This window comes from Nyctibius grandis, chromosome Z (assembly GCF_013368605.1).
Source record: "Nyctibius grandis isolate bNycGra1 chromosome Z, bNycGra1.pri, whole genome shotgun sequence".
NCBI lineage: Eukaryota > Metazoa > Chordata > Aves > Nyctibiiformes > Nyctibiidae > Nyctibius > Nyctibius grandis.
In genome coordinates, this window is record NC_090695.1 from 70,798,987 (window position 1) to 70,870,504 (window position 71,518).

The 71,518-nt window shown below is 43.0% G+C and overlaps 2 protein-coding genes across 3 annotated transcripts; one reads left to right on the top strand and one right to left on the bottom strand.

Moving 5' to 3' along the window:
* The first annotated feature begins 12,677 nt into the window (after positions 1 to 12,677).
* MTAP (methylthioadenosine phosphorylase) lies at positions 12,678 to 51,843 on the top strand. 2 transcript variants are annotated; one of them, XM_068423279.1, is made up of 8 exons: positions 12,678 to 12,719; positions 18,395 to 18,481; positions 28,580 to 28,638; positions 31,019 to 31,186; positions 38,550 to 38,652; positions 41,778 to 42,017; positions 42,559 to 42,681; positions 50,870 to 51,843. In XM_068423279.1, exons 1-8 carry the CDS (start codon positions 12,693 to 12,695, stop codon positions 50,906 to 50,908), a joined length of 846 nt encoding a protein of 281 aa, XP_068279380.1. In that variant the 5' UTR covers positions 12,678 to 12,692; the 3' UTR covers positions 50,909 to 51,843. The 2 variants fall into 2 exon arrangements, with proteins under 2 accessions (XP_068279380.1, XP_068279381.1); XM_068423280.1 differs by lacking the exon at positions 18,395 to 18,481 and having other exon boundaries at positions 12,679 to 12,719.
* An 11,099-nt stretch (positions 51,844 to 62,942) lies between these two features.
* Positions 62,943 to 65,572, bottom strand: LOC137676253 (cyclin-dependent kinase 4 inhibitor B-like). Its single transcript, XM_068422950.1, has 2 exons — positions 65,429 to 65,572; positions 62,943 to 63,251 (listed from the first exon to the last, which is right to left on the bottom strand). Exons 1-2 carry the CDS (start codon positions 65,570 to 65,572, stop codon positions 62,943 to 62,945), a joined length of 453 nt encoding a protein of 150 aa, XP_068279051.1.
* Between the last annotated feature and the right edge of the window lie 5,946 nt (positions 65,573 to 71,518).

The following is a 71,518-nucleotide window of genomic DNA, read 5'->3' on the forward strand; positions in this document are numbered from 1 at the left end:
GTCTATTGTTAAGAATGGTCTCTCTATGTCCGTTATACATGCATGAGACGAAATTATGTACTAAAGAAATAGCCTGAAGCCTCTTTAACACAAGTCTTTACCATGGCTTTTATACTGTATTTATGTGGACAGAAGCCTGCTTTAAGTTCTTTACACCACCTATTTCCCTGAATGCATCATTTGATTCTTTGCACACTTGAATTGAGCTACAGATGTTAATAGTCTAATCATACTTCATAATTGAATCGCAGTTATGTGTCATATTTGTTTGAATAGATGAGAAATTATTTATATTTATTGTGAAGATTTGGGTTTTGTGCCTGTTTGATAAATTATCATTCTAGCATAAAAAATACAGTCACGTTGGCATTACTAAGTAGTATTTAAGTTGACTGTGAAATTCATTTAAGTTCTGCTAATACTGGATTGTTGTGTGTTCTATTTTGCAAAATCCCAAACATGTCTAACTTCCTACAACTATCCACCAGCTAGATATGAGTGTTAGACACATGTTTACCTTTAAAAATCTTAGATTTGGCCAATGGGTAAGTTGTGAGCCAATTAACTGCTTAGGTTAATAATGTTCTATGTTATAACCAGCCATTTTGCCCAACAATTGCCTTCAGATTTGCTTGGAATTTTGTCATCTTTCATGTTTAACAAAAGCCCTTCTCTAGAAGAGTTGCTCTAGTATAGCAAAATAAAAATGGTTGAGTTTAGTGGTCCTATAATAATAGAGAGGCATTTGACACTTCTTTTAACCACTCCTATAACAAATATCCTGACAAGAGAAAGCCTCATTTTTAGCTGTTAAGCAAAGACCTTATCCCTTGGATTTTATTTTTTTTGTCTGACAAGTGTTTTCCTGGGTCTTGGATGAAAGAAAAAAAAAAAAGAAATAACAAAATGCAATATATGAGTCAATTTCCTTTTAAGGAACAGTATTCCTTAAAAAAGTTTTCCTTAGAAAGTTTTCCTTAAGCATAGTTTCTCTGCTTATGCACAAAGTAACATGTTGTTATGAATATTTATGAATAATAATAATTTCTTACATTTTACAAACTTTTATCAGGAAATACTAATTAATCAGCCTAATGGCAGCTACACATTCTGTTTAGCATGATATCGTGATACTGCGATACAGCTGACAGCTGATCAGAGAGACAGACAGCGTATTAAAGGGGATGTTAACTCCACTGCTTCAGCCTAGTCAGAAAAGGTGTTGTATAATAAGAAGAAGCACTCCCCAGGCTGGAAGAGCCTGTCAAAGGTAAATTTGCTGAAAGCTGGTCAGGCAGTGAGTTGTTTATGTAGACTCAATATGACCAAATATCAACATAGTATTAACACAGAATTAAGAAATTACAGGAGGTTGTTGCAGTGAACATCCAAACTAAAACTTATTCCAGTACATGATTTCTTGGAGAAAGCTTGCTGCACATATGTATTTGTCACCGTACTGGAAGTAGAGTAAGGCACAGTGTCATCAAATAGTTACAAGAATAATTTTTTTTCCCTGAGTTTCTTGGGCTTTTACTTTCTTTTTTTTTTTTTTTTTTTCTCCAGAAACCTCAAAATAAAGGTGGAAGAATGCATCAAACAAATTGGGAAGACAGAATGAGATGGGCAAAACAGAAGCCTAGAAACAAAGAGGAATGAGAAGAATATAGGAATATTTGATCTAAGATTTACAATGAAAGAGAAGGAAAAAAGTACAAAAAAGAATAAAAATTGCTATTAAAAAAAAAAAAGTAATGTGGTAATTCTGCGCTCCTTGTGCCCAAGGATACATTTTTTTCTCTAAGTGCCTCTTAGCTTGTGGTTTAAATCAATAAGAAATGAGATTTCCAGACTTTCTATTTCTTTTCATGTTGTCCAGTCATTACATCCTGCAGAGATGAAAAAGATTTCCACGGTTGAGAAAGGGTAAAGAGAATTTGTGCCAGAAGCACATCTCAACAGGTCCATCCTCTCAAAGCAGTTATCCCTATTCTTAATGATGAGCATGCATGTACTGCTGCTGACTTCAGCTTAATGTGCTTTAACTCAGTTGCACACTTACAGGTGAATTTTAAAAATATGTCTTGGTACTCAGTTGCTTCTTTGGCCAGAATGCAACTAACTAAAAAATAAAAGTAGCCATCTGAGTGGGAGAAACACTGAAGCCTGGTTTCCAGAACATTTCAGAAGGATTTTCTCTTTGACAATGAAAAGACAGGTTTCTAGCCTTTTCCTTTGGAATAAGAGGTGGGAAAGAGGGGATTGTTAACTGGATCTCCCTCTTCTGCCAAGACACATGTTTCCACATCTTAAAGGAAACAGTATCTTTGAGACTTCTCTCCCTCTTGGATTGGATTGATGTTGGACAGTAATGTCAGAAGTTAATGGGAGGGGGTGAGAAATGAGGGTGCAGATACACACAGGCAGAATGATCAAATATGTCCAATTGTCCCTAGGAAAATCCTCTAAAATAACTGTGTGAAGCTTAAGCATTACTTTAAATTTTTCTATCCTCATCTCCCTCCTTGCTCTTCCTTATAGAAGAATGTAAAGGCTGAAAGCTATTAAATGGCTATATTTGTCTTTAAGGATCACAAGCTTCTTTCTTTTCTCCCTCTGTGCGTGGTGCAAAGATCCTTTCACAGGGAACCAGCATGTGCTGTTTCCATAGGCCTTGTCATCTTCTGTCATGGTCCAGGACATCAGAGCACAAACAATGCAGAGCACCAACTCACGGCAAGAATACTTTGTTTGCTTTCTTTTCAGTTCCTTACTGATTTAGAGAGATAACTAAATAGAAATTACTCCTAACAAGAATATCAGCTGAAAAATAGATTAGATAATCAGGTCAAAGTAGCTAGACATATTAGCTGTGTATTCTAGTTGTGTATTCTAGTTTGCTGGTTGTTTTTTTCCTTCCATAGCTGTTATTTTCTGTGTCTTATATAAAAAGGTATTACCATGAGGCTAACTTCACTCAAAAGTCTATGACACAGTTGTTAGTAATACTGAAGACAAAGGAGCACTTAGTGCTGGCTTTCAGATGGGTTTGAAGTTATTCTGCTCCCACTGAGTCAGTAGCTCTTTGCCAAGAGCTTTTGATATCACCCACTTCTCTCCTGACATATTTTTAAACTAGCACTTTTTCACAACAATAGTAAGCAGCACATTCAGACCACCAGTATGTACACCCGCACAGCATAGCACTGTGTCCTGCCTGCTCACACATCAATTTATATTTATTTTGTTATTCTGCCAATCTCTCTTTATTCTCCCAGTCAACCTTCCTTTCCACAATTCAAGTGAGTAATGGGATCATGCAGTCCGTTGTAGCGCAAGCAGTTTTCCTACATGCTTGTTGAAAATGGTTTCCTTAGACCCCCACCAAAGGCAGTGACTCTAAGCACTTTCTAAATAGGGCATTGAGAATTACTTCTTTAGATGTCTCTCCATTTAGCGGCTCAAGTACCCCAGCGCCATAATACATCCTCCAGCAATATTTTTGTCTTTTAGCTTGTGCCTAAATCCATAAAATGTAGTATATCCTCTCAGGACTGTCAAGAAATGCTCTTCAACCATGAGGTCTCTCAGACTGTACAGCTCGTAGTTTTGCACAAATCCCAATCACAGGCTCACTGCAAACATCCCTACAGGCGCCTACAGTATGTCTATGCAATGCATTGTTTCCTCTAGCCCCTCTGCTTTTTCTTCATGGCAGGACTATCAATACACGAAGCTTCTTTATGGCTGCAGGGTTTCACACTGCTAACAGCTTCTGACAGTTTGATAAAACTTGTTAAACTCAAATGATTTTGATAATGCATTATAGTAACAAGACAAATCAGTTACCCCAGCATAACCCTTCCCCCTTCTTCATCCAAAAATTTATATTAATTGCTTAGAAAAAGAAGATGATCTTGTTAAATAAATTTACTCTTATTAAATCAGAAAACGGGAAAAAAAGACATTTTTAGAAGCACAGTGGTGATTCCACAAGGGTCACAAACCTGTTCATTCTACCCATGTGGTCTTTTAGGCTCCTAAAACTATTCCTATTTCACTTAACTCAGGCTGATTAACTCTAGAGACAATCATGGTCTTCTACTGCTTTCCTTCTGCTTTCCACAGTTGTTTGAGAATTCTCTGAAGTCACTAAAATTTTAATCTGTTCTTATGCATTGTCCCAAGGAAAGTTGGGGAAGCTTTGGCAAAGTCCTTTTCTTAAGCAGCGAGGGGTGCAGATGGTTGAATTGTTAGAAGGGTGGAGGGACAATGAGTGCAGAGCAGCATTAGGATGAATTCTTAATGTAAATGAGCTCCAAACTAGGATTTGGACCACTATACCTTGTCATTGCTTGAGGAAGCTCGGTGGCTGTAACTTAGTCTGGCTCAGTGGAAGAAGGACGGGATTGGGAGTCAGGACACACAGATTTTGTTTCTGTATTTTCATTGCTCAAATAGCTTCAGTTTCTTCTGTTTCTGTCTCATGTCCTCTTTGCCTGTTTGGATCTGTGTAAGCAGTAAGCTCTTTGAAGCGGAGACCTTCTCAGTACATGCTGTGCAATTGCAAAGCAATGCCCTCACAATTAATAGCACTTTTGCTTATCCACACTAAAGATTTTTCCTTGCAAAGGTATACTGGTGGGTACAGAAAGGCATAGTTTCAGAAGAGAGACACCCTGCACAATAATACTCTTGTTAATTTTGTTCTAGTTATGAAAGCAGCTAAAAAACAACAACAAAGGATGTTGATGTCAAGAACTGTAATTTTTAACCTACAGCTGTCTCTTAAACCTTGCTTAAAGGCAAATAGTGGAAATTAGATAGATTTTTCTTCGTAGACAAAATTTCAGTTTCTGAAAACTCCTTCGGTCACATGAGCATCTGGTGGAGATTCCCTGTCACAATCAAGGAGTTGTTTTCCTTGTGCCCCAGTCTGGGTGAGACTCAGATGCCTGGGCAGTGATGTCTCAGGATGCACCTCTGTATTTGCTTGAGACCCAGAGAATTCTCCTGGAAATTCTTTCCCTTCTCTTTGCAGACGTGACTATGTCAGAACTACTCGCTGTGACTGGACTGCCCTCCTGCTTGGGTTTGCCAAAAGACTCAACCTGTAGCAGGGACAACACAGAAGTTACTCCACAAGCTCTGGGTGATATCTTTCTTGGCATTTGGGATACTTTGATTTCATTACAAGGTCTGCAGCTCTCCCCATTAACTGATCACCTACACAGAGACCTGAACACCAGCTGAGGTCTTCAGTATTTCAACACCCTGACCTCTTTCTTTATCAAGCCTTTAGCCTATTACCTGTAAGTAGTTTTCCCATCTCATCTAGGTGTTGTTAGGAGAAATACTTTTAAAATATTGCATGTTTCTCAACTAAAATAAGATGAATAGCATACACACAATGGATATGAGCAGAGATAAACTCTTTGTCCAAAGCATTGTCCATTTACTAAGCTGGAAAGTAGTATGTCCTTTGATTTAGAGTTTTTATTTTACTCCTCTTAATACCGTGTGTTAGTCACCCTATAATGAGACCAACTGAAATATTAGGTATAAACTTTTAAATACCTCTTTAGCTTCACTCCAAATACTTTACACTGGTTACTGAATTAAACTCTTTTTTTAAGTTGTCACCTTCTTAGCTGAAGCCTCTTTTATTATTTTGGAAGATTGCAATATAAAGAAGACATATAAAACTCCTCTTTTTTGGGTAACATGCACGGACTTAATTTTTAATAGCTATTTAAAGCTGGATGATTATCTAGAAGATGACACGTACATCAAGGCTTAATCAGTGTTGCCACACAGGCTACACTAGCAAAAAAGCCCCTCATACAAGGAAAAGGAGCTATTCCAATGCTAGAGTTAAATCACAACACTGAAGGACATAAGCTGTACCTGCAATGGACCCACATGAAAGAGTGATGTGGGTTTTATTTGGTATAGCATAGCCAGTTGTCAGCTAGAAGCACCAGCAAACCTCAGAACAAAGCGTTAAATGCCCGCATACCTATTCACCTCCACAGAGGACCTGCTGGACGGGGGTCTAACTGTACAGAAACAGGACTGCGAGGCGACTTAATGGGAGCACGCAGAGGCATGAATGAGGTGAAGATCTGGCCCCGCTCCTGCTACTCACCATCCACAGCAAGGCTGTGTGGGATGGACATGTAATAACAGAAGGATGCATTAGGCCAGCAGTGAGTACCTGCACACCCACGGCCGGGAGGAAGCGGATCGGGGTCTGCATCAGATGCCTCTGAGTCACCGTGCCTCCCAGGCCAGTCCCCTGGGGTGCAGTTTACAATCACGAGGACCTAACTTTTAGTCATCAAAGTCACACAGAAGCAATGCCTGAGCAGAGCCAAGGAAGGCACCTGAAGTCAAGACACAGTCAAAGTGGAGTTATGGGTAAACAAAATCCAGCTGGGGTTTGAATAACTATACTTCCAACATAAACCAGTGGAAAATTTGTGCCAGTCTTTTTCATTCTTCCACTTTTAATATTTGTGTGATGGAAGTAGAACTAAGCTGATGCATATGTTAAAAAAAAATGCTGGAAGTAGAAGCATGTGGTAGATAAGCAAGTTCCAGCAGAGCTACATGGGGAGACAGCTCATGCTATAGCTACCTAGACTAATTTTGTAAGCACTTCTATGCACAGATGATACAGATGCACTCATGTACTTTATGCACAAAAACTAATTAACTGGTATGGGGGCAGTATTAGAGAGAAGCACACACCTCTAATTCTAGCAGACCACTGCAGCTATCAATTGAAATAATGCTCATCTTCTGTAATAACTTCTTACATGATCTGGAGTTCCCTTTTGTCTGTAGCATCTTTGAAGATAATGGGGACTTTGAGGCCGTACACTACAATCGGGAAGAAAAGTATGACAGCTTTACTGCAGTATGTATTTTATTTTCTGAAGTAACTTGTGTCAGCAACGTCAAATGTCAAAGTTCTGGACCTGACTATCTTACCTTGTAGCAGATTTTATATACCTGATCTCATACGGTGTGCATTTCTTTGCATGGAAGCTTTCCAAAATTCTACATCAGTAAATTACCTGTAAGCTGAAAATTTCTCCTCCTTTCACCTGCAATTGGCAGAGCTGCTGTCTGTGGACTGTGGAATCTTCACCTCATTAAGGTTATTTAGTGCTCAAGGAGCACATCACAGCTTTGAAGCTGATGAGGTCAGCTTCTTGATGGTTCCTCCTTGAGAAAAAAACATGCTAGGGACAGGATATTCTGGTGCTTCTGTGTTGCTAAAATGGTCCCTTGCAGATACTTCCACTTGCTGGAAATTAGGGAAAAGCCAACTGTTCATTTCACAAATGGATGGACCAATGTAAAGTGCTACAGTCCCACAGCAGAGCCAATGTAAAGACAGCCATCTTCAATTCAGCTATTCATAAAGATTGCTTGAACCTTCTCAGTTAGCCTTTTGCTGGCATGCTTTTGAGAGTTCACAGACCTTTCTGCTTCACTAAGAGAGCTGTAGAAACAATAAACTCTAGGTAGTGGATCATAAAAAACAGCTGGAAGCTTAGGTTTTCAAATATTCCTGAACGTGATGCTTGGATGCTTCCATAGAGTAGCGCTGAAGTTTATTTATTCTTGAAGATTATTTGCCCTAACACCAAACACAGACATTCATTTTTCCTTGAAGTCAGATGAAATCTTTAATTATTACTTTGGGGACAGGGTCCAACAAATTGTTTCCAGCATACAGGACAAAACATAAAATTTACATGCAATGTGCAAGGGAAAGCTAGTTTCATTGTAAGAGCAAGCGGTAAATATGGGCTTCCTCTTTGGGTCAAGTCTTGGCTGATGTAGAAGGACACAGAGGATGCTCTTCTTTTAACATGTGTGCAATACTCCATCACTATGGAAATAAATTTTGTGAATTTGTAGGACAGAAACAACAAAGTTTACAAGCAGTACAGCAAAATGGGTACTCTTGACACTGAGAACTGCATGAACGAATGCGGAAGGTAAACTTGACTTGACTAAGCCTTTATTTTCCCTTCTCTTCAATACCAATGCTGTTTCTTTCGAGTAACATTAGCAAAAGCAATTCAAAGCTCGGCTATGTGTACACAGCACTGTTATTTCTTTACAGCAACTTTTGTTGTAATAAAAAATAGTAAGACCTTTTACTTTGATACAGTGCTTTTCATCTTCAAAGCATTTTCACAAACACACTCTAGCTAATCTGAACACCCCTTTAACATAGTTAGTGTTGATTATCATCACGATTATGACTTTACAGGAGGGACAGACTTTAAATTACTTAAATGCACAAAAGTATTTGATGTCAGAAGAGGGAATAAAACTGAAGGGTCACTGTGTCTTAATTATCTGCCCACAACATTAGAACATTTTCTATATTTAACTAAATAATACATTATTTATGTAATTAAAGTGCTTCTTACACAAACAAGAATGTTTCAGTTCATTTGGCCAAGATTTCACTACTCTGTCAGGCATATGGACAAAACCATTAGGCAGTTGTGGGGACCTTAAATAGTCAGTACTTCTAAGAAGGACAGGGTTTTCAGGTACTGACTACATGTGGACTTTCATCACAATTCTCGCAAGGCATAAAAAAATGACACTTTATATTTAAGTTTGAAGGGCCTTAATCTGGTGTACAAATTACTTATTTTCATCTAAAGGTTCTTCTTTATTTTTTGAGTAGTGTAAGGTGTGAATGACTTTTAGTTCTTACGCATTATTTTAACTGAAGCCAAGGGAATACTGCCCATGAAGCACAGACACCTGAAACACTGAGAAATCAAAGCAGAGAGACTCCAAGTGATGGTGCATTTATTTTGTTTTTGAAAAAGTGAAATGAAAATCCACTAAATGACTCATTTTTATTCAGATAAATGGATTTACATTCCATCACTTAGAATATGAAGTACAAAGTGCAGCCTCTGGGAAAATACAAAGCTATCATTTTATTTCAAGGTTTTCTGTAACGTCATAAATGGAATTGTGAACTGAAATTGCAACCTCTCTATTAATCCTGTGTCTTTTTAATAGTGTATGTTCATCCTGAACATCCATGTTCACAATGCTTTCCTGAATATTATGGTGTTTTTGATGGGGTGGTTTTTGATTACCTGCTTCCAATTTCAAATGTCTGCTGTAGAAAGCTGACTACTCACAAGGACAAATGCTGCATTAAGAATTTCTAGATTAGTTTACTGATGAATAGTCACTGAACTGGATTCCATCTCTCAGTCCTGTAACAGGATTTTAATTCTAAGCTATTCAAAATTGCATTACCAAAAGCATATTATCTACAGAAATGAAAGCATTTAAAAATGTTTATTTCACAAAGCACTACTTCTTATCTATTATTGAACAGTTAAATCATTCTGAAGGCTTAAATGCATGTATGGCTTGACCTAGGTTATAAGCTGGTGTAAGTCATGTGAATTCACTAGTTGTTGATAGACAGTGAGCTCAGTTGAAGAAGTGCAAAATTTCATACTGATACAGGTTTTCCTTGCTAGGTAACTGCTAAGTTGAAATGAGCATGGTATTAAATTGGAACAGGTACTTAGCTTGTCTGCAAGAATACAGTTTTTCCACTCCTTTTTCTGATTCTGAGCTGTCCACCCACTGTCTGGAATATGCCAAAAAGTGGCTCAGGCTAGGCATCTGCAGAAACACCATCTAATGAAGCTTCTTTTGAGCTTCCAGCTCAACATTTCTTGAAGTATCTATGTCATTAACAATTCATCATGAGCAGGCTTTCCTGCTTGCTGTTCTGTGTTCAGATTTACCCTGGATATATATGGAGCTTTTTATAGAGTAATACTCCTACAAAATACATATAGTACAGAGAGTCCATAAGCATGAAGTTGGAAAGCTGATACCTCTCTGGACAGCTACAGTATCAAACTCCAATGGGAACAGCCTGTGCACGAACAACTAGCACAAGTTTTTAATGCAAGTAAGAAAGGACTCTTTTACCTTACAGTCCCTCAGAGTTCAAATGTGAGTATTTTCACACTATTCAAACAAAGTGAGCTCTCATATTCAAAAAGAAGCAAAAAATAGACCAAGAAAAGCAAACGGATTGTACATATTTGTGGTAAAAGATGAATACTGCAACACAACTGACACAGCTTTTTATAAGCAATTGAATGGAGACAAATTGTAGTAGAAATAAACAGAAGGAATTGCCAAAAATTATTCACTAAAAGATTCTGTGCACTGAAAGTAGAACATATACCTTCAATAGAAAGGCCAACCTAGAGTGAGAAAAATGGGGTAAATTTCAGTCTTATTATGGTATTACGGCTATACTGCACCACACTGAAGAAGTTAACATGCAACTTCACCCATGTCCTTCTCTCTCCCTTTATTAAACTATGATTTTCCAAAGTCCATTTCTCATCAGTATAGTCTCACATTTTGAACTGCAGTAAGAAACCTTCAGCCTCTGTGACAAATATCCCAACTGTGTATGACGATCTCTAACATACACTAAAGACAAGAGGGTGAAGTGTTTAAAGCTGCAGAGAGAGCAAATTCCAGCTGAACACAAGTTCAGCACTAGCTGCTACTGCCTTAAGTTATCAGGAATATCCTTTTTCTGGTACACAATTAACTGCCTCACAGATCACAGCAGATTTCTCAGCTGTGATAAAATGTAGGGCATATGTTCAGTGATGAATCTGAGTCTGCATCTACTAGCAGATATGTGACATTTTTTAACAGACAGGTAGCACTGAGTGGCAGGTGAGAATGGCATGTCCGGATGGCTGAGGTCTCTCCAACAGATAAAGCTGCTTTAAAGAAAATCTACGACAAATACTTTTAAAAATAAGTACTTACAATTAACAAGATACTGGTTATTTTTGAAAGCTTTAAATCTGATATTTATATCTATATATAGTAATAAAATACAGAAATAAATCAAAAGTATGGATGTTTTTCTAAAAGTAAGATCATGTTACAATAAAAGAAACGTTCTGCGTAAATGTATGGACTTGTGGCAACAAGCAAAATACCACAAATAGGAAAACAGTAATTATGAATATATAATGATATAGTGTTTACCTTTTCATAGCATTATAAGCTATATTTAGCTTGGAGAGCTAAATATATGTACTTTCTATATATGTGTACTTCAGAAAGAAAATAAAGCTCTTTTTTTTTCCCCAAAACATGCTCCAATTTGTTTTTGGAATCATTTTTGGATATTGAAAAGACCACCCTTAATTTAAACCATATTAAACCTCTAAATGAATTGTTTTTTAATTCAAAACAAACCTCTTCCACTCAGTTACAAATACTATAAAACAGGAATTCCACATAGGTTAGAGCTGAAATTTTGGTCTTGTTTTACCATTTCTGGCAATCCAGGACTAATCAGCACTTTTTGCTTCATGTCACTCTTTTATAGGGTGCTCCAGGGATTCTGTGGTGCTGTTCAGTTCCACCCTCTGTTGTCATTTGAGGAATTTTGTGGGGAAGCCAAATAAACCACAATGTCTCCAGGAATATGGTAGGTGGTCCGGCTGAAATATGGACCATCTGAAATTTAGTTTTCAGAGAGACCGAGCCAATGCTTTGCATTTTTAGCACATGCTTACACATCTAGGTAGACAAATTATTTCTATTACACCACAGCATTTGTGGAATACTGTTTTCTGGAACTGCACCATAACTTAGAAAAGTGTTTACATACCACCAGCTGCAGCATCGCTCCGTTTACACACAGTCAGTGAAGACTCCTGGAGAGCCACATGTAAACACGCAGATCAGAAGTATTAAAAAGAAAGCAGGATGAGTACTCTGGCTGCGACTTCAAGAGGTATTTAAACATAGCAGCATTCTCATTGACTTAATAAAAGTACTTCCAAGATGAAAGCTTTTAAAAAAGTATTAAAACTTTCACTGAGGACACATTTCAAGGATGTAGTAACATTTCAGGGCTTATGGACCAGATGGTAGCGATCATAGCATGCTGCAGATGTTCTGATGAGGCCACTGCTGATGTGTAGGAATAGCATATTAATAGAAATATTCAGAAATAATGGGACGGCAATATCCACCTCTGGAGAGGAGATACCCTAGGGGAAAAAAAAGGGGGCGAAAAAAGCAGTTACGTCGTAGCTGTGACACAAAATAACGATAAACCCGATTTACTCCACTCTAACCGTTTCCTGAAGAATTACAGCTGTCTGACTAACATTAGGCAAAGTAGCTACTATCGGGCTCACACCTGGAGACCGGTCGCTCAGGCCCGGGGAGCAGAGTCCTCGGGCGCCGCCAGCCTCTTGCACTCGGGCCGCAGGCACGGACCTGCCGCGCCGCGGGGCTGCTGGGCCTCCCCTGCGTCTCCTTAGGCCGGGCCGCAGGTGCCAGGGGAGAGGCGGCCGGAGGTGTCAGGGGAGACGCCGGGCCGCAAGTGCCAGGGCAGAGGCGGCCGGCTGCGCTGGCGGGCGCGGCCTCCCCTCAGCGCGGGCGCGCGCTGCCACCTAGCGAAGGGCGCGCGGGCCCGCCATTCCCGCTCTGCGGGGCCGGGCGGGGGGCGGCCCGGCGGGGCGGGGCGGGGCGGGGCGGGGCGGGGCGGGGCGGGGCCGGGCCACAGGCGGCGCGCGGCCCCGGCAGGCTGCCAGCGGTGCCGCCCCGCCCTTCCCGCCAATATGGCCGCCGCCGCCGCGGCCGTGAAGGTAAGCGCGGGTCCGCGCCACCATGGGCTGGGAAGAGGCGACGGTGGCGGCGGGAGGCGGTGCCGCCCACCGCCGCCCTCAACCCCTCCCCGCCTGTCGCCTTCTCCCCGCTCCCGGGCCGGCTGCGGGCGTGCGGAGCGGGAGCGGGAGGGCGCAGGCCACGCCGCTGCCCTCCTGGCGCTGCGAGTGCGTGGGCGGAGGCGCTGCCTCTCGCCCGCCGTGTCCTTCCACATTCCCCACTCTCTTCCCGCCTCCCCACCGCCCCGCCCGCCCGCCGGGAGCGGGCCCGCGAGCACGGCGGCCCTCAGCGGTGCTAGGCGGGAGAGGGGCCGCTACGGCGGGCGGCGCCGGGCCGAGTGCCCGCGCCGGGCCGCCGCCTCGCCCGTGTGGGGCCTGTCGGCCGCTGGGCGAGCAGCCCCCGCACGGCGCTCCCCGCGCCTCAGGCGCTGCCGTAGGCGGCGGCCCTGCCCCGGCGGGCGGCCCGGGCCGTCCCCGCTGGCTCTCCCGCGGCCGTCCCGGAAGAGACGAATTTTTTTTATTATTATTATTTCTTTTTCCTTTAAATGGAAGGCGGAGGCCTCTGCTGCTCAGGGTTTCCGAGCCGGCGGCGGCGTGCCGGGTTTCCCAGTGAGACGGACCAAGGCGGGTGTGTAGCCGCCGCGGGGTGCACAGATCCCCGAGCTGCAGCAGGAGTGCGCCGGTACAAAAGTTTTGCCTGAGACTTCTCTGCCCTGTGTGTTCAAAAAATGGCTCCAAAAGGTGACGGCCTGCATCAGGGATGAGCAGGCCAGTTAGGCTGAAGCTCGGGTTTTGTGTTTTGACCAAAGATGAATTAGTGTTCTGAGGTGAAGTAACTCTCACTGTTCTTTTGGTGTGTAGGAACCAGTTTTAAGATGCCTTTATTTTACAGACACAGCAGGTTTATTCATTTAACTGTAAATTGTGTGCAGCTTGTTCACTTTTAGGTGAAAGTCTTTTTAATGCCATTCTCTTCCGCCTCTCGTTATCCTCAAAACAGAAGAAAGGAATACAGATGTATTCGTTGGTTGTTAGTTGTCACAAAGACTCAGCTGATCATGACAACGCTTAACATGTGCTAATGTTTGAGACCTTCAGATAGACAAGTGTAGGCTGTTACTGCACTGATAATTCTGTGTCTTGTGCTTGAACCGATTCAAGGAATTTCACCAAACAGCAGGTGAAGAAAGGCACGCACTTAAGTGTCATCTTTATTTGGACTTCCCCAGAGAAATGCTTTTGATTTTGTAGTTACTGATGTGATAACTTTTTTTCAGGTTTTGCTTTTGTTGCTCTTCATCCCAATGTTTGAGATGGGCTGTACCGTAGTACAATACTTAATGTTTCATTCCGCTGCAATATGATTTTACTTTAGATTTAATTTGAGATAACCTTAGCTACAGCCTCCATTAATTTTTACAGCTTATGTCCTTTGTGTCCCTTTGTAGGATGCAAAGTCTGGAATCAAGCATACAGTCTTGCATCTTTCCATTCTTGAGGTCACTCCTAGATGTGACTGTCTCTGCCTTTTGAGGAAGGGTGAGACTTCTCTCCCTGAGTCAACTCCTCTCTGCCATTCCTTGCTTTCAATTTCTGGGCTGCTAGGTGGAAATAGACCTCAGCTCCCTTCGCAGGGTGTCTCCCCACTGAGCCTAGAGGAGCTGCATTCCTTTTGATAATTCACTAGAAGGTCTGTAAAGCAGAATTGAATATAGAATCAGATCTTCAGCCCCCAGAAGCAGATGATATTCCTGGAGATTATGTAAACTGGAGGAAAAATCATTCTCTTGCAGAGAGGTAAAGTTAAATTTAGAGTTGGAGCTGCCAGTTCCAAGTTGGTGTTACATGGTTGAAGAAGCAGCTGCTTCAACAAATCTCTGCTGGCCTAACTTTCCTTCCACTGTAGTAGCTCTCCTGTGAATTATAGTGAGCCCAGCATTTCTCTAGCCAGTGTTGCCTAAGGTGGCTTGAAGGTTGACCAAACTGCTGCTGAAGTGATTTGCGGGGAGGAAGAAGGTAAAAGCAAATTCAAGGTCGTCTAGCTCTTCTGTGCTGTGGGTTCTCCACCCTGGAAGCTGTGAATATTTTGCCAGCTCAATGCGCTGCTGCCATTTCTGACAGCATGGCCATTGGTGTAAAAGCCTGCTCTGGAACTGAACTGTGCAGCACGAGCACATACTGATGCCGCTGCAGCAGCAAGAGTAGGGAGCCCCAGAGCAAACCTGAAAGCAACCTCACCAGGCCTATGCCGCCATGAACAGACCGAGCTCTGTGCTGCCACAGGTCAGGTGTGCTGCTTTCTGGTACAGGAATGGTCAGTTACTGTGCTGGATCTGTGTTCATAAGGACCTTAAAGCATTGCAGTTTGAAAATAACTTATTTCATGTAGCTGGTATCTCCAGCATTGCACCATTTCAGTCCCAACAACTTTCACTTTGCCAGACATAAAATTTCAGGCAGATAAGCATTCCTTTTTGAATATTCTGAACGTTAATTCGTAGGGCACTAATAAAACAAGCATTATATTAAACTAAAACTAGTTAAGTTATTGAAGGAACCATTTTTTTCCTAGATTTAAAAAAAAAAAGCGCCATTTTAATCCTGGCTTCTGTTAATGTAGTAATCTTCCATGTTTACTGAATGCGTGCATGAACAATGTCAAAGGTGGTCTTTTGTTGATTTTGACTTTTATGATTGCTCCTGTTGCACACTTCTTGCATGATTCTTAAGGCAAAAAATTATCCATCCTAAAATTTATGTAGTTTTCAGGATTTTCATGAGCAATCGAACAATATGAACGTTTGTGATAAATAAGCAACATGAGTAACGTGGGAACAGACCCATCAGTATTACAAACAATGACCGAGGTCTTCCCTAATGCTTGAGTATGTTCAGGGTTGGAGTTTGTTGATTTTTACTGGTATTTTCCTTTGCACTACTCCTTGTGCTCCACAGGAGGGTAGCAAAAGGAAATATGAGATCTGTTAAAACCACTTCAGCCATCAGTGTTTACACCATCTGATGTGAAGAGCTTTCTCAGAGAAGTATTTGATGTGTAACGAAGACCACAAAGCCTCTGCTTGTTGAAACAAAGTGCTTGATGAGCCAACTAATGTAGTGATTGAACAAATTAGGTCTCTATGAATGTTAAAGTTAAGAAAAAGCTAAAGTAAGAGGCAGTTGAGTGTGTGTGGTAGAAGGGGGGTGCTGAAGTCTGGAGGCTTTACTTGAGAAATTTTCTGTCTTTAAAAATAATAAAAAATGGTGGAACCATGCAGTAATAAGTCATGCCTGAATGGTTCCAAATTTTTTTTTCCATAATAAGCAACTCAGCCATGATACGAATTCTTCAACTTAAAAGTGAGACAAACTTTGCAACAACGGGTTGCATTGGAGAAAAAAAAAAGCGGTAGCATTTTCTCTGTGTGTGATAAATAGTGACATTATTTTTAAATACCGTAACTAAGCTTGAGCTTGTGAAGGACCTAATAGTACCCATTCCATCTAAAGAGCTGGAAGTGTTCTGAACTCAAGAGAAAGCTTGACTTGATTGAAAATGGAATTATCCCTAGAAAGACAAAAACAAGATACTTTCCAATGATAAACTAGAAACAAGAAAATTCAGATGCGTTTTACTTTAGCTGGAGTGTGAAATCACAGGTGAATTTAGTCTCAGTGAGAACAGATATTTCAAATGACCTTATTTTTCTTTCCCCTTTTTTACAAAAGAACTAGAACAGATGAGCAAGAACAAGAAATCGGTGATTACTAAAACATGACAGATAAGTAGTAACTGTGAGTCACTTCGTGCTTCTTCACTACAAGTTGTATCAAAATGCAACATAGAGCTTTTAGCCTGATTTCCTAAGGAAATAAAATATATTTTATTTAGGTGGCCCTTTGTTTTGCTCTCTCTTTTCCCTTTCCACTGTGCTTTGAAACTGTGTCCTGGTTTCACTGGGATAGAATCAATTCTCAGTTCAGAAAAGCTGCGTTTTTGAGAAGACTGCAGCACCTGATACGGTGGGAACAAAAGTGGTAAGACACTTTGTTTTAGTTCGTGGCCAGCCGTGGTATGTGGGTTTCCACGGTGATCAGGGCCATGTGTGTTCTATATTAGCATTAGTATTGATACTGGCTTTCTTATTAAGTCTGTTTCCATTTGAACCCATGCGTCTCCTTTGCTTTTCCCAGTTCTCTTTCTTGGCTGGGGAGGGGTCATTGGGTGATAGAACAGCTGGTTGTTGTTTAGCCCTGGATGTGGGCTAAACGGAGACAAACTGATAGTCAATTTCATAAAAATTTGGGGAAAAAGTACTTGAAAAGACTTCATAAAAATGTAGAAGGAGTCTGTTAAGTTTCTACTTAAGGAAGGGTTGTGAGTTGAATAAAACTTGACACTAGTTCATCTACACAGGAGACAGTTAGTGACCCAGCTGCAGGCAAGTTTGAATGAGCACTTAAACCTTCTTAGGTACCAGATGACCTAATTGTGAAGAAACCCAGCAGTGCTCACAGCAGGTGAATACTGTGTCCAGTTTTGGGCCCTGCACTTCAAGAAAGATGTTGAGGTGTTGGAACGAGTCCAGAGGAGGGCGACCAAGCTGGTGAAGGGTCTGGAGGGTCTGACCTACGAGGAATGGCTGAGGGAGCTGGGGTTGTTTAGCCTGGAGAAGAGGAGGCTCCGAGGTGACCTTATTGCAGTCTACAACTACCTGAAGGGAGGTTGTAGTGAAGTGGGAGTTGGCCTCTTCTCCCCAGCAACTAGCGATAGGACAAGAGGACACAGCCCCAAGCTTCGCCAGGGGAGGTTCAGGTTGGACATTAGGAAGAATTTCTTTTCAGAAAGGGTTATTAGCCATTGGAATGGGCTGCCCAGGGAGGTGGTGGAGTCACCATCTCTGGATGTGTTTAAGAAAAGACTGGACATGGCACTTAGTGCCATGGTCTAGTTGGCATGGTGGTGTCAGGGCAATGGTTGGACTCGATGATCCCAGAGGTCTCTTCCAACCTGACTGATTCTGTGTGAAATTGTCAGCAGATTCTTTTTATTTCACTTGTGAAGATGCTGTTGAGCTGTCCCCCTTTTCAGAAGCTGTACAGAGACTACTTTCAAAAAAAGGGAAGTTCTTAGATCTTGGCAAGTCACCACAAAAACTTTCTAAGTTTTTGAAAAAAAAAAAAAAAAATTTTTCAATGATTTGTATGTATAATACTATACAGTAATACCCGGTATTTAGTATGGTGGTTATGTATAGGACTTTTTTCCCATGTAAACAAGAAGCCTTTGTTACAATATGCTTTACACAGGTATTTCTCACTCATTAAAGGCATTCCCAAATAACACCCTTCATTTTTTTAATTGGGAATAAATGATGAATTGGCACATCTTTGTGCATTTTCCATAGCTTTTTAAATTTGGTGTCTTGAAAGAGGAGAATCATAGTGTAAGAAATCGGCAAGTTAAATACAGTTGTTTAAAATCAGTCGTTTGAAATTTCTGGGAAACTGTGCTGAGCATATTATGTTTTGTTGATCTGTAGTCTAACCCTGTCTCAAGTAGAAAATACATTTTGTAGTTGCCTAGTTAGTTTTTCAGACATGCTGTTAAATGGAGTGCAGTCTCGAGAAGACTAATATGTACTTTTCTGTGTAAGATTGGAATTATTGGTGGAACTGGCCTGGATGATCCGGATATCTTGGAAGGAAGAACAGAAAAATATGTTAATACTCCTTATGGCAAGGTCTGTATAACCTGTTTGTTTTATTACTGAGAGTTTTTGCTGTTTTTAAACATGTTTGTATGCTTTAAGAATCTTCAGACTGTCAAATGAATGCATAAAGTGGGTACTGTCACAAGACTATTTCCTTTTAGTTGCTATGTATTGTGTGATTCTTAGTTTGTAGAAACAAGGTGTTAGAAAGATGATGTGCAAGCTCTTCTCCTTTGTAGATTGGATGAATTTACAAACTCAGTCCTGAATTTGCAGTCAAGGGGGATAAACCCCTCTCTCAAATTTCTGCTGTTGTGTGACCTGTAGTATACGTCAGATCGCTCCAGGAACCTTTCTGAATTGCAGAAAACTGTCCTTTGAGGGGTATGGGCCACCATTTTTCATGTAACCACTGAATTATGCTTTACATACCACTGTTCTCCTTACAGTCATGCTTATAACCACATCATTTGAAACTGATTTGAAAGTGAAGCTCTGAAACTGTTTTTGTGGCACAGGGATTCTTGACCAACTCTCCTGCACATTGCTTCAGCCCTTTTCCTCAGCAAAAGGGAGTGGAGGCTAGAGGTCTTGCTCTATACACAGAGCAGAGCGTGTTCTAAAGGACAATTCCTGCCCCAAAGCATTTATAGTCAGAACAGGCTGAGAGAGTGTTTTATAGGCAGGATATCAAGGGGGAGAGAGGTTCTAGTTGACACAGAAGTTCATAGAAGGACTGGATCTCAGATATTCTGTAACATCGTAATACCAGGGAAGTCTGTATGTTTTGTAATTGCCATCAGAATTATATCTGATGATATCTACCAGTGTAAGCTAGTATACGTACAATAAAACGCCTGGCATGCAGTAGCAAGAGCCATTTTATGGGTAGAAGCTTGCCAGAAAGCTCAGCACTGCGACGTGTCATTGAAAATCTGAATCCATGCCTCCATTCACCATGGTTTAAAGGGGAAGTAAGAGTGTAAAGAGCAAGCGGAGTTTGTGTGATTACCATTCAAGAATTGGAAAGAGATAAAGATTCAGGGAGGAGAAAACATAATCAGAAAAATACATTTGACTTTTCCAGCATCCTTCAAAATCTGTTAACAAACTGCAAGAAAATTAAGGGAACATGGCTCCTCCATTTTCTGTACCCTGTGCTCCAGACAGTAGCCAGCGTTGGACTGAAGTAGATCCACTGGCTAAACCAAACCAGTTGCAATTTTATTCCCTGTTTTTTGAGTTGGATGGTCACGGCTGGATACTGCTCACAAATCAAAAATAGCACTGTGCTGGCAGCAAGTATTAACTGAAGCCTTCGTATCTAGGACGGATGAAACACTCTTCTCTCCCTTGCAGAGTCTGTTCAGATCAGAGCTAAGGGCACAGCGGCAGCACAGCATTTGGAGGGCTGTTCTGTCACAGTGCTGGGATGCAACAGGATTTGGGTGGCCCAAATTCTGCAGTGCAGTAGGTGGCCTACAGCAGGGTTTAGTATTACTAAGAAGAGTAGGAGTACCTGCAGGATGGCTCCTGAACAACGGAGTGGAAAAAGCTTCCTCAATCCTGCACCTTTGGTCAGTATGGAAGGCTTTTTAAATTTCATTTAGGAAGCAGCTTAGCTACTGTCTTTTTTTCTGTGTTCTTCACAGAATACAACACGAACAGGGGAAAATAAATCTTGGTTGCCTGTTGTGGTTTGTGAGAAACCTTGAGCAGTGGACTGGCTCTGTCTGAGCTTACGTATTATGCATTTAGCATAGCCTCAACTGAAAGAAGAGGCTTGTGAATATTCTGTCTCTGTGTAGGGGAGGGGGGGTATAACTGAGATGTCATGGTAGGAACCCAGATGTGGATTCTAGATACTGTGGTGAGCTAAACAGGGACTGTTAAGCTGACCTGGATGGAAAACTGCAGCTTCGTCAGGCTTCTGTATGTGTGAAAGGGAGCACAGACAAACAGTGAGCTTTTGTCCTTACCCTTGCTGGCCTGTCTCTTTTCTCTCTGCCTGTAGATCTGAACTCCTAAGAACTCAGGCCATTGGTCTAATGGTTGTTTCATGCAGTTTCACTGCTGCATAGGATCATATTGACTTCAGTGTTTGAATGCAGTTTTCATCCTCATGGAGCAACTAGTGGATCAGCCTTAGTGTAAGATGTGCAGGGCTTAGACCACAAGTTACAGTGGCATAAAATACATTGAGTGGATCAAGTTGATGGACTTCAATTGAAGCAGAAACAAACCTCACAAATTTAACTGGTATCACTAAGTTTTTTTGCTGCTGAGACTTTTTAGCATTCAAGAAGGGCGTGTTACACAGCCTGCATCTCTCATTTTAGAACAACAGAGATGAGAGAAACAGCTATTGCTGAATGCAAATGAGAACTTTTTTTAAAGTGTGTTTGGAGAAGTTTAGAAGTTTGTGGTTTATATTAGTATTTTTTTCTAAAGGTGTGTCTTGTTCTTGATTGTTACTGAAATAAATCCAAATCAGGCTTTTTGTGCCATAAAGATGCTTTTTCATAAAGTTGTGACATCAATGGAGAGAGAATCCGCCTGAAATTTTAAGAGGTAAACGGCTTAATCTAAATAAACTGTTCAGAACTTTGTGGTCTTTTAATGCTGAGAAAATTAGAGATGCAACATCAGGCCTATTTAGTTCAAGCAAAACTAGGAAGAATGAAAATGAATGTCTGAATGCCAAAAGGAAAATGCAAGGCGTAGTTAAAAAGATATATGTCCATTTTATTCTACCCAGTAAAAATACAGAGTGTCCAGTTCTACTTTCCTTAAATTTTGATTTTTAATTCTTAAGTTCCTCAGTGAGGACATAGCCAAAAGACTTTTGGCTGAAAACCTTTCTGGTGGTGACGTTCCTTGGCACCTTTGACATTTGACAACAGCAAAACAGAAGTTCATTTAATGCTGTTTCTTTGCTTTTAGAAGCAGAATAATAGCTTACATTTTGTTCATATAGAGTCCTTGAATTGTCTTCTGCTTTGGCCTTCTTGAATCGTAAGAATCATTTAATAACAGAACTTACGTCATTAGGGAATGTGGGGGTTTTTTTTCCAGCTGAAATAGGGAAAAGTTTAAAGGAAACTAGTATGAGATTTTTTGCAATTCTCTATATTGGCATTGGTCCTCCCATGATCTTTCAAGTTACTGTAGTAATACTAGTGAAAATGCCATACATTAGTTTTTAAAAAAAATATATATGCTAACAGCCGTTAATATTCCAGTCTTCTTTTCTCCCTTGTCTGCTTCTACCATTTTCATAGCATCAAAAATGTGGTATTCTATGGAAAATGCCCTAAAACCTTTTGGCATTCCATCTCCAGATATGGGAAATATTGTTCTCTTATAGGATAAGAAAATTGCTTGCAACAGCATTTATTTTCATCATTGAATTTTGAAGCTACTAATAGAACTTTGTTCTGAATATACTTTCAGTTAGATTGTTTTACTTTCTGGATGACAGAGCTTGACTCTGAATCACCTTTCCCCAAATCAGCAAAATATCTTCCTGTTCTAGAAAATTATTTTAGGTGCCCCCTCTCTTTTTTGGTCATAGGTATATCTGGCAAAAACAAAGCGGGGGCCGTGGGGGGGTTTCTACCTTGCAAATGAGATTTGAGATTTTTATGCCTGCATCAGGAGAATCAGACCATGTGACATAACACTTAAGCTCCTTTTCTGCCTCCCCAAAACAACATACATCATTTGGTTCCTAAACTAGACCACAGGTTAAGTGAAGGCTTGGGGAACCTATGAGATACTTTTCCATCTCGAGCTTTCCTTAGATTTTTATTTTGCTTGTTCATTCTGTTTTCTGTTCTTGCTTCTGAGATGAGACCAAGGGAAAAATTATTTCTGTAAGCACTACATGAACAGTACTTTATGCATATTTATGTTGCAGATAAAGGGGATTTATTTCAATTGTTTGTTACTGTCATAATTTAAGGTTAACTGCCCAGGGTTCTCTGCTTCCTTTTTCTGTTTTGCAACACTGAGTAATATATGTCTGACTTGGATTTTGTGGAAGGGGGAAATAGTTAAATACATATATGAATTACTAATATTTGAGAACTTCTTGTTGGGCCTTTTGTTAAATCCTGCTTTTAAAATACTCGATTAGAGCTTTGAATTCAGATTGTTCCACTGGAAGTTTTTATTATTTTCACAGAATCACAGAATGGTTAAGAGCTGGAAGGGACCTCTGGAGATCATCTAGTCTGACCCCCTGCCAAAGCAGATTCCCCTAGAGCACGTTGCACAGGGTCGCGTCCAGGCGGGTTTTGAATATCGCCAGAGAAGGAGACTCCACAACCTCCCTGGGCAGCCTGTTCCACTGCTCTGTCACCCTCAAAGTAAAGAAGTTCCTCCTCATATTCAGATGCAACTTCCCGTGTTTCAGCTTGTGCCCATTGCCCCTTGTCCTGTCGCTGGACACCACTGAGAAGAGTCTGGCCCCCTCATTTTTATCAGCATTTCAAAGCTCCCGGCTACGACTGAGGTAATAGTAGAAAGGCACGGCACTGGAAAGAACTTGTGGGAGACAGAGAGCGGAACAGAAGCATAGACTAGCTCTGTTACATGGCTAACACATAGTTTGAAACTTCTGTATCTTTCACTTCCTTGTCACTTTACACATGCTGATTTATCCTTATTTCCTCTCTTTTAATGACCCATGCTGCAGTATCTGCAAATTCTGTTTTAAACTGTCAGGTTTTCATTTAGCAGCACATTCTTTGTTCCAAATCTTTCTTTTTCTCTGCCATGTTTGTAGCAATCATGTTCAAGAAAGGTATTCAGGCAGTCACCTGGAAGATGCCCTGAATGTGTTTTGTAGAAATCTGTGTAAAGATGACAACCGGTCCTGTTACACGGCCACCTTGAAGCCTTTTGAAGTGACTAGGATGCCAGTAGATAGGGAAGGGAAGGAAGCCCTGGCTTCTGCAACTAGATTTTGAAGCCTGTTGAATTTCAAAGCTGTTGCATTCTTGCTGCATCAGCAATGTATGCTGGCATTCAGTGGAGTTCTATGGTGGGGATGAATATCAAATAGCGGTTAAATTGCACTGTTCTACCCCCAATCTTTTGGAAATTGATATAAACTTGAATCTATCGCTTGCAATGAACTTGAATCTGCCACTTGTAAAGCAAAGGGTCCAGTCTTCAACTTACTGGTCTTTTCATTTTGATAGAAGGCAAAGAATTTTGGCTGAAGTTGTCTTTAGTTTTTAAGAGTATTTTTCTGTCCTGCTGTGAGCTAAGGTGCATGCTTATTACTTCACACAGCAAATGTGTGCTCTCTAAACAAAACAAATCCCAAAAAAGGGGGGTTCGAAGGGGGATGGGGTAGTAGCTGGGCTTGCACCACTGGGGCAACGCTCTAGTGTTGAGGTAGACCAGGAGGCCTCCCATCCCCCTGGGGTGAAATCGGTGTGCTCAGCTCGCTCCCTGAAATGCCTGTACACCAATGCACGCAGCATGGGGAATAAACAGGAGGAGTTGGAAATCCGTGTTCGGTCGGGGGGCTATGATCTAGTGGCAATCACAGAGACTTGGTGGGACGCCTCGCATGACTGGAATGTGGTCATGGATGGCTATGTCCTGTTCAGGAAAGACAGGCCACTAAGGAGAGGTGGTGGAGTTGCTCTTTATGTGAGTGAGCAGCTAGAATGTATTGAGTTCTGTCCAGGGGCGGATCAGGAGCGAGTTGAGAGTTTGTGGGTGCGAATTAAGGGGCAGGCTGGCAGGGGTGATACTGTTGTGGGTGTCTATTACAGGCCACCGGATCAGGATGAGGATGGTGATGAGGCCTTCTACAGGCAGCTGAGAGCAGTCTCTCAATTACAGGGCCTGGTTGTTGTGGGGGATTTCAACTACCCTGATATTTGCTGGGAGGCCTACTCAGCCAGCCATCCTCAGTCCAGGAGGTTCCTCCAGTGCATTGATGATAACTTTCTGATGCAAATGGTGGATGAGCCAACTAGGAGAGGAGCGTTGCTGGATCTTATCCTCACTAACAAGGAGGGTCTGGTTGAAGAGGTGAAGGTTGAGGGCAGCCTTGGTTGTCGTGACGATGAGATGGTAGAGTTCAGGATCTCATGTGGCAGGAACAGAATAGCTAGCAGAATCACAACCCTGAACTTCAGGAGGGCCAACTTTGGCCTTTTCAAGCAATTGCTAGGGGAAATCCCATGGGACAGGGTACTAGAAGGTAAGGGGGCCCAAGATAGTTGGTTAGCATTCAAGGACTGCTTCTTCCGAGCTCAAGATCAGAGCATCCCAGCAGGTAGGAAGTCAAGGAAGGGTAGCAGGAGACCTGCATGGTTAAACAGGGAACTGCTGGGCAACCTCAAGTGGAAGAAGAGGGTGTAGAGATCATGGAAGGAGGGGCTGGCCACTTGGGAGGAATATAAGTCTGTTGTCAGAGGATGTAGGGAGGCAACTAGGAAAGCTAAGGCCTCCTTGGAATTAAACCTTGCAAGAGAGGTCAAGGACAACAGAAAGGGCTTCTTCAAATACATTGCAGGTAAAGCCAACACTAGAGGCAATGTAGGCCCACTGATGAATGAGGTGGGGGCCCTGGAGACAGAGGATAAAAAGAAGGCGGAGTTACTGAATGCCTTCTTTGCCTCTGTCTATACTGCTGGAGGCTGTCCTGAGGAGCCCCGGACCCCTGAGGCCCCAGAAGAAGTCAGGATAGAGGAGGAATCTGTCTTGGTAGATGTGGGCTGGGTCAGGGACCAATTAAGCAATCTGGACGTCCATAAATCCATGGGCCCTGATGGGATGCACCCGCGGGTGCTGAGGGAGCTGGCGGAAGTCATTGCTAGGCCACTCTCCATCATCTTTGCTAAGTCGTGGGCAACGGGAGAGGTGCCTGAGGACTGGAGGAAAGCGAATGTCACTCCAGTCTTCAAAAAGGGCAGGAAGGAGGACCCGGGTAACTATAGACCGGTCAGCCCCACCTCCATCCCCGGAAAGGTGATGGAACAACTTGTTCTTGGTGCTGTCTCTAGGCACATCAAGGATAGGGGGATCATTAGGGGCACTCAGCATGGCTTCACCAAGGGGAAGTCATGCTTAACCAACTTGATAGCCTTTTATGAGGACGTAACCCGGTGGATAGATGATGGTAAAGCTGTGGATGTGGTCTATCTCGATTTCAGTAAAGCGTTTGACACGGTCTCCCACAGCATCCTCACAGCTAAACTGAGGAAGTGTGGTCTGGATGATCGGGTGGTGAGGTGGATTGTGAAGTGGCTGAAGGAAAGAAGCCAGAGAGTGGTGGTCAATGGGACAGAGTCCAGTTGGAGGCCTGTGTCTAGCGGAGTCCCGCAAGGGTCGGTACTGGGACCAGTTCTATTCAATATATTCATTAATGACTTGGATGAGGGAATAGAGTGCACTGTCAGGAAGTTCGCTGATGACACCAAACTGGGAGGAGTGGCTGACACACGGGAAGGCTGCGCAGCCATTCAGAGGGACCTGGACAGGCTGGAGAGTTGGGTGGGGAGAAATTTAATGAAATATAACAAGGGCAAGTGTAAAGTCCTGCATCTGGGCAAGAACAACCCCATGTATGAGTACAAGTTGGGGGCAGACCTGTTGGAGACCAGCGTAGGGGAAAGGGAGCTGGGGGTCCTAGTGGACAGCAGGATGACCATGAGCCAGCAGCGTGCCCTTGTGGCCAAGAAGGCCAATGGCATCCTGGGGTGGATTAGAAGGGGTGTGGTCAGCAGGTCAAGAGAGGTTCTCCTCCCCCTCTACTCTGCCCTGGTGAGGCCGCATCTGGAGTATTGTGTCCAGTTCTGGGCCCCTCAGTTCAAGAAGGACAGGGAACTGCTAGAGAGAGTCCAGCGCAGAGCCACGAAGATGATTAAGGGAGTGGAACATCTCCCTTATGAGGAGAGGCTGAGGGAGCTGGGTCTCTTTAGCTTGGAGAAGAGGAGAGTGAGAGGTGACCTCATTAATGTTTATAAATATGTAAAGGGCAAGTGTCATGAGGATGGAGCCAGGCTCTTCTCAGTGACATCCCTTGACAGGACAAGGGGCAATGGGTGCAAGCTGGAACACAGGAGGTTCCACATAAATAGGAGGAAAAACTTCTTTACAGTGAGGGTGACTGAACACTGGAACAGGCTGCCCAGAGAGGTTGTGGAGTCTCCTTCTCTGGAGACATTCAAAACCCGCCTGGACGCGTTCCTGTGTGATATGGTCTAGGCAATCCTGCCCCGGCAGGGGGATTGGACTAGATGATCTTTCGAGGTCCCTTCCAATCCCTAACATTCTGTGATTCTGTGAAAACCCCAAATGCTAATTATTGTGAACCTTCATTGTTATGGAACGTTGCAACATCAAAATGCCTTGGCAACTGGACAGCAAGTGTGAAATTTCACTCTTAAAGCCATGTCTGGTTCAGAAGAGTATATGTAAGGTAAATAGATTAAATATTTAAATGTCAATAGGCTAATATTAAATGCAGACTTTTAAAAAGAATTCAGAATACACTACAGTTCTGAAAACAAATTTTCTGAAACATTCCCTTTATGAATAAAAAAGTGGTAAATCTGCCTGACAGAATTTAAACATGATTGATTGAGTAAATTATGCTGCTTTGAAGAGATTTCACATTAAAAATGACCAAAAAGAGCTGTGCAATAGGGAGTAGAAAGTGGTGTTTTTATTAGAAATTAATATCTCTAAAATGCAGCTGTGTGGGACTCACATATTATTTTATTCTAGATCTCTGCAAATTTTCAAGTGTGTGATAGAATTAGCTGTAAAACTAAATGCTAACTGAAATCTTGCAGCTAGCATTAAAATACAAATAAAATCATATCAAATAGCAGGCAACAGAACATTTCTAAATGCAAATGTTTGAGTCCTTCCAGACACTTGCAAACTTGTGATCAGTAAATAAATTGTAATTTTTTTAATAGCTATTTCAGCTTTAAATCCCAGGACATGGAAGGAGAAATTGGCACAGAGTGGCTTCCAGCTTGTTAACAGTTTCTTCTACACTGCAATAAAAAGGGTGAAATGCGTGCAGTTCTGAATTGGGCAGGAGAAGCAGCACATCCAACTGCACCACTGTTCAACACAAATGCAGTTTAGCATCTAATTAAACAGAGGACTTAACATTTTTTAACAAAAAGGGAAGCTAGAAGCATTGTGTATTGCAGATTCCTGATGCATATAGCCCAGGAGCAGGACACAGCCCACAGAGCAGTTAATTTGTTGTAGTGGCCGTTGATGACCCACATGGGCAGTATGACCATCTCCAAGGCGGGGCACGTGTCCAGCTGGGCAGCTAAAAACAAAATGCTCTAGCTTCCTGGATGGTTGGTTAGTGAGGAGGAATGCATGTTCTCATTGTGTATCTGTGAGAGGAGAGCACGTGCTGTCTTCTGGTCCCTAGGGCTGACAAAATACAACGCTGCTTCTGCCAGTAGTGTGCCAGAAGTTCTCTGTCCTATCACAGTTCACTTACGAAAAGCAGGACTCCCAGCAGCAGGGAAGAGGGAGATTATCACGAAGCTGGGGGGGAGTGAAGGGTGGGCTGGAGGAGTCTAGAACTCCTCCTCATACCTGTAGTGTGAGCTAGGGGGCATGGTAGAAAGGGGACACAGAAGAGAATGGGGAGGGTTATGGAAAGACACAGATTAAATGTGACTTCTGTTGGGAGGGGGCTTTTAGCAGGGAATGGCACCTGTTTAGCAAAAAGCAAACAAAGTTTACAGAGAGAGTGAGATGTGCTAACCAATTTAAAGGCAACATGTACATGCATTTTTCATGTTTGTGTAGCACTGTTTGAAATACTATTTCAAACTATTTGAAAGTATTACTGTTTCAAACCCTAAATTAAGGAGTTGTGATATTGATGTTGGTATGAACACAGAAAAATTGTGATAATCCTTCTGGTGTCAACTTTGATCCTCCTGTTCCAGACTATAACCTGCCATATCAAATTACAGAGCTGAGCTGAAGAAAACGTGAGACTACAGTGGTAACCAGTATTTCCTTTCATAACTATTCTGCTGATTTCTAAGTAGCAGTTATGGTTTCTAATGTATTTGTCAGGCTGTAACTCATTCTTATTTGCTTGTTTTGCAGCCATCGGACGCTTTGATATTGGGAAAGATAAAAAATGTGGATTGTGTGCTATTGGCAAGGTAAATGAGCATTTTAAGGGGTTTTATATTATGTGTCTTAAAGTTTTCTCAGAAGTTTTTTCTTTTTACATTAGATGAACTGAATTTTTACTCTGGCTTCATCTTGCCCTGTGTGGTTGCTAGCAAACTCCAGCAGAAGTCTGGGTTTTTTCCTGAAAAATTCGATGCTGCAGGGACTAAGAGTATTAAAAATACCATCTAGGTTAGGAAAGAGACATCCAGTGAGGGGTACTGCCCAAGTAAGAATGGCAGCCTGCAAGGCTGCCTGCTCTGGTGGTAGGTAAGTGGTGCCTGATAACCTCAGTAATCCATCTGCTCCCCGTTTGCAAGTTTTCTTTGTGAAACCGGGAAATTGCCTGTTTCCAGATGAACTGTATCTCAGGTACCACTGTAGACTCTTTGAAATCATTCGCTTTGATTATTGAGTCCTCTGGCTGTTGCCTTTATTGCTTAGGAAGCTGCATCCCCTGTAGTTCTCCCTGCCTGGGTCATTTTTATTCAGATATCTCTTACCGTACTCAGAAGAGACTGGAAGCAGGATCTGCAGATGAGTGTGTGGAAATTTCACGCTAATGTAACTGTGGATATCTACAACCAGTGTGCTACTGAATTAAACGTAAGAATACTAACACAGTTCTCAGCATCTAGACAGCATGGGTAGAGCAGGTGCCGATAACAGGGTCCATCAGCAGTCCCAGACAAGTCGAGGTGACGAATCAAGCCCAGGATCCATCAAGGGAGTCCAGGCAGGAGCAGAAGGAGATGGGGCCAGAGACAGGGTTGGAGACAAGGCTGCAGCGTGTGTTCAAAGTCCATCCAGAAAACAGGTCTGGATACAAACTACAGCATAGGTCTGAAGGCCGTCCAGGAGACAGGGCTGGGGACAGGCACAGCTGTGACATAGCTCAATCTGGGAGTGAAGGCTGGGGCCTGATCTTGGAAACAGGAGCACCTAAGTTCATGGGCACCAGGTATTTGGGTGGAGGCCCATGGTGAGGCTGCCTAGGGCAATTACAACCCAGTGCTGCACTCAGGGCCCCCATTTTTTTCAAGACGGTATTTTTCTGTTAAACTGCTGACTGTTACCATCTCTGCAACTACACTTCTGTCTGTGGTTTTACTTTTCTTGCATGGACTTTGCTTACGTATTTTATTATAGCTGAACAACATTTTTCTTATTCTCTCAAACTAAATGCTAAGCCAAGATCTCATAACTTTGCTATATCAAAGTAGGCCTTGGGCTACAGATGGCTGAACAACTCAGCTGTGGTTTACGTCCTCACTGGGATTTATAACCATTCACATACGACCCTCGTGAGTTTACTTTTAGGGCTCAGGTACCTACAACTTCACTTTGTGTGTTGCGAAAAATAACAGAGTTTCTCATGAATGCCAGATTTAAAGAAAAAAAAGTATGTATATTCTAGAAGAGGATATGACAACAACTGCAACATTAAACAATAAATCTACATGCCTAGTAGCTTATCAGAAATGCTAATGACAACATGGGAATCCTGCCTAACAGTGCTTGGTCATGTGTGCAACTCCCAGTTCCCAATTGATTAAGTTTTTAAGACTTTTTGGTCTCTGTGAAAGAATCAGTTGGGAAATAAAGTTCCTCCTTTCCTCCATGGTTGAAAATAATTTTCAAATGTGTTTAATCATTATGTGAGTGACGTAACTCTGTAACAATGACAGAGATAACATGAAAGCTTATGCTTATGAGACTAAGTATTTCTTGTCTTGGTGAAAAAATATACTGCGACAGTGTGAAGTCATTCTTCTAATTTATGGAAGCTGTCAGACCATTTTAAGAGCAAAGAGAAAAATGTGATGATTCTACTATTTTCTTTGGGAAGATGAGAGATTAAAACAGTGTGTTTTTTCTGGTTTTAATTTCCTGTGATGTGCCACTCTTTTCTGGGTGGGAGAATACAAATAGCACTTCTGAGCAGAAAATTTGTAGCAGTGTATATAAATCTTACAAATTTGTTGTAGTGCATGGAAGATTTAATTTGCTACACGTGGGTTTTCAGAATCTGTGGAACCGACTTAAAAAATTCAGAGAAAAATGCTTTTTGTACTCTTGAAGCTGCTAAAAAGTGTATTTGGATTCTATTTTCAAGATTCTTTTCATTACAGTCTTGAACTTAAAAATTTTGCATTTAAAAAGAAAACTACACCACTGCATCTTAAATCAAATAGTGAGAGAACCTTAATACAGTTAGGAAAACAAGCTACGCTGAAAGTAGCTGAAATGATCAGTTCCACTTCCAATCTTGTTAGGGAAATTACATTTACTGAAATTCTCTTTATCTAGGAGAAGAAAGGTAATTTCAGTCTGATATATTTTACTGTCTTGCAACATGTATCTTTGTAGACATGGAAGACATCATACAATTATGCCATCGAACGTCAATTACCGTGCCAATATCTGGGCATTAAAAGAAGAAAATTGTTCACATGTATTAGTGACTACTGCCTGTGGTTCATTACGAGAGGAAATACAACCTGGTGATCTTGTCATAATTGACCAGTTCATTGACAGGTGAGTAACATTTGTTTTTAATTGTGTTCTTAGTTTTGGGCAAGACAAAAGGGGTCAAGTGGGGTTAAACCATATAATAACATGTTAATGTCAAATTAAGTTTTTGTGGAATGAGGTGATAGCCTCAGTTCTTACGGCAAAAAGCGAGATTCATACAAGAAGACGTGATAGGAAACAGGAATGAGATTACATGAAGTTCAGCTCTAACAGACATAGAAGAAATACCGGGCTTTGAAGAATGGCCTCGAATGACCTGAAGTATAGCTCTGTGGGAAGAGTCTTCTGAAGAGAAGAGATCTCCTATTCTCAGATGTGGGGGAGGAACATGGATGAGAGCACAGGCGGTTCTAAGTTTTAAGAAGAATCTGAAATGAGATGGAGAGGTGCAAGAAAGTATAGTAGGAGCCAGGTAGGAAAATATATGCAGTAATAATGAGGCTCTACAGAAGAGAGATCAAATGCAACACAATGAGAAAAGAGAGGAGGTTGTTTTAAAACAAGGATAGATTCTAACATTTTTTATTTGCTAAGAATCATGAAGTAAGTTTTTTCTGAAATCTGTGTATTCCAGTCAGTTGTCCCCTCCTTCATTATCTGATGCTTAGAAAAATTCAAGCAAACGAGGTGGGGGAAGCTACTTTAAAGGTCACCAACTACACCAAATATTTCAAAAATATAGTTGCACATTTTAAGAAGTAAATTTATTATTAGTAATATAGATGTACTATATCTGGAGGTCTTATTTGGGTATTCCACCCAATTTTAAGTGTTTGGAATAGTTTATGCAGCTTCTTTGTGCTTTTCTGGGGCTGCTGGCAATATTTCTTTGCCAACTGAACACGTATACCTAGATTTGTTCTGTGCAGTGCAATGCTATTAAAGTTTTGACTTACTGACATTTTTGTGTAACTGAAATGCTTTTTCTTGTAAGAGAGTACATTTTGAGTACAGTGTATCTAAATTACTCAGTACCCTGCAGGAGCAAGCCCCATATAAACTGCTTCCTGTTATACTGGAGTTGATTTATGGGTGGAGAGCAGCTGTGTTGCTGACAATGGTCTATTTTTTTCTTTTTTTTTTTCAAGACTAAAAGCGTTTAGGCTGATCACTTTGTTTATACAGATTAAATCATAATCATCCTTATTCTGCCAGTAGTACTTGGAAATCAGTAATTTTAGTATCAATACTGTTTTCTGTAGGAAAGATAGTAGATATACTTGGGTACACAGTTGGATGATTGGGAGTAAAGCACCAGTTATTTTGACAGCATTACCATCTAGCAGACTCCTAGGTAGGTAAGGGGAGCCTAACCATACTAAGCTGCAAATCACATGCATGGTAAGAAGTAGCCTCTGGCCCAAAGAGCCTTATATTCTAAACAAGAAACAGTCGGAATGATTGAAGAGGTATTATCTGCTATGGATGAGGGGTGGAAGTATGGAGAAACTAACTCTTGCAGCAGTCAGGCAGAAAGACATTAACAGAGCTAGGCAGTGAACCCAGATATGAAATCTGAGACCGTCCTTCATCCAAAATGTCATTACCAAAATTAACAATTCATGTTGAAGCTACCTCATCTCCTCCTACAGCTTTAAATTTCCCAGCACTTGCCAGTCTGCGTCTTTACTTCTGAGCTGGAAAGGAAATAATTATCTTGGTTGAGTTTGGGTTTTAAGAACATGTCCCTTTCAAGAAGAAAAAATAAAGGGTTATAGAACAAATCAGTATATTTATCTGATATGAAGATGAGTGAAAGGACAGGGATCGTTTACATTGCAGCAAAGAGGCAAAAAGTATCTTGGGCTGCATTAGTAGGGGTGTTGCTAACAGATTGAGGGAGGTGATCCTTTTTCTCCTCAGCACTGGCGAGGCCACACCCTGAGTACTGTCCTGGTTTTGGGCTTCCCCATACTGGAGAGAGTCCAGCAAAGGCCCACGAAGATGCTGAAGGGACTGGAGCATCTCTCCTGTCAGGAAAGGCTGAGAGATCTGGCACTGTTCAGCCAGGAGAAGAGAAGATTCAAGGGGAATCTCATCAATGTGCATAACTTCCTGAAGGGAGGATGTAGAGAAGACAGAGCCAGGCTCTTTTCAGTGGTGCCCAGTGGCGGGACAAGAGGCAGTGGGCACAAACGGAAACAGAGGAGGTTCCCTCTGAACAGCAGGAAACACTTTTTCTCTGTAGGGGTGACCAAGCACTGGCACAGGTTGCCCAGAGAGGTGGTGGAGTCTCCCTCCTTGGAGATACTCAAAAGCCACCTGGACATGGTCCTGGGCAACCAGTTCTAGGTGGCCCTGCTTGAGCAAGGGGTTGGACTAGATGATCGCCAGAGGTCCCTTCTAACCTCAACCATTCTGTGATTCTGTGGTCTGTCTTCATTTAGAGTTTATTCAGATGGTCACCAGTAGTAAGAGCATAGCCCATATATGAGCAGTGTTTCATTTAGGCAAGTAGGTTTTCATTTTGATGTAGCAGAGTAGGAACTTCTGGGGACTTGTTTCATGGCTTCAGGAAACCAAGAACCTTCTCAGAAAAGCGTGTGAGAATGTTTCAGTGTGGAAAACAATATGTAATATGAATTTAAAAATCATTACTAGCTTGCTCTTTAATCAAAAAATTGAGAAGTCGTAATAGTCTGTTGCATTTAACCGTTTGATTTCTGTGATGTCTTCTCCCTGATGATCTTTGCCAGTGGGTGTTAGACTGCTGGTTTTTCAGAGGTAGGGTCTGCATTTTTGCCTTTCACAGGGGCGTATCATCTGTAAGAGCGATTGCATTATATATCATAAATCATTATGAAAACAGTGCTGCTGACAGGAAGGTATTTTCATGGGACAAAATAGAATAATTGCCCACCAAAGTCTGAAAAGATGCAATTTTCCTGAAATAGCTTCTAATGAAAGATCAGAGTCCTGCAAACAATGTCAGCAGTCTTGGAAAGAAGGTACTGGTTAAAGCTGCAAGAACAGTCAGTTATTTTTCTTGAAAGGTACCCTGGCTTCTATATAGTGATTAACCCATGACAGGCAGTACATAGGAAAGAGGCTTGAGTCTAGGTGGGAAGGATTTACACAAGCTGCCGTTAAAATCAGTGCCTTCTAGGTGTCCGGGTACCTTTTGGTGTCTGGGCTCTAGAATAATGATGTGCTCTGTGTAGGGAGCACATCATTATTCTCCTTTTGGGTATGAAGCAAGAAGAAGGAACAGTGAATGAGAATGGGAGAAGAGCTAGAACAGAGCAGAAGGCTGTAGGCCACAATTGTAATTTGCTCCCCTTGGGCATGCACACTGTGGCATTAATGACAGGATCTCAATACATGGAGTTGTGTAGGACTTCTGCCAAGTTTAGGGCGTAGGTTTGACTTATAGTGAGGAGCAATGAGTAGGTGTAGTTAGAACTATATAGCATTTCCAGGCTTTTGAGAGCTTAATTCTGCAGATCATTAGCAGTCCTCATAAGTGTTTGATTTCATATACAGTCTCTCTGCTTTCTTCACACTTATCTATTAGTGTGTGTATTTAAACAATAAAAGATACATTTTTGTCAAGTAAGTACCAAAATGTTTACATGGTGTTCTGCCTGCTTCCAAATCCAAAAGTAACCACAGGTACTACTATGGCCTGCAATAGTTGTTCTCTTCTTTGAAACAAGTGCCTAAAAAAACACCTGGAAGAATTTTTTTTTATGCCTTTGGCTGCTGTTAGTTTATTACAGTGCTGTTAGTCAGCTGGCTGGATCAGACTGATTAGGGGCTTTTTAATACTTCGTTTCGTTTGCTGCTGATGTTTGCTAGGAAAAGAAGAGTGAGAAGGTAGTTACTTACTTGGATGACTCAACTTAATTGGGGAGGTGCAGAAAATAGCTTAATAAAAGAAATCCTGTAACTGCTGCCAACTTTATTGTTTGAATTCTTTGTGTCACATACACCACTACAATTACAGTATTGCTACACTCTGTAAAGTTTTTCGTGGGAGAAATTTCTTTCAGTGTCCCTGAATAGGCAGAGCATGCCAAAACTGCTTTTTATACAGCAGATGCCAGTGTGAATTTTGATTTTGTTCTTTAATTACTAATAGCTTGTTGATAATTCAACACTAGTGGAAGAAAGGGGAAGGTGATGATGTAAGTGATAGAGGACTGTTTGTCACAGATGGAAATGATTGTTCACTCACTTGAGTTGGATTTTGCTTCCAAGCATCAGTCATAGTCAGCATTGCCAGAAAATCTTGTGTTATTGTGATAAAATCAAAATGAAGGAGCAAAAGCCACCTTACTGTCTGATTAAAAATGTGGCTGTTGCTGCAGGGTGGGGAATAGAAACTCTGGGGACGCCTTCAAAATTGTATTATGTGCAGCTTTGAAATTGAAAAAGCAGTAAGGGCAAGGCAGGCAGGGCAAAACTATGGAACAGTGCAAGGGTTTGCTTGTGCTATGAGTACCACTGTCTCCCTGAGCTTGATACACAAGCAGTTACGCATAAAAACGTACCTGCCCCTTTCCCAGGGAAAGAATTCCCTTTTCTCCTGTATCGCCATTCACTGTTTGGCACAGAGACAGCATGAGGGTCCAGAGGTGGTTCTCCATAGAGCCCTACAGAGGTCAGATGGCCAGCAGGAGCTATGCAGCCCTGGCTCTTAGCTGCTTGCTTGTAGTATCAGTCCAATGCCTTCAGGTGCTGTTCTGATCTCCCTCACTGGGAGCATCTCTGCATTTTCCCTTTATGCTAGGGTTGATCCTTCTGGATTGTGCGCTTCTACTACGAGTAGTATGGCTAGTTTCTAGGCAGGCACTTGGTGACTTCTTCCTGTTTTAATGTAAACAATCAGGCAATTGCATAACATTCAGTCGTGCTCTGTTGTTAAGCAGGCTTTCCTTCTGAGGAGGGTGTGTGGACTTCTCCACATTTAAAACTGTGAGATCTAAGGAGGAGATTGTCTTTGGAGAGTGGCTGTTGAGTTCCTTGTTTCCTGCTGGCTCCATAAGGGGTCATGGGGTCAGGGTACGTGGGGAAGGCCTTGAAACTCTGTAATGAGAGGAGCCTTAGGCAGATACTGTCCTTTGCTCTCTGGCTCTTGGTCTCTGGGTGAGTAAGGCAAGGAAAGAATCTGTGATTCATGAATGAATGCACCTTCATGATTGGTGACCTTATTGCAGTCTACAACTACCTGAAGGGAGGTTGTAGTGAAGTGGGAGTTGGCCTCTTCTCCCCAGCAACTAGCGATAGGACAAGAGGACACAGCCTCAAGCTTTACCAGGGGAGGTTCAGGTTAGACATTAGGAAGAATTTCTTTTCAGAAAGGGTTATTAGCCATTGGAATGGGCTGCCCAGGGAGGTGGTGGAGTCACCATCTCTGGATGTGTTTAAGAAAAGCCTGGACATGGCACTTAGTGCCATGATCTAGTTGACAGGGTGGTGTCAGGGCAACAGTTGGACTCGATGATCCCAGAGGTCTCTTCCAACCTGATTGATTCTGTGTGATTCTGTGTGATTCAACGAATGAAGCACCTTCATTCTCACTACAAGGGATACAGAGAAACGATATTGCAGCCATGAAAATTATGTTCTCGTGCCCTGTTCTTTGCAGACAAGTGAGTGGGACAGATCAGGATAGCCAACTCCTGGCTTGAGTAACAGGGCTACAGGGAAGAGAAGAGGCTAAGAGGCATTCCTCTGTGCCAGCCGTCACTTCACAGATAGCAAGAATCAGAGATTTGTTCAAATCTGCCTTTATTTTCATCCTAAAATGAGCAATTTATGGACACATCAGCTGGCCCCATATCAAATAGCTGTGGCCTTTGCAGAGTTGAAGCCTTCCATGCAGAAAAGAAATTGTTGCATTCTGAGTGCAAACACATGCAGTCCATTGCTCAGAGCAGTCATAGGTCTTACTGTTGTTACTTATGCCCGAGCAGTTTGTATGTATGGTGCTAAACATGGTGAGATTTCTTTATTAGACCATGTAGTGATGTCGCCATTCTCTCCAAAGAACATAGGGTATCTTGAAGTCAGAGATTAATATTGGTACATATGTGATCTTTCCTCAGGGCTTTTCTGAGTGAAAGGGCCTGACTAACAACATCTGAAATACTGTAATGCAGGAAACGGACTATGACTTTTCCCATTTCCTCCAATTCTAAATAATTCATTAGCAGATACTGAGAAAAAGTGTGTAAAATCAGATACGTTCTATTTGCAGCTCTTCAGTATCCCATAAAGGAAAAAGTAATATTAGTGTTTCAACTGATTTTAACAGCTGTATCCCATTTTGCATATGTTTTTAGTTTGCTGATCTCTTTTCCTATTTAATAATCTCATGCTTAAGGCTACCCTATTGGTTCTTTTTTTTTTTTTATCAAATCTACTCTAACATGGAACTTGTATTTAAAACCTTCTTTTAAATATTTGCTGGTGACTTGAGTGGGGAATTTTTGTGAGCAGTATTACCAGCAGAAATTCTGTATTTTAACTGTGGATTGAGTTTGGCTGTTGCCTTACTTTTCTCCTATAAAGTACAATTCTCCTGTAAAGTACAATATGTGACACACTGCGGGGAAGAAGGGAACGTCTCAAAGAATTTTTTTCTAGAGGGTTTTCGCCATCCGGTTGGCTGAAGTATCTTGAGGCAGTGCATTTGAACGTAAAGTGATAGCGGGTAACAGTTCCAGTAGTTGTCAAAATGGCATGCTGGCTGGTTCTTTCTGCTGCATGTTTGATTATTTCCATGCAAGGAAACAGTTTCTCAATTCAAAGAAGGGAGAAAAAGGATTCTTCTACTTGCAAGCTGCCAATGCATGTGTGTAATCTTTCTGAGAATATGAAGAAGACATCCTGTTCCAGGGGTTTTCTGGTGGAATTCATACCTTTTTTTTGTTCAGGAAGCTGTTCCTATAAATTCCCATCCTTTCAATGTAGGAATGCAATGATATGAACAAGCTCTGTTTTGACTAGCTTTGTGGTAATTCAGACTTGATTCCTTCCCTTCCTGAAAGCTTACTGTGCTCTTTTTTTCAGAGATTACTTGCCTGACTATTAAATTTAGCTGATTTCTTTTGGGTAGCATCACAGCATAGTGTGACTGTTTGTGTCATTTAAGAACAAATCGGCATTTCAGCATCTTGTTAATGATAGATTTTCTCTAATTAATTGACATTGCACTACCGGAGTAACAGTTTTACACTCTTGAGCTCGATTCTGAAAGGTTTGTACAGAGGCAAAGCAGGATTACAGGTGGTCATTAATATCATATTGATATTTTTGTTCCCTCACAGGAATGCTACGGTTTTGGATTTGTGTAAACTTCTTGCTTTCTCTTCTGTTTTCTCCCTGTTCTTCTCTCTGACCATGTTTTCTGCTTTTCTAGGACAACTAAAAGACATTGTACTTTGTATGATGGACAGCGTTCCACACTTTCAGGAGTATGTCATATACCAATGGCAGAGCCATTCTGCACCAAAAGCAGAGAGGTTAGTGAATTCTGTAATAGTATTTAGAAATGTTGTTTTTATGGTGCTTATTCATGATATAGGAGTCTAATTATGCATTTTTAGAATACAGAGGCAATCTGCACCTCTTTATTCCTGTTTCTCAGATATGTCATGGTTTTAAGGAAAAATGTGACGTTTGGAAGGCATGGGAAGTAAAAGATCTTATGTATATAGCATCTGTCTTCCTAAGGGAAGATGCAGATGATGTCAGTTGGCAACCTAGATTCCCCCAGGGTCTTAATAACAGGACAAAAGGTCTTTATCAGGTAGCAAGCCAAGAGAGCAACAAGTGGACAAAACAGGAGGATAGAATCAGGAATTAGTTCCTGTTTGTTCTGAATAAAACTACACCTATGGTAGAGGCACTCTACATACTTAATACAAAGAATTAAATAAATAGTACTTCAGCATTCACAGAAATTACAATATTGCATTTCTGCTTTTGTGCATTGTAGCAGTTGTAGAATCATAGAATGGTTTAGGTTGGAAGGGTCCTTTAAGATCATGTAGTTCTAACCCCCCTGCCATGGGTAGTGACACCTTTCCACTAGACCAGTTGGTGGTGGTGGAGAGTCAAGGCTTAGTTTAAAGGATGCTAAACATAGAAACAAGCCAAATTACAGTAGCCTTTTGTTCTTAACTGTTGCCCTTAGTTTTGTTGCTTCAAAAACAGTTAGACTAAGCAGTGTGAAATACTGCTCTATTTTTCAACACCTTTATAAGCTTCTGGGAGGAGTGATCCGTGATTAAATATGCCACCTTAGCATATTCTTAACCTGAGGAAAAGGGAAGGTGAAGATGGAACTGTGCATTTTATGCTGTTGTGGAACGCTCTGATCAGAAGCTGTAGGGAGGTACGTTGTTCAGGAGCACAGGAATGCTTACAGAACCAGTCATAACCATCTAAGAGACTTGCTCTCTGTGCAGTTGCTTACTACACTGAGCGGGACAAAGCTGAATTGTGAAGCAGGTGGCCCAACCTATACCCAGAGCATGTACAAATATTTGTACTACTAAGCTGTTCTGCTCTTGTCACCAGTTCACTTCAGTGTCATTGTAGGCTATTTTTGTTAATTGGCCAGACACAGTGTGGTTTCGAGATATCCGCCAGCAGGTCCACAGCGCTGTTAGTAGAGCAATGCTTTAGTGCACTAGGAATCAAGGTGTTTTGCAATGAAGCAAAGACATTTTAAATCTCATGAGGAAACAAAAAGCTACAGATTATACACGTGCATGTTTTTGGCCCTCTTCCATTGAGCAGTAAATGATGCAAAATACTTTGTATTTTTCATGCAACAAGAGTCTAGCCACAAGCCCGTACCAAAGATTAATTGGCATATAAGTTGCTTACTGACTTTGAGCAGGATGTCCTGTCAGGACAGATGGCAAGGAGCTTATTGAGAGCTAACTGTACACTTTCTGAAATGGATTAAAACCAGTGTTACTACTGAAGTGATTGGCAGTACTTCACTGTGTGTCTTTCTCATTTTTTAAAAAAGGTAAGTAGATAGGCATACGCCATTTCCTGAGGTTGCAGGAAACATATGCCAAGGCTAGTTTTCATTCCATTGTTAAGTAGCTAGAGACAATGTTCTTTGGGCTTTACATTTTTTGAAAAGCCAACAGAGAAATGCTCCTTTTCAAACAGAGAAAAAAACATTTAGGTACTTCCTAGTCTCACATGTGATCATTATCTCATTAGCCTATGTGTTCTAATCAGCCCAATAGATGTTTTAAAGAACATGTGGTTTTGAACTCTTAGCAAGGCTGAAAAAGGGATACTTTCACTTTTTTGAAAATACCAGATAAAAGTGACTTAAACTTTTTTCCTGGAACTATCCCTGAAAATTGTTGGGATCATTTCAGGCCAGTTTATCCTAATTCAGGGGAATTTAATAGATAAATACAATAATAATAAAGCCAAAACTATTAATGTAATAAACTAATTAAGGAATTTTGCTTGAAAACATTATATTAAATTGCCATTTAACACGTGTAAATATGTGAAAATACTCTGTTTTATTTTGTTTATGCACTGTAAATGAGAATCTGAAAGGAGTTTATCTTTTCTCTGACTGCAAGCTTTTGAATAATGTAGGATGCCTTGGTTATTACTGCTTTCAGAAACTGGGCTTCACTGCAATATCTTATAGGGAGTAAAGTTGGAACTTTGTAAAGAGTTTCAGGGAAATACTGCTCATCTGTGGTTTAAGTCATATCCCAGTTTAAGTTGTCTATTGATTTATGAACAGTGTGTAATTAACTGGCAATCTGCGAATCACACATTCAGAATGAATATCAGCAATAAACCACAATATTAGGTGTTATTAATCTTAGATTAACTTACAACATGTTAATAAACACCTGCAAATTTCTAAGCATCCTTCTGTGGCTAATCCCCACTATGTCATCATAGTTGCTTTCCCCTTCCTATTCGGAAGAGTTATGGGTATCCTAGTCCCATTTACATGTGTTGGTACACTCTTATTCCTACTGTGTCAACTGGTGTTAGCCAGGCCACTTACCAAGAGAGAAAGTCATGATGACCTTGTGGTCCTAGTTGGAACCGTAAAGACTAATGTGAAGTACATGGTATATGTGAAGTGTACAGCTCAGTCACTGACATGGGAAAATGTGGTAATAATTTCTCTACAGATTCCCAGGGCGCTTTTTGAAGGATATGCTTGTAAAGTTTTACTTTCAAAAAGTAAATTTCCTATTACTGTTCTCTCAACTCCTCCATGTGGTAATGTAGTGCTCAGTGGAGAGTTTTCTCCATTCTGTTCTCAGTGTAAGCAGAGCCTAAATATCATGCAAAATTTTTCTGTTTTCCAGTCTTCTTGATCTGCATTGAAAACAGTAATCCAACTGATACTAACAAAATCAGCTGAGCTCAAGATCATTCCTGTTAGTAGGACTATTAATTTCTCTTGCTGGATAAGGAAACTGAAACTGATCTGTGGTTTTGGACAGCTGTAGCCCTATGAAGCTTGACTGCTTCGTGCAAAGCTAATTTCTTTTGTGTGTAAGTTTTTTTTAATGGGATGCAGAAGCAGTGCACCAGGGGAATTATTTCCTTTTCCCTATATTGGCATGTTTTGCAGGTTCTTATTGAGACTGCCAAGAAGCTTGGGCTCCAGTGTCATTCCAAGGGGACAATGATCACCATCGAAGGCCCACGTTTCAGTTCTCGAGCAGAAAGCTTGATGTTTCGCAGCTGGGGAGCTGATGTTATCAACATGACCACAGTGCCTGAAGTGATTCTTGCAAAAGAAGCTGGAATGAGTTACGCTAGTATTGCCATGGCAACAGATTACGACTGCTGGAAGGAACATGAAGAAGCAGTAAGTGAAATTTTTTTTCCTATGGGTCTTGTCCTGAGGGATATAGATGAGAACCTGTGGGTTTTGATAAGAAATCACATACTGAACTAAATTTGTTCTTACTTGTATCAGTATCACTGAGTTAATCGGGATGAACAATTGTGAAAGTAAGAACAGAATCAATTGTTGCTGCCTCATTCATTTTCATAAACTTGCCTCACTACAGGCAAACCTTTTGTATCCTCTTGTCTGAATCAGGGGGTCTGTGTTTATGAAGCTCATGAGCTCTGTGTATGGGCTTGTCTTCCCGAAATTGGTCTGGTGTTTTTGATTTTGCAGCTCTGTGCAAAATGATCTATCTGCCTTAGTTCTCCTATTTGTGTAAAATACAATCAGACATACACCCACACAGGAAATAATTTTTTACTGGCTAAAATGATTGTGGCATTTTAAGGCTTCTCCTTTTCACTTACAGTTGTATGAGTTAAATTAATTTATTTGAGTATTTAAAATGTGTGCCATCAAAACTGAGAGACACCACTCAGTTTTATTGTGTTTCTAGGTTTCAGTGGATAAAGTTTTAAAGACACTTAAAGGGAATGCAAATAAGGCTACTAGCATACTCCTTACTGCTATACCTCAGATAGGTTCCATGGAATGGACCGGCACCCTGCACACCCTGAAAGTAAGTACACACAAGGCTGATGAGTACTGGGGACAGTGTATGTGTATGTACACATAATATAGGTATGTGCTCCAAGATGTTTCTGCTTAAATCATGACTTTCTTAGAGTAGATGCTTCAACAAACCAAATCCATTCAGGATGGGCAAACAAATTCATTAAGACTCTCACAAGTTTTATTGCAAAGATCAGGCTTTGGTTTTACAAGAAGTGTTACAAAAGGTAGAAAAATGAAGGGTATCTATATGTGGTTGGTGAAGTGTTATCCTTCACAGCACAGGTAAGATACAAATCTATGTGAGTATCCAAATGAAAAAACCTGCACCTCTATTCAGCTTTAGCTTAGATCTTAGAACAATGGAGAGCTGAGTGGAGAATACTGAACCAAATCAAAAACACTGTGCTCTTTAATATATAGAAGGAGAGGAGCCTGTTACCATATATGGATAATAACCAGTTTGAAATTATTAGAACTGTCTTCTCCCACAGGTTTCAGATCCACAGTGCATGACAAGAAAAACTGAAAAGAAAAACATTTCAAAATATATTGGTGAGGGAATTTTTAGGCAGAATTTTTCTTAGGCAAGAGTTTATTTACGTGTTTTACATCACCTCTATTTCACAGGCATGTTTGAGATTCATTTCTGGCTGTAGCATAGAGGGGAAGTACAATGTTAAAATAGTTTGGTCGTCTATCCAACTTCTCAACAAGCTTTTTGAGACAAATAGCCACTTCCAAGAGTACAAGAGCATGAAGCGCGAGAGCAACTGAGGATTACATTGAGATGGTGTGGGAGACAGAAAGAGAATTGGAATGTGAAAGACAGAGAGCAGACAGAAGTGGGGCACAAGGTTCTCTGTTAGTGGAAACAGCAGCAGTCTGAAAAGGAGGAAGCTGTTGAGGAAACTTTTGAGAGAGTCCAGTCTCTGAAAACTCTCTCCTCTCTTAGGTTCATTCTTTCTCTTTTCTGAAAATCACTGTATTGACTGAAATTTGAATGGGTAAGAAGGTGAACACAGACATAAGTCATGTCTTCATATACCTGAAAGTGTGTCCCTGAAATTCAACTATCAACAGAACTGTATGTGCTGTAAAAACCTTCTGTGTCTTCTGATTGGGATGAAATTTTCAGTTTTGTTTCCCATATACTTCCTTTGTCAGTGATTCTCATCTCTGTTTAGTCAGTGTCCTAAAGGAAAGACATACTAAGCAAAATACACCCTGACACTGTTAAGCATACTTGACCAGGTCAGGTTCATGGAGGTCCAACCCAAATCCTTGAAATGAGTCTTTTGCTGATTCTTCACTAGAAAACCTACTTTTTATTAGGAGGCCTTGGATTATGTTTATGACTCTTCCTCACCAGGTTATCTGAAACAGCTATTCTAATGTCCCCTCTGTACATTTGTGAGAGGTAAATTACTTTTCCTTTTCTCCTTTGCAGTCTTTAGTAAGTTGTGTTATGGATGGATAAGGGAAACAACAGAATCAGTATTCCTTCTCCTTTCTAATCCACAAAAAGCATTTTCAGAGGACTGAGCCACACTTTTTGTTTGATAGAGATGCCTGACTATACAAAAAAAAAATCAAGAGTTTGAACAAATAATCTAAAAAATGTGCTAGATATTCCTCAGCTACTTTGGTCATGCTGGCATCCAAGGAAATTTCCCAAGTGTATAATGCTGCATAGGTAGTGAGGGATCTGCCTCCACTTCTGGCAGGTGTACTTCAGTAAGTAGTGTCCTGTTGCTTTCCCTTCCATGATTGTCTTGATTCTTTGTCAGGAGCGAAAGAGCAGGCGAATGTAAAGAGCTAGCACTGAGTTTGCAAGGTTCCTCTTTAATGAACACTAACCCTTCTTTCAGTTCATTGTCAGCTGTTTAAAACACCAATTCAAGTGCTTCCTGCAGCTCAGTCCTTGAACTACTATTTGCTGAAATAAGAAAACATGATGCACCAGAGAAAGGATAGAGGAGGAGTTTGTGTTGGTTGATGAGGGCTGGGTCAGGGACCAATTAAGCAATCTGGACGTCCATAAATCCATGGGCCCTGATGGGATGCACCCGCGGGTGCTGAGGGAGCTGGCGGAAGTCATTGCTAGGCCACTCTCCATCATCTTTGCTAACTCGTGGGCAATGGGAGAGGTGCCTGAGGACTGGAGGAAAGCGAATGTCAATCCAGCCTTCAAAAAGGGCAAGAAGGAGGACCTGGGTAACTATAGACCGGTCAGCCTCACCTCCATCCCTGGAAAGGTGATGGAGCAACTTGTCCTTGGTGCTGTCTCTAGCCATATCACGGGTAAGAGGATCATTAGGGGCAGTCAACATGGCTTCACCAAGGGGAAGTCATGCTTAACCAACCTGATAGCCTTTTATGAGGACATAACCCGGTGGGTAGATGATGGTAAAGCTGTGGATGTGGTCTATCTCGATTTCAGTAAAGCGTTTGACATGGTCTCCCACAGCATCCTCACAGCTAAAATGAGGAAGTGTGGTCTGGATGATCGGGTGGTGAGGTGGATTGTGAAGTGGCTGAAGGAAAGAAGCCAGAGAGTGGTGGTCAATGGGACAGAGTCCAGTTGGAGGCCTGTGTCTAGTGGAGTCCCTCAAGCGTCGGTACTGGGACCAGTACTATTCAATATATTCATTAATGACTTGGATGAGGGAATAGAGTGCACTGTCAGCAAGTTCGCTGATGACGCCAAACTGGGAGGAGTGGCTGACACACAGGAAGGCTGCGCAGCCATTCAGAGAGACCTGGACAGGCTGGAGAGTTGGGTGGGGAGAAATTTAATGAAATATAACAAGGGCAAGTGTAAAGTCCTGCATCTGGGCAAGAACAACCCCATGTACCAGTACAAGTTGGGGACAGACCTGTTGGAGACCAGCGTAGGGGAAAGGGAGCTGGGGGTCCTAGTGGACAGCAGGATGACCATGAGCCAGCAGTGTGCCCTTGTGGCCAAGAAGGCCAATGGCATCCTGGGCTGTATTAGAAGGGGTGTGGTTAGCAGGTCAAGAGAGGTTCTCCTCCCCCTCTACTCTGCCCTGGTGAGGCCGCATCTGGAATATTGTGTCCAGTTCTGGGCCCCTCAGTTCAAGAAGGACAGGGAACTGCTAGAGAGAGTCCAGCGCAGAGCCACGAAGATGATTAAGGGAGTGGAACATCTCCCTTATGAGGAGAGGCTGAGGGAGCTGGGTCTCTTTAGCTTGGAGAAGAGGAGAGTGAGGGGTGACCTCATTAATGTTTATAAATATGTAAAGGGCAAGTGTCAAGAGGATGGAGCCAGGCTCTTCTCAGTGACATCCCTTGACAGGACAAGGGGCAATGGGTGCAAGCTGGAACACAGGAGGTTCCACATAAATATGAGGAAAAACTTCTTTACAGTGAGGGTAGCTGAACACTGGAACAGGCTGCCCAGAGAGGTTGTGGAGTCTCCTTCTCTGGAGACATTCAAAACCCGCCTGGACACGTTCCTGTGTGACATGATCTAGGTAATCCTGTTCCGGCAGGGGGATTGGACTAGATGATCTTTCAAGGTCCCTTCCAATCCCTAACATTCTGTGACTCTGTGAAGGGTCACTCCATTCTAATGTAGTTTCTTACACGCTTTCTCTTAAGCATCTGCTACTGCCTGGGATCAGTGATGACCATTGAGATAGTTTCACTTTGGCTTGGCAATTCTTACGTGTTTATGCTGTTTGCTGATAGTGGCTTGGTTTGAGTGCTAATATACTGAGAAAGGGAGTTGATCTGAAGGCATTAGAAGAACTGGAAACAGGAAGTAGGTATTGGCAGTGGGGCTTGAGATTTTGTGTCAGGAGAGTAGGAGTCACAATTGTTTCTGATTTAACACAACCAAGTACTCTGGAAAACTGACAGGAAAGTCTGAGGCTTTGGAGGCTTCCTCTGGTTTTACTTAGGAAGGGGAGGAAAGACTAAAAATCTTTCTGTTTGAGGCATTAAATGGTGGTAAAGAGATGAAGGATTGGTGCTGGGCTTCTGTATTAGTGAATAAGGAGAAAGGCAATTATGCAATCCAGCAAAGAGAGATATGTATGTATGTGCCTCTGTACAAGTGTGTAGATGAACCATAAAGAGTTTTTAAAAACTGTTCTCTGTGTAGATGTGAAGTATTCTTCTGTATATTTTACTGTGGGAATTTTGAAGGTCAGATGATGTTTTTTTTTTTTAACTGATCTTTTTCGGAGACACCTTTTCCTAGAGCTCAAAGGCAGGGCCTTTTGCTTGCCCTGTGGTAATATGGTAAGGAATGTAGACAGGAAGGGAGCTGAGCAAGACTGCAACTGGTACTCTGCAATCAGTGATGATGTGAAGCCATGCCAGCCTACATTCAGGCTGCAGCTGGGCATCTCAAATGGGCATTTGCCAGTATCTGTTTCTAGTGTTTGAGGAAGCATGTGAAACCATAAAGCTCTAAGTGGACACAACTTTTCTTTTCTGAGCTCTGTAATCTGGCTGCTATGACTGGAGGATCTTCACCAGCCATGAGAAAATATGCTGCCAGCCTCCTTGCCCAGCTGCATTTATCTGTCTCCTCCCATGGAGGTATGCATCCCACCTACCCACACACATGCAGTGTTGTCACCTCTGAATCTCACAGTAGTCTTTAGAAAACCCTGGAGTGTTGAAGCAAAAATGTCCCAAGGGCTGGTTTTCTGCTAAAGGATAGGCTGCCTGCCATTTGTTCCTTTTCCTGTGTCTTTTCATCTGTGATATACCAGTGAGTTTAAGTGTGGTTTGAAAGTTACCATTTTTTAACTGCCTAAGATGTCTTTAGGCCAGTGTTTCCTGGCTCTGTTGCTGTAAAAATAGATAATTCTCCAGGCTCAGGTTACAGAAGCTTGAAAAAAAGTTTGGAGCAAACTTTTCTGCAGGCACAGCGTCTTCCTACAGCCTGTCATTTTGAGGCGTGGCCAGGGTACAAAGCCCTTTTTCAGAACAGGGTTTGACCACACTGTGTTTATGTTGTGGATCAGGAAACACAGATGATGCTGTTGATCACAGAGGTCTAAGTGGTTTCTAGCTGGTGTCAGGGAAATTTCTGGGTAGGATGGTTCAGTCATGGGTGATGTACAGCTGGATCTTCACTGGGAGTGAGTTGTTTAGTGAGGTGATAATCACTGGCAGTTGTTGTTGTAATGCTCATGAAAAATTGATGTTCAACGTCCTGTGGGGAGCAAGGAAGGCAAGTAGAGTACAGATGCTGGAGTTCAGGTGAGTGTAGTTGGGTTTAACCAGTGAACTAGTAGGTATTATCTCATGGGAGACAGCTCTGAAGTGGCAAGGAGCTCCAGAAAGCTGGCAGGTCTTTAAGGGCAGGATTCTCCCAAGCGCAGGAGTGATCCACAGAAAGACCAATCAGGAGACTGACTTGGCTAAACAGGAAACAGAGGTCTGGTGCAAAAATGTAGTATTCAAGGGTTGGAAGCAGGGACAAGCTACAAAGAACGAATCCAGAAGCAAGAGCAGGCATGTAGGGGTGTTTTCAGGAAAACCAAAGCTTGCCTATAGTTGACACTTGGAAGGGATGTCAAAGGCAAAAAGAACTTGAGCCACTGCATTGGTATCAAAAGCTGATCGAGTAAAATGTGGGCTCATTGCTGAATGAAGTAAATGAAACAGCAACAGCAGACAATTTCAAAAGGGAATCAATACAGTAGATTCTTTTTTATCTTTGTTAGGAAAAGTACTGGTGAGAGGCAAAGAACTGTCTTGTTCAAAAGAATTTTAACTCATAACGACTGGGAATTGACCTCTGTACCTTTATTACAATAAGGTTCAACCCCATGAGCATCAAGAGATGCTGTACTGGGATGGTAAAAGGAATGTCATGTTAGAACTGATTTTTCTTACAGCATGCGTGTAAGAAAACAGGCCTGTGGTAAGGTGTCAGAGCTTCTGTCAGTGCTCCTCAGATAAACTTCCAGAGTGTGAGAAGACCTACTGATACTACCTGCCTTCTTTGAACTTCTGTACTAGCCTATGTGAAATTATATTTGTCAGACCTCTGACACAAGGAATAATGTTGTACTTTGATAAGAGAGCTGTGGTAAGTGAATACTGTGGGATAGTTTAGATTGGGTAAGGTATCTGTAGATGTGTTTCAGCACACTTCTTCATTGCCACACTTGGACTTTAATATGTTTGGTAGCTAGTAAGTTGAAGGGCATAAAGGTTGACATTTTTCAGTCATTTTTTCTAGTCTTATTACAAACTGAAACTGACATTCATAATTTATGTATGTAGAGCTCAGATCTTGTAAATATTCGTGAGTAATTTTCTTCCTCAAAAAATACCTCAGTGAAATCAGTGAATGTACTTATGTGACTAGAGTAAATTGGCTCGGGTGAATATGGTGGAGGGGGAAAATTCATCAAGCCTTCACTTCAACTGTAATTGCATTGGTCTACACACTGTGGTCATTGCAGGCTAAGGACCTCTCAAGGAAGCTGAGACTGAAGTGTCTCCAAAGTCCTGCCCTTGAATGTGGCTGATGTCAAAGTTGGCTGTTGCTGCATAACATGAGTGTTTCATTCACTCTCGATCAGTGCATCTTTAGAGAAAGGGTTCTCTTCTTGATAGCTGTTCTTCAAAATTGATGAAGAAACACGTAGAAATCACTTTTTTTTAAAGGAACTTAATTTTCAGCATTCTGACTATATTTGTGAAGAGCTTTCTATGAATATAATGCATGTAAGTCAGTATGCTAAGCTTAAAAATTAAAAGCAAGCTGCACAATTTTTCATTTGTAGCCTGGGAGCCTAAAGTCCTTAATTTAGTGTTTCTACAATATGATTGTGTGGTGGGTTGACTTTGGCTGGACGTCAAGTGCCCACCAAAGCCGGTCTATCAGTCCTCCTCCTCAGCCCGACAGTGGGAGATAAATATGACAAAAGGCTCATGAGTCAAGATAAGGACAGGGAGATCACTCAGCAGTTACCGTCATGGGCAAAACAGACTCGATGTGGGGAAATTAATTTATTACCAATCAAATCAGAGTAGGATGATGAGACATAAAACCAAATCTTAAAGCACCTTCCCTCCACGCCTGCCTTCTTGCCAGGCTCAGCTTCACTCCCAATTTCTCTACCTCCTCCTTGCAAGCGGCGCAGGGGGATGGGGAATGAGGGTTGCAGTTAGTTCATCACACGTCTCTGCTGCTCCTTCCTCCTTGCTCCCTTCCCGTGCTCCAGTGTGGGGTCCCTCCCATGGGAGACAGTCCTCCACAAACTTCTCCAACATGGGTCCTTCCCACAGGCTGCCATTCTTTACAGACTGCTCCAGCATGGGTCCCTTCCACAGGGCGCAGTCCTTCAGGGACAGACTGCTCCAGCATGGGTCCACCACGGGGTCACAAGTCCTGCCAACAAACCTGCTCCAGTGTGGGCACCTCTCTCCATGGGCCACAGGTCCTGCCAGGACCCTACTCCAGCATGGGCTTCCCATCGGGTCACAGCCTCCTTAGGCTCCACACTGCTCCAGCGTGCTGTCCTCCACAGGCTGCAGGTGGATATCTGCTCCACCATGGGCCTCCATGGGCTGCAGAGGGACAGTGTGCCTCACCATGGTCTTCACCACAGGCTGCAGGGGAAACTCTGCTCTGGCAACAGGAGCTCATCCTCCCCCTCCTTCTTCACTGACCTTGGTGTCTGTGGAGTTGTTGCTTTCACATATTCTCACTCCCGTCTTCGGCTGCAGTTGTGCAGTTTTTTTCCCCTTTTTAAATACGTTATCCCAGAGGCACTACCACTGTCACTGATGGGCTCGGCCTTGGCCAGCAGTGGGTCCATCTTGGAGCTGGCCGGCCTTGGCTCTGTCGGAGATAGGGGAAGCTTCTAGCAGCTTATCACAGAAGCTGCCCCTGCAGCCCCGCCCTGCTACCAAAACCTTGCCATGCAAACCTGGTACAGGTGGTCTCAATACCAATAAGCTTGTGACACAACTTTAAAAAGTTGTAATGATGAGTTGTTGAACTGTTGTAGGGAATGCCCTCCTTGTGATTTTTAACTTTTGCGGTGTTGGAGGAAGTTGGAGATACTGTGTGCATGGAAAGAGTTATACCTGTTTGTAATCCAAATGGAAGCTATGTAGTCTGCCTTTACGTTGAAAAGTAATTCTGCTCTGCATTGGCGAAGGAAGCATTCATCTACTTTGACTTTGTGTTTCAGACAACAGTGCAGTGTTCCGTCATCCTGCCAAAGCAGTAACAATCTGGATGGACCTGGAAGTTTGGGTGCTCACAAGGAACAGTGGATCACTTTCAAACTTGCAGAGGTTGTAAGATCTTCAAAAATTGTTATGAGCATGAAAGAATGGAGTAAACGTTGACCAATGATAATGTATAAGACAACTTTTATTGTCTTTATCATGTTTGATAATGTATCAAATGGCTAAAGTTAGGTTTCGAGGATGTTTTAAACTTGGAATGGCTTTACTGTCAAGGTGGATCAGACAGTGGCTGAAGGAAAAAGACAACTCACTACTGAGTTGTCATCCTCTGTTCAGTGATACCTTTTAGTTGATGGAAGAAAGGAGAGGCTGGGTAATACTCTGTTGCAGTTTCGTAAGATCTAAGAAAACATTCAGAGATACGCTATTTGCTTTGCTATTTCTGCCTCTCATCTTTTCCTTTGACAAGGCAAATGGCTACAGTTCACTTCAGAAACATACCAGAAAAACTGAAAAGTCAATTTTAAAATAGAATTATATTATTTTTATACATTATCCATATTTTTATTTCAATGGGGTTTTTTTAAAAAAGCAGTGTTTTTTGTTTGTGTGCTAGAAGACATGGTTTAATAATTGTGGCGGTTCTTTCACAGCAGCAGTTGTGTAATGAATGAATGTTCTCATTAAAAAAATTTAGGTAATGCCTAAGCCAAATCTGTGCCTGAACATGTACTTATGTGGCTTACAGAACTGTACAGAAAAGTACTTTGCTGACAGTGTCCTAAACACTGTGCTGGCCTTTTGCTGATTCCTTGATCTGAGCAGCTCTAGTTCTAGTTTCTGTTCTAAGTGATTAATGTGTTCAAGTGTTTTGAATGTGTGCATTTCATTTTTTAATAAATTTGACTTCAACAAAATAATATGCTGCTTCTTGTCTAGTAAATAAAACAAATGAAACCTGTGCTTCTCCAAACTGTGTGGAAATTGGTATTTTTATTTACTTTTAGTCATTAGTGAGTGAATTTTGTTTGAATGACAATGAGTTTTGCCATTCATGGAACAGGTTGGTGGTGATACCTTGTAAACACCACTTCTAGAAAGACCACTTTTAGAAATACTGTGCTGCTTAGAACTTAAGGTTCTGTGTCCCTGAAACAACAGGGATTGCTGAGACAGAAGCGGATCAGAATGCAAGCCAAGCAAGGGAAAAATCAAAAACATGAACAGTACAGATTCTTACAGTAATGGTTAAAAATAAATAAATAAATTCTTCCAAAGGAAAATTTTAAAAAGCAGGTGCCAAAGCTTTTTAGCTTGCTAGTCTTGTTCTGTTAGACAGCCAGTCTCCTGCTGTGAAAGCCTTTAGATTTGGACATGTTCTCCCTAGCAAAACCAGTACAGGTGAGTTTTTAAGGAACTTAGATGGCCGGAGCCAGAGCTTGAAGCTTGACAGGAAAAAGGCTACAGATCTAACATGCCTTTTACTACCTTTAATATCTAGCCAGATCAGGTGCCTGGCCTTAAAAATGGTTTTAATTTTTGTTATCTTTGCCCACTAGGCAGTTTTAGGGAGATGGATTGGAACCACAAAGTTCATATTTGGATGTTCTCAGAGAAAGTTGTTCCTGGGTTTCCGTTTTCAGTCCCCCTTGGGTTGTTTTTTTTCACATTCTGTAGTGACATACAAAGATAATTGTTGTGTTAATTTTCTTGTTTTATATACTGAGTACTTACAGTGTCATGGGACAGATGGCACAGAGCAGGCCCACCGTTAGTGTTTTTTCTTACATATTTCTGTTATAAATTCTTCATCTTCATATGCAAGGCTAGACGATAATGCTAGGTAAGGATAGGGAATTGGCTGAATGGCCGCGTCCAAAGAGTTACAGTCAATAGCTCAATGTCCAAGTGGAAACTAGTAACAAGTGGGGTCCCTCAAGGGTCTGTACTGGGACCAGTACTATGCAATATCTTCATCAGTAACACAAGATAGTTGGGGTTGAGTTTGCAGACAACATCAAACTGAGTGGTGTGGTTGACTATGCCTGAGGGACGGGATGCCATCCAGAGGGACCTGGACAGGCTCGAGAAGTGGGCCTGTGTGCACTTCATGAAGTTCAAAATAAGGCCAAGTGCAAGGTCCTGCAACTGGATCAGGGCAACCTCTGGGTATCAATATAGGCTGGGGGATGAAGGGATTGAGAGCAGCCCTGCAGAGAAGGACTTGGGGGTACTGGTGGATGAAAAGCTGGACGTGAGCCAGCAATGTGCACTCGCAGCCCAGAAGGCCAACCATATCCTGGGCTGCATCAAAAGAAGGGTGGCCAGCAGGTCAAGGTAGGTGATTCTGCCTCTCTGTTCTCATGAGACCTCACCTGCAGTACTGCATCCATCTCGGGTTCTTAGCACAGGAAGGACATGGACCTGTTGAAATGGGTACAGAGGAGGGCCACAAAAATGATCAGAGGGATGGAACACCTCTCCTATGAGGAAAGGCTGAGAGAGCTGGGGTTGTTCAGCCTGGAGACGAGAAGGCTCCGGGGAGACCTTATTGCAGCCTTTCAATACTTAAAGGGGGCTTACAGGAAAGACAAGGACGGACTTTTTAGCAGGACCTGTTGTGATTGGACAAGAGGTAATGGTTTTACACTAAAAGAGGGTAGATTTAGGTTGGATGTAAGAATTTTTTTATGATGAGGGTGGTGAGACACTGGAACAGGTTGCCCAGAGAGGTTGTGGGTGCCTCATCATTGGAAGTGTGCAAAGCCAGGTCAGATGGGGCTTTGATCAACCTGATCTAGTGAAAGATGTCCCTGCTGAGGGCAGAGGGGTTGGACTAGATGAGCTTCAAAGGTCCCTTCCAACCCAAGCCATTCTATGATTCTGTGATACCTCTTCGCTCTGTCAACATAGGCTTGGTATCTGAAGGTGTCTCATGCAGAATTAATATAAAGTCAGTAACACGGTGGTAACATGTAGCATGTTTTTGCAAAGTTTAGCATACATTTTATACTTTTTGAAGTGTATTGAGAGATATTTATCTAGCAGACATTTGATACATAACAAAAATGGTAAATGGCAAGAAAAGCATAGGTAATGTTTAATTATACAAAGGCCAGATAACTGGGTTTAATTGTCGTTCTAAGACAGGTTTAATTGTCTTTCTAAGAAAGGTATCAAATTTATTGTAGGAAGTACTGCAGGTATGATAGAGAACAAGAAGATACAATTTTAATGTACTGCATTACTAAAACCAAATAATAAACGTTCTAGCAGAGAACAGTGGCCGTTCTTAGACTCAAAATGTCTCTGGTTTGACAAGAGTGAGACAATGACATGCAGAGGACTCCATTGATGGAAGTTACCTCTCTCCTGTTTGACTCTTTCTCCATGACAGTTTTGCTTTTTTACAACCATTATTGAGTCCATTTGCTGTGATGGATTTGGAGTGCGCTCTTGTGGTGTGTAGCATTGACACTGCTCCTGTATCGTAACATCAGAATCAGTGTTTACAAATACTAGCTTGAGGTTCTTGGAAAACCACACCTTGGCCTGGTAAAGGGTTTACCAGGATATAGGATGCTAAATTGTTGCTGCTGCCCGGTTTTCAAACATCTCAAGACTCCAAAACTAATGCCTTTCAAGGTTGACAGATGTCATTGCTCCTCTGTGTGTTAAACACTAACCTGTTGCACAGTTACTGCTACAGTTTTACACTGACATCTCTTATACAAAATATTGCCTCTTACAAAAAATTAACAAAGCTTTCAGCAGGACCTTTCGGGACCTGACTGGTTTCTATGTGTATGTTTCCTGAACCGTTACATTCTAAAGCCTCATTTAAACAGCGACTACTTCAACGCAGGTACCTAAATAGCGAACACTGAAGCAAATAAAGCAGCTGTGAGTAAATTGCATGTCTCGTGCAGGATAGGTTAGAACCACAGAAAGCCTAGTAAAGCGTTAGCTAGTGAAATTTAACCTTATGTTTTTCAAGCCTACTTCTCATTCTGCAGTGGAATTGTCCTAAACTGACCTATTGATTTGTTTGGCCGGAATGCTTTCAAGGCTTTAGGGGGAAAAGAGATCACGCCTAGAGCTAGCAGGAGCTGCTGAAGAACACGTCAGTCTCTCATGCTCCTCTGTGGGATTTGCCTTGGGGGGATAGAGAAATGCAGCTGGGAAACAGTGGGTCTATTAGAAATAAGTGCTGAAAGCCTAATTTTCTTCCTCACTTATACAGAGGGGAACTGAATGGAAGTGAGTGATTGTAAATAGCACAGGTGCCCAAAGAAGGAGACATGCCAGTATTAGCCAAGGACTGGGAAATGCAGAACTGGTTGCCAACTGATGGCTTAAATTTTCCACTGGGCTCCAAAGGAAATGCCAGAGCTTGGAACTACATGAAATGTCCAGATCCACGCAGACCACAGCAAAAGTGTCACTGCAGAGTAAGTTCAACATGCAAATGACAAATGCAAGCGGAAAACATACACCCACTCACAAGAGCTTTTGTCTGACCGTCCCTCCAGTGGCATTCATTAGGACTGCTGCTTTGTCTTGACGTGTGTGTCACAGGCGACAGATCTCCTTCCGCTTTAACTGAAGAGACTTCTGAATCTGGACTCGGTAGAATTCAGACCCAAACAGCCCTTTTCTATATTTCAAGCCAGCACCCCACATTTACTTGTATCATGAGCGTTTGCTCTCTCTGACTCTGGAATTGCTGTGCCCTACCCTGCTTCTCACTGGTTGGTTGGATGTTGTATTTTGCTTACCCCAGCTATCCAAGGCTTATAAAGCCCTTTTCTCTTGGAGGAGATCTCCGTTTATTTTGCTCAGAGCATCCTCCAGTGTGTATGTTAACAGTGTCATGTACTGATGCCAATGCAATATTACAGGTTCAAGTAAGGCACAAACTAGACCTTGAGGCAGGCCCTTAGATTTACCCTTTTTCTCCCATTTCTGTTTCCTCTAAATCTTTCAGTGCGCCTAACATTGATCTATCTTTCTAACATGAGATTGCCCACTCATATCTCATTTTCACGTAGCTAACACTTTGTGCTGTTTCATACTAGCAACATCCAAAGCATCTCTCAGCATCAGGACAGGTGGCATGTGACATCAGAATTTAGTTTTTATATTAGTATTCAAAACAGACCTGAGAGCAGTTGGTGTTCCCAGAACTGTAACCAGTAAGAGAGTATTTTGTTTATCGAAACCAGCTGAGTACCAGTAAGGGGACAAACTAATTCAGGAGGTGCTCAGCACTGGGAGGGATCAGCCCTCTAAGGCGGAAACTCTGGCTTAACTGTTCTAACGTCTGCTTCCTCTCCCCACTGTCATTGCAGTACTGACTGAAGCAGGACAGTGCAAGAGAATCAAATTAATGTTTAATCACTCTTTTGCAGGAGTTTGCAATTGTTTATTTAGATAATTGTCGAGTCCTCCACCACCTTTGCTATGAATTGGCTGAGGCAATTTGTCATGCAAAGCTATGTGTGAGAAGGCATACTTGGAAATACGTTTTCTGTCTGAACTTTAGGGTGTTGTAGAGGAGGCCTAGCTGCATGAATTTAGGAGATTACAAAGACTCTCATCTAGAATTATTCATAGGTATCCGTGGGATTTTTCAGTTCCCTACAAGGAATGAATCTTCTGTACTGATGGGGCTGCTGTTCCCCCTCTCTCCTACCCTTCCCTGCTTCTTGTTCTTGTTCGGGCTCCAATGCACATCAGACTCCTCTTTAGGTTTCATCAGTTCACAGAACCAGCAAAAAAAAAGGTGTAGCCCTTCCCCAAAATGGAACAGCTTCCACCATATTAGCAAGTTAAAGCAGGTCATGGAAGGGTGCGATGTGGCATTAGCACAATGGTGCTTCACGGCCAAGTGGCAGGAGGAAAGGGCTTTTCCTTACAGCACCTGTGAAAAATGAAGTCTGCCAGCTGCCCCAGAACTGCACTCCGAAAGAAAAGCACCTTAGTTTTCAGCAGTCTTGAACTGATTCTGGAATTGGCCCTATTTCTATGGGAAAAACTTCAAGCTGAAAAAAATCAAACTTTGGATTGTCTGTTTTCTGCTAATTCTTATAAATGAACATTAAAGTCATTGTTCAATAGCCCAATCCCTAGCATACAACTGGCTGTCTGGATCTCTTGGTCTTTGTTAAACTGTATGGGAGAAAATAACACTAGTTTGGTGTTTTTACTGAAAGAGGTTAAAAAGATTCTGTGTAGGTAAAAAAGCCCACACTTAAATCTGTATCTGTGTTTTCTATTGCCTTTCAATTTTATTCTTGTGAAACCAAGCAGTAAGGAATAACATTATTGCTCTTGTGATTACCAATGAGTACATAACCTGCTTCCAGAAAGTTTATGGATGTATGAATGACAATATGAACCTTCTGACTCAGTCTTCCACTCAGGGTAGAGTAAGATAAATGCCTTATGGTCTCAGTAGCAATACCAGAAAACAGGATGTTTTAAATTCATGTGGAATAAATCTGAGTGGAATGCAGAAGTTTCTCCATTTTTTAATTAATATAATCTATTTTTTCCATGGCTATGTAGGCTGGGATTTTCTAGAAATCGTTCTGAAATTCAAAATGAAATGTGACGTGAAATGTGAAAGTAACTTCTGCACATGTTTTTTGTGAACCAGCTTGCTGGACTAGTCTGTTTTCAGGATGTTCTTTTTGGATGCATACACCTCTTGTCATTTCCAAATGTCATGCCTTAGGGCAGGCACTCCTCATGGAATCAGGTTTTTTATGCATATTATTTAGCATGAGTTTATTTAGCTCAACATTTGGTGAAACAGCGTACCTAGCTACCAGTGAACAGAACTGCATGAACATTTACTGAAAACAACCACAGAAGGAGTATATATGCAAATGAAGTACATGCATAAATTGTAATATCTTGTGTGTTTCTATACAGCTGTAGAAAAGAAATGGATGATGCAAATCTGTAGAATATCTTTATGTCTACAGTGTTGAATAGCATTGCTTAAGGGAACCATATGAGTTAAAAAAACCCACTGGTTTCTATGTACACCTTGAAAAGAGAAAAAAAGAATGACGTTTGGGTACGATGTTCGATCCCCAGATTTGGCAACACATAGAACAAGGAATAATGCCTGTAGTAAGTGAAACGTATCTTAGAGTACACATGAGGTCTGTCCAGTTGTTTGGTTTCCTACAGTATGGTTCCTCTAGCACAAGGAGGAAGACATTGGATCTCATTGAAATCTTTTAATTTGACCTTAGAATCTGTGTTTTGTTAATTAGTGCTTTATAGGAAGCAGCTTTTGTATGGACTTTTATCCACTGTGTAAGAAGGTTCTGAAATATGTTTTATTTGTTTTCATACCATGGTCAAACATTTACAACCATTCTTTTGCATCTGCCTGAAGATAAGCAAGCAAAATAAGCCAGTAGGAGGAAGGTGATGGTAGGAGTTGCTCTCCCCTTAAAGTGCATGTGAGGAGGACAGTGGAATCATCTCTCTCCTTGGACCTGATCCATATTCGATACAAATTCTCCACTCCATGGTGTTATTACCACCTTGGCTTGACTGTCAATTCCTTCTCTGGCCTTTAGGCTGCTCAGGGTCTAAGGTGAAAACAGGTGTAAAAAAAACTTAAAGTTATCAGCGCTCAAATGCTTGGTCTCCAGAGACAAGGAATGCCCTCTCTCCAATGATTTCCACCAAAGAGGGTCCACTGCCTAATTGTAAGTGCCACTGCTCATCAGCCATGTGCATTGGATATCTGCAGGGATGAGCTTTGTTCTAGAAGCCAAACAAAACCATTGATCCAGGTTGGCATGGGGTGGAGTGGAGGTAAATGTCTGTTGTGCATCCTTTCAGGCTTAGGCAGACTCTGCCGTGCTTGTCTCCCCCTCCTCCAGGCACCTCTTCCCTGAGCTGGACCTGCCTGTTTCCCCCCTGTTCTGGGCATCCTGTGCCTCTGCCTCATCCTCCCAGCTCTCAACAAGCCTGTTTTCTTAGTTTTTTACCCAGTCCGTGCTGTCAACCACCAGCACCATGTAGAGAAAAAGATGCTTATCTTGGGACTTTCCCCGCTTGGGAGATCAAACTCTTATGTTCTAGATTGCCACTCTCACCTCCTCAAGTAGCAATGTCTTTGTTCAGAAATCACACGTAGGAGGCTGCTTCCTGAGAACAGTGACTACATCAATGGCAGCATGAGCTACCTAGTTCGGTGGCAGGAAGTAGGATATTTCTAATAACCATGGTTTCTGCTGATGGCATGAGCTGAACTCTAAATGCCTTGTCCCCTTGGTCCTTTGTGGAAACTCTCTCCCTGGTTGCACAGCCCCTGGCTGGAGCAGTAGGTGCAAACAGGGCTTCTCACAGCCCACCCTCAGTTCTGAACTTACACTTGCTACCAAGAGCAATGCTGGGTCTGGTGGCAAACATCCGTGTACCTTTCTGTGAGGCAACCTGAAGCCTCTAGTTGAAAGGTTCTTGGTTTTCCTAAGGACCACCTCTCATTTCACTTCCCCTTCTTGGCTTTCTCCAGCACAGAAACCTTTTCTCAGCAAGTGTTTCTACCAAAAGCATGCAGGTACTTATGAGTAAGTACACGGTAACAAAGAGAGAGAAATGTGGAGAAATTTGTCCTCTGGTCTCTTTTCCACAGAGAGGAAGTGTTCTGTCTTAATTTGTGTTCATATGGATTCTTAAAGTATTCCTACCTCTTTTTTGTGTAAGTTTGGGGTGGGGGCGGGGGGGAAAGATAAAGAAATGGTGAATTACTTCAGTGAGTGTCAGATTAGGATTGATTGAGACCTGATTAACAAAAAACAAAACTTCTAGAACCACTAGGTATATCATCTCTACTGCTGGGAGTGATTGTCCCACCAGAGCTCTTGTAAGATATTAATGTCTTCAGAGGTCCTCTCTCCAGCACCAGGTCGTGTGGCTTACCTGTCCCATCTTCAAATTCTTCACTTCTATGAAGACTCTGAGCATTTCCATTTCCCTCCTGAGACTCACAGTTCTTGAGGCTAATTTTCTATGTAAGTAGGCAGTGAGGTTAATGTATTTCCACACCTTTGGCCCTGGCAAGGTCAGGTGATGACTTTCTTTCCTAAAATACTTTTTGTTTTTCACTTCTGTGAAGCTTTCAAGGACTGTGAACACAATACATGAAGCCTATGGACCCTTAGACACAATAAACTTAGATTAATTTAAAGGGGATACTGCCTGTTGTAAACCTTGGAAGTAATGTTCTCACAGAATAAATTTCCAGAATGTGCAATAGAAAAGACTTTGTTTTTCTAAGTGCCATTACACCTGAAGACATTTTTATTTAAAAAAATACAAGCTTGACAGAGGACACCACAATGGAAAATATCTAGTCAAATTATTTAGATGCTGGCGTTCACACAAAATTGAGGCATACTTTGTAACACATAGCGCTGCTGGCTCCTTGTCCAAAGAGTGAACATTTACGGCAGAAAGGAAAGCAGCATAAAGCTGCTACCTCAGTGTGATGAACCTATGCTTTTAAAGACTTTTTGTAGAAACAAAAAAAGTTGCAAATATTTTTTCACAGATGTTGGGCTGGACATTTGGAGGGAAAATATTTTTCTCTGTTTTCCTAAGCAGTGCAAATTCTTCCTTTCCTTCCCTGTTCATGGTGGCAGCAGTAAAAGGACAGTTGCTCAGCCTGGTGAATGCCTTGTCCATTCAGCCAGGTACCACGCTTACACTACCTCCAGAGTCACCGTGCGTAACTCTGTCCCAAAAACTCTTCACCCTCTTCTCTTCAGGTGACTTCCCAAGGAAGTTTTGGGCTTTGACAGCTCCGAGGCTGAAGCCCGTGGGAAAGTCACGTTCTTTTGACCCAGCTTTCCTGGGTGAGGAGAGGCTGCGTGGAAACCCCGTGGGCATCCCGGTGTGAATGCTGATCCCTTGCATGTTCCTGAAGGGACGGCCCGGGGCTCTGGCCCTCCTTCCCACGGGAAGGGGGCTCCTTCGGTGGGCAGCCTGAGGGCAGGACAGCGGGCAGCGGGGACCTGGGCTTAGCGGGGAGCCGAGAAGGCAGGGATGGGATGCTCCGGGGTCCGCCAGCAGCTTGGACGGCTGGGACCATCACCTGCCCTCAGGCCCAAGCGTGGAAAGGCTGAGCTGGGCTCCTGCCTGCGTGCAAGCCGCGAGGGCGGGGGGGGAGGTGTTTCGGGGGAGAAAAAGTAAAACACATTCGTCCCAGCCGCCCTGCCCCCGCCCCGATTTGCTGGCCCCTCTCCCGCCGGCCACCAAACGCCCTCTGCGGCGGGGCTCGCCCCCAAAGAGCTAGGAAATAACCTCGGTTTTGAAGGGAGAGGGGTTGTCCCCCCCTCCCCCTTCTATTTTAAAGAAAGCCGTTCCTTGGTAAACTAGAGGCGAAACGACGGGGCATTGGAGCGCTTCTCCTGGCCTCGTCATGGGTGCCCTGGGCAAAGCGCAGGCTCCCGAGCACGGGCCAAAAAATTACCAGCGCATCTGCGGGAATCGGGGAAAAAGAGCCCTCGGGCATGGCATGCGCCCGTGGTGCCTTATTCTGCAGTGTGTGCTTGCCCTCGTTTTTTAGCAGGAAGAGAAAAAAAAAAATCTTCTGCTTTTAAAAAGTCATGCAAAAGTACAAGTGCAGTTGAACTTTCCTGGTGCTCTGTAAGCATCGTTTTAAATAAGGAAATTAACAAGTTTCATGGATGTTTTTAACTCGAGTATGTACATGCGTGAATAACACACATCTGCATATAAGCCCTGTGTATTCGACCTGCGTGAATGCGTTATGTGTATGTATACGTATTTATCCACAGACACAAAAAAATGGAGGCGACGAACAAAGTCGAAATAAATAACATCGCCCAACACTGAGTAGTGCTCCGTACAGGACTCTTTAATAGTTGAACACAAGGATCGTTTCGGGTTTTGTTAAACCAACCTCTTTGACATTTTCCGGTTGAATGGTAACAGGTATTTCATCACATATAAGTAGTACAAATATTGGGTAGACGATGGAAATCGCGCAGGAAAAAAAAAGATAATGCGTGTGAAGAGACTCAGATTTATAACCAAGCTCGGTCATTTGTTTTTTGTTTACGAATGTCTGGTTTAGAGACACGGAAATTTGTCTTAAAAATATCGAGCTCGTTGCCCAGATCTTCTGAATGAACGGGGTATATCCAAATGTTAAAACTACGCAGTAGCTAAATGATTACCAATTGGTTCCTCACATGAATAACCTTCCCTGAATACATCAATACAAAATATTTGTAGTAGTTCCCGAATTGTAATCTCGGTAAGTGTTAAATTTTTTAAGACTTTATAAGTTGAGCGGGGTGATGAGGGGAGAAAATTTGAAGATGAATTAAACTTGTAAACGGGATGGCTAAGGTGTTCACTGTTTCGGAGCGCTATATAAAAGACTCTCAAGGTATGACTAAAATGCAAAGCTCTGCAGGATTATGCTGTAATGAATAAAATCAGTACCGTCGTAAATAAGATAAGTATCTGACGGAGATCAAGGCAGTGGCTTGCAGGGCAGTGAGCAAGCCGCTAAGGGAAATGGAGCGTTCTCATTTCTCTGAATCGCATCAATTTAACAATAAATGGAGGGTGGAAACAAAGACTCTTTTTTTTCCCCTGGAGCACCGGAGAACCGTCCTCCGCCCACCGGGGAGCTTGCGGAGAGGGGAAGACTAGGAGCGCTCCCCGCGACTGTGTTTTATTTCTTTCCCTTTTTTTCTTAGAAAATTCAACAGCATGCGTCGCCTCACAGAAGCAGGACACGGAGTGCCCGAGGTGTGCGCGAGGAGCTCCGGGGCAGAGGGGCAGGGGAACACCCTTCCCATCAGCCGGGTTCCCGAGAGCACCGCCAGCCGTGAGTGCTCGCGGGGTGCCTCGACGGCGGGGGCACCTGCCACGGAGACGCGCGTAGGGAAGAAGGAGAGAGGGTCTTGGCGGGGGGCGGCTGCCGCCGGGGCGTCGGGCGCTGCGGCGAGGGGCGGTGGCGGCGGGCAGCGGGCGGGGCGGCGAGGGGTGGCGGCCGGGGGTGGGTCAGCGCGCAGCCCCCTCCGCGGCCGGCCCGGCTGCCGGTGCGGCGGCGGGGAGGGGCGGCGGGTGGCTCAGGTACTGGCCCACCGGCCCGTGCGGGCCCCCCGCCGCCACGTCGACGGGGAGGCGGCCGCGGCCGTCGGGCAGGTCGAGGCGCGCCCCGGCGCGGTGCAGCGCCGCCAGCGTCTCCAGGAAGCCGGCGCGGGCCGCGTCGTGCGCGGGGAGGCAGCCGGTGCGGGGGTCGGGGCGGTTGGGGTCGGCTCCGCGCTGCAGCAGCAGCTCGGCCACCCGCGGGCTGCCCAGCATCATCACCTGCGGGGAGAGACAGCGTCAGCGCCGCGCCCGCCCCGCCGAGCACCGCGGCTGCGGAGAGACGGGGAGGGAGGCGGCCGGGGGCTGGGAGGCTGAGGGGCTGGGGTGTCCTGTGGGCTAACGTTCCTGTGTCGGCTGTTAGTACCTGTGGCCTGCATAAAGGCACAAGGCTGTACCCGATGATCTCTACGGGTCCCTTACAACTTGAGGTATTCTATGCTTCTATGATAAACTAAAATATTGGCTACGATGCGTATGATTTCCAAACTAGGTATTGCATAGCTGTGTGTTCTGTATCACATTTTATACCATTTATATATACCATGGTATATATGATACTTATGGTCTGTGTGTGTGTGTGTGTATATATATATACACACACATACACACACTCACACATATATATATGTACACACATATATATACTCGTGTATATCATTTATGTGTACCATTTATTATACCATAAATAGTGTGTGTATGTGCGTATACACATATACACACACTATATGTACATACACAGTATGCATTCTGTGACAGCCCTGAGGAGCCTTGCGTTAAGTCCCCTGGCCCCCTGCCACTGAGGATGCATTGCCGATTCATCAACAAACAACGCAGCTCGCAGCACAGCAAGTGTGGCCGGGCAGGCAGTGGGGTGTCACGGCCCTGGCAGTGGTTTGGCTCTTTTTGGTGCCCGATGCAGATTTCCCCCCTCCCGGGGTCTGGATCGAGCCATTCGTCTCTCTCTCAGCTCTGGCTAAACCTGTGCTGCTTCTCACAGGAGCAAGAAAAGCTGTCGAGCGCCCATGGGTTACGCACAAAACTTTCCTGCTGAACCCTAATGCCACCCTGCAGGTGAACCAAAAGCAGAAACTTCTGGCAAGGTCTGATCATGCACGATTGAACAAAACCAAAACAAAACCAACCAAACAAAAACAACCAGCCAACAAACAAAAGAAATTTGCGCTTGGGGTTTTACTTCCCACATTCTCCTTGTCATTTTCGATGGAATTTTAACCTCCATAAATTGAATCTTCACAATGTAGAAAATATCTTAAGACAATAGGTTTTCCCAGTATCTTCCTTCTCTAGAGAATTTGGTTATGGACTACAAATATTTTATTTTATTAATAATATAAGTGCGAAAATGCTTATAAATTTCATAATTTATAAATTTCTGTGGAAGTTAAGCTTTTCAGAAAGATAAAGAGAGTCCACATGTCAGAGTGGCAGCCATTTTGCAAAGTGCTGATGAGGGAAACAGAACTTACTCTCACTCTGAAATGAGGAGAGGAAAGAGAAAATTTACAACAGTTTGGAGACCCTTTTCATCTGGAATTTGAACCTACAATAGAAACAAAACGAATAACTTCCTCAGTACCTTTCTCAGTAACTTACTTTAGAAAAATATTTCCTTTTCTATATAAAGTGCAAGGACCAAAATGGCTGTTCAGCTTAGCTGGTGAATCATTAAATATATTGCTTCAAATGACAACTCGAGAAAACCTTTTCATGAAATACACAACTCCAGTTTAAATCACAGTACATCCAATTGTTCAACGAACATTTTAAAACTTCCAGCATAAATATGTCGATTAATATAACACACTTCTAGCTCTCAAACTGCCTGGAAAGCAACTCCCCTCCACACGGGTACCTCTACTGACAAATAGTGAATATTAAAAATACTACTAATAATAACGAGGACTCCTAACATATACCTAGTTTCAAGTTACAATTTCTACCCAGTGACAATTTCTATGCCTTCCTCTGTGCTGTACTTTCACATGAATATACTAGTAAGGGACCCCACTTCGATTTCCTTGGGGAGAAAGACCCATTAAAGGCTATATTTAAAACAAACAAAAAAAGTTGATCGAAGTGCAGTCAGCTTCCTGAACCCATCTGGAAGCGGATTTTGCAATCCCATTTCTCCTTTTGAGTACCCTTTAGCATAATTCGTTTGCTGCCAGGCGTGCTCCTGTAAACTCCAGCTAGTATTGTCAGGAGGGCGATGCTTCAGAAAAGCTCCCGCTTGTATTCAGGCAGCTGCGGCTGCAGTCCGGTCCCAATAATCCTAAAACTTCATTCAAAACCTGAAATCCCTCCCCTCTCCCCCGCCAGCGTGGCAGGGGACAGCTCCCCCCACCCGTCACCCCACCCTCCCCGGTGCTCCGTACCTGGAGCGGGGTCCTCCCAAAGGAGTTGGTCCCGTTGGGATCCGCGCCCGCGTCCAGGAGCTTCCGCACCTTCTCGTGGTCCCCGCGGGCGGCGGCGCTGCACAGCCGGTCGCCGGAGCTGTCGCCCCGGGGGGACTCCTCCATCGCCCCCCCAACGGTCCGACCCGCACGGCCGTCCCCGGCTTTCTGTCTCCCCTGACCGGGAACTCGCCCGCCGCGGAGCCGCCGCAGCTCCTCCTCCCCGACGGCAGCGGCTCCCCCCCGCCCCCCCTCGTGGCCCCTGGCCCCCGGGCACGGCCCTGCGTATCCCCCCTGCGCACACCCCGAGTGGGGCAGGGCGCTGCAACATCCCCCCCGCCCACGGCTCCAAGAGGGGAGGGCAGCGAGGTGCTGGCGGCTGCGGTAAAATCCGCTCACCCTCACGGGGGTGGGGGGCACGGAGGGGCGGCGGAGGACCGCCGGGTGCCGGCAGACAGCTCCGCAAGCTGAGAGCCGGGGGCAGCTCGGCACCCTCGCGGGAGAGCGCGATTTCACAGACCCCCGAGAGAGCAGGGAGGGTCCCGAGGGGGCTCCTTCCCTCCAGGGCGCCGTCGTTGCGGGAAAAGGAAGGGGAGGGGGCTGCGGCCTTGCGCCCCGCCCCTCCCTCCCCCCCGCTGCCCAAATTGGGGGGGTTTGTGAAGGCAGGGGAGGGAGGCTCGGCCCCACCGGTAAACGCCTTCTCCGGGCTGGCCAGGCCGGCCGCAGTTGCCCCGGCCCGGGCAGGTGGGACGCATCCCGCGGTTATCTTGCGTGGGGCGGGCGGGGCGAGGAGGTGGAACAGAACCTTCCCAGGGCCGAGAGGGACTCTTGTGCGAGGGACAGATTTGGCTTCTGCCGCCGGAGGGGGACCCTGCCCTGCCCCGAGCCCCTCCGAGCTGTGGGTCTGGGGTCCGCCCCGCCGCCGGCCGGGCGCGGGCGGCCCGGATGAGGAAGAGAGCCGTGCCCGCAGGAAGTCTGCGATCCACCTAATGGCACCCGGCAGAAAAGAGCCGCTTCTCGCCGGCCCTGCGGGAGCCTCTCGCTGGCAGGAAAACCGCGGCGAAGCCCAGCCGGGATAAGGTAGGGCTCCAGCCCGGCAGCCGGAGGCTGGGCAGGGCCTCGCCCCGCCGCTGCAGAGGTCCCTAAAACACGAGCACCTGGCTCCTCCCCCTGCGTTCTGCCCTCCCACTCATCTCTCCTGGACAACGCGGCTCCCCGCTGCGGGCCCCATGACGCCCCCCCGCCAAGTGACACCCCCCCGTCGAGGGGAGCGGGGGATCGGCCCCAGCGCCCGCGGGGCTGCGCAGCACCCGCCACCCGCGGCTGGAAAATTTCATTCCGCCGCCTCGAAGCTACGGGCAGACCTGGGCAAGAGGCAAGGCGAAGGAAGGGGTTTTAAGGCTCCTGCACTCCTGCAGGGCAATGCGGAGAGCGGGGCGTTTCGGAGCCACCGCCCAGGTCGGACAGTGAAGTGAGCAAATACAGAAAACAGATTAAGGAAGCTTTTTAGCTTTTTCTTTTTTTTTTTTTTTTCCCCCAATGTCAGTTCCCTAATCTCCTGTTTTTAATTGCAGAAAGCCGGTGCGATTGCCACAGAAGCAGTATCTGCCCTGCAGATGCACCTTTGTTCCCTTCGGCGTTAACCTCCCCCCGCCGCCGCTCGGGCACACGAACAGCCCTGCGTGGCGAAAGGGGGGAAACCGGCGATTTTACGTCTACATGTACCGATGGCCGAAAGGCAGAGGCATCCTTGGATGAGGAGAAATGAACACAAATTTATCCCTGCGTAGACAAGTCAGAGGTTCACTGAAATTTCCTCATTCGGGGGCTTTCTGAGCCTCCCTCTCGAAGTTTCTGGGGAAAGTGGCGTTGCCAGAGCAGGGTGTGACGTTCGCAGGGGGCTTGGGTGGGGTGAGGCGCCTGCTTGGCAGGGACCTGCGGTGGGCTCCCACGCACCGTGGTTTTCCTGCAGCGCACGGTGCGAAGCAGACCCCAGGGCTGCGGGGTGATTAAAAAAAAAAATCAACAAAGTTTTAAAGTGGATTTTTTTAAAGTCTGTAAAGTCTGAGAACTTAAGAGGAAAGGATCCCCCACTCAACAGGCAAAGTGTCCCCCAGTCCTTCGTGCGCTCTCTGCCATTATTGATAGCCATGTAGAGATAAATCCAAGGAGAAAACCTCCTTAATTATGTGTGTGAGGTGTCTTAAAATTTCAAATCAATAGTGAGGCGTGACAGGGTTGCATATTATCGCTGGCTAATCTTGCTTTCTGTGAAACAGTATTGATAGATGATTTTATGTGTCTCTGTGTGTGTATAAATATATTCATATGTTCATTTTGTGTAAAAGTCTTAAAAAGTTTATACACTCGCACGTCAACGTATTTGTAAGTAAGGATATTACTGGAGGAGTCAGAGGGCCTGTCTGCATCTTCATCCCTGCTAAAATCTGCTAAAAGCTACAAAATCGCAGAATAATATAAAACAACAAATACCATCCCATGCTAATGATTACTGACGCTCCAAATCACTAGTCAATCTACTGGACCATTAAAGCGACACGATTTTAAATTACGTTATAGAAATCATACAAATTTCTCACCCACAAATGCAAATCCTATTTTGCACAATTCTGGTACCAACAAAAGACCTCAAATTAATCGAAACATAACTACACACGGTTATATCTGAAGTCAGGGAAATAATAGCTGAGCCTATGCTGCTGTATTTCGAAAATGACCCTTGCATTACACTCGTATCTTGGGGGAAGGGAGGAGAAACCACCTTCTCTCCCCGACAAACCTTACTGCAAAGATATTTCCCGGGGAAAAAAAACCCAACACATTAAGCAGTCTCCCTATCTTACATTTCTGTTCTTAATTCTTTCTAAAGTCACTGTTCAACAATACATTTGGCACTGACAACTGATGCATTTTAATAATACCCTATATCAATCCTGCAAATTGCTCTGAGATGTTTTGATAACATAGCATACAGTACGGAAAAGGTAATTTTCATCTACCAAAAGCAGCCATCTTGTGCCCTGTTTAAGGTTTAGCAAGTACTAGCCTTTTAACGAAAAAAAAAAATAAAAAATGTATTTAAAAACATTTACGTGAGTTATTTTATCATCTAAGAAATATTTCGGTAATAAATTTATGGGTTAATTAAATACTATAAAGAGGCAAAATATAGAAAATACAATATTGGGATTTCCTCGCCTGTAAATAGGCAAGAAAGGCACACGAGGGGCAGGGGTGGAGGATGCAATGGAGAGATTGCATGGAAGTAACCTGATTCACAACGAAGGGGGGAAAAAACCAGTTGTCTGGAGTTATGCTTAAAATTAAGCAAAAGCGATGAATAGAAATAGTTAAACAGTATCCTTCTACTCTTCAGCTTAAAATGTCAGTATATTTGCAAAAGTAATTATCCTCATTACATATATTGTGTGAGAACAGGAAAATCTAGCACCTTAATTTTAGATCTTTAGAAGTTGTGTCATAGCGGTTTCTTTTGAATATAAAAACGACCCCCCCCCCAAAAAAAAAAGAAATCAACAATCCAACAACCTGCAATAATAAAGAATAAATACTTCGCTTTCTGTTTTCCAAGTCGTGTGATATAATCTTGCACAGAGTGCATTTTTGAATGTAATATAGTCCCCTAAATAGCTGGAAATTGTCCCTATAAATTTTTAATTTTTTCTTAGAAACCCTCCAGAAAATTGTAGATGCGTATTATTTCGGTCCCTCGTTTTGGGCTATGGAGTCATCGGAAAGTAAAACGACCTAATCGCTCTGGATAATCACCTAACAGTTTACAAAAACTAATTAAGCATTCGTCAGGCAAAATATTCCCTTCCTTAAAAAACAAAGAGCAAGGCGAAGAAAAGCAACAAATTATACACACACACACAAAAGGCAAAATAAATAAAATCTCTCGCATCGTCCTAAAAAATATATAGATTTAGGTGTTGCAAAAAAAATCTGTCACGGCGTGGCCAGTGCTTATGCCGGGCGGGCAGCCGTCAGATTGCCTTTATCAGCCAGTTTTCGAGTGTTGGTCCCCATCTCGGACCCACTCGGTGTTCAGCAGCAGCTTCGTAGACGCTGTTTCAACGCAAGACTCTCTCTCAATTTAACACTGTTGTGTTAAAATTTTCTTTGTTCCATCTATTTAATTAAGCAATTTCATTTCGAACAAACCTTGAGAATAGGACCCGTCTCTCGAAACAGGAAATAAGGGCAAAAGGAGCTGTTTTCTCTTTATTTCCCAAATTATTTTTTCCCCTGAAATAGATTTCTATCTAATGAAGCCACTGTCTTCCTGCAAACTGTGGCCCAAAATACTACAGGTTCGGAGTTCGCTGTCTCTGAGCTGCCAAAATACTTACGCATTACTTTTGTGTCTGTAATATTGTTACATCCTATTACAGAAGGAGTACAGTTAGGCAAAAGGGAAAATCTCATCCTTTTTTTTTTTTTTAATTAAACACACACCCTTGTCTTATCCCTCCGAGCCCCTTCAGAATCAGATTTTCAGCACATTTCAGTGACTATTTTAGACCTAACTCGCATTTCAGAAGAACTCGATCTACCCGAGGGGGGGGGGGGGGAGCAGCAGTATTGACAGTAAATGTGAAAATAGACAGAAAAATAATTGCCACGCTGCCTGATCCATGAGAAAGTTTTGTCCTTGCTACAGCGAATTTACTTGGAGATAATCAGCACGTTCATATTTATGTTTTACATTTGAGATTTGTGCATTTCATGTCAGTCAGAGTTTATAGTTTCTTTTTCCACCACCTAGTGTGAGATGAAAAAATTAGGCCTACTACAAATGCAAGAAACGAGGGAGTTGAAGGTAACAAGGAAACCTGGATATTGTTTCTGATTTTTATATATATATATATATATATATATACACACACACACACATACACACACGCACATGTGTATGTGTATCTCCCCACACTTAAATATTCAAAAAGTGCTGAAAGTAATCTGGCCAGAGACTGGAGCAGGCAAACTGCAAACTGCTTTATCTCCACAACTCGAGTCCTATAGCTTGAAGGGTTTACTTTTTATATATATATATTTTTATATATATATAAAATATATAACTTCTATTTTTGTAGATATTTTTCAGGCAAATATTTCTACTTTCCTTCTCTTCTACCTCTGTTCTTCTCCCACTCGTGCTCTGGATTAAAGGAGATGTGGACTCCTCTAATGACCCCCTACAAGGATTTTGCAGAACAATCCTCAAATACACATAAAAATTAATATTCGCTTTATTTTTCATTATGTGTCTAATTATGTGTAATGACCGAGGCCTAACACGCGCCGTGCAGATCCACAACAATCCGATTTTGCTTTCTGCAATCGGGAAAAACGCCAGGACCTCGGGTGTCTCTCAAGGTCCTTTATACGTGTGTATTTTAATCTCTCTTTCTGACGCTGCTCGGCCGCTCTAACCCTTACTGCGCATATTTATATAACAGCAAGGGAAGGCAAAGTAGGCCACTGTATTTCACTGTCATTTACAACAGTGGAAACTAACGCTCGGAAAACAGTGGCCATTTTCTTTCTTCAGAGCAATAGTTATGTTCCTTGTTTGCAAGGAATCGTCTGTAAATGTTGGTTAAGGGGTGGTGGGTTTATTTCTTCGGAGTTAGCCATAGAGAAAACGAAAAGAAAAACTTCTCGGGGTGGGGGGCAGGGCAGAAGTAAGTTACAGTAACTTTTCAAGAACCTGTCATTTTCTACTGCGTTTAAGGAAAAAAAAAAAAAAAAAGAGAGAGAGAAGAATAACCCCCATGCCTGTGCAAATCTCACGTGTTCCCGGTGCAATCTGAGCATGTGGCGCGGAGGGGGCTCCGCGGCGCTGCGCGTCCGGCGCTGGGATGCCGCGGGGAGCGGGCACCCCACTCACCCCGGGGAGGCCGCCTCCCGCTCCCTCCGGCCCCCGGGGCCGCCCCCCCCTCGCTGCCCCCCTCGCAGCCCCGCTCCCCGGGGAGCCCCTACCTGGGCCGGGGTCTCCGGCGGCGCCTCCGCCGCAGGACCAGCAGC

Bases quoted from the DNA above. Each gene is read 5' to 3' on its own strand.
- MTAP (XM_068423279.1), top strand. From the start codon at position 12,693: ATGGCCGCCGCCGCCGCGGCCGTGAAG. The intron at 31,187-38,549 runs GTGAGTAACATT...CTGCTTTTCTAG, and splicing joins ATTGACCAGTTCATTGACAG to GACAACTAAAAGACATTGTA. The intron at 42,018-42,558 runs GTAAGTGAAATT...TTGTGTTTCTAG, and splicing joins GGAAGGAACATGAAGAAGCA to GTTTCAGTGGATAAAGTTTT.
- LOC137676253 (XM_068422950.1), bottom strand. From the start codon at position 65,572: ATGGAGGAGTCCCCCCGGGGCGACAGCTCCGGCGACCGGCTGTGCAGC. The intron at 63,252-65,428 runs GTACGGAGCACC...CTCTCCCCGCAG, and splicing joins TTGGGAGGACCCCGCTCCAG to GTGATGATGCTGGGCAGCCC.